Source organism: Gastrolobium bilobum, unplaced genomic scaffold (assembly GCF_033153095.1).
Source record: "Gastrolobium bilobum isolate Gb01-03AN ecotype WA unplaced genomic scaffold, APGP_CSIRO_Gbil_v1 utg2933, whole genome shotgun sequence".
NCBI classification, from domain to species: Eukaryota; Viridiplantae; Streptophyta; class Magnoliopsida; order Fabales; family Fabaceae; genus Gastrolobium; species Gastrolobium bilobum.
This window is the reverse complement of record NW_026898380.1, coordinates 119,028-190,411: the sequence shown is the minus strand read 5'-3', so window position 1 is coordinate 190,411 and position 71,384 is coordinate 119,028. Positions and strand designations below refer to the sequence as shown.

Genomic DNA, 71,384 nt, shown 5'->3' with positions numbered 1-71,384 from the left:
AGCATGAGGTTTGTCAATGCCGCTTTGATGTTAGTACCTTTTAGCTTGAGTTGTATAAACTATCAGGGTTGTCCGGTGTACGTGTTGTAGTTCCATGACTAGAGACTCATTTATGCTATTTATATATTGAGGTATTTCAGTTAGCTGTCTTTTGCAATTTACATACAGGCGATGTTTTATGAAAAGAATTAAGTAATTCAACTTGGCTAATGATAGTGACGTCATAATTGAAAAGAAAAAGATATTCCGCATTTTTAAATTAAGCGTGGCTTAATACGATAATATGATAACAACCGAATATATACAGGGTGTTACAGTTCTAGAAGAGGCACAAAAAGTCCAGAATCCTAATACTCACACGTAAACTCAAAAAATAAGAGGTAAAGTCTACATGTATGACTATTCTCTATCTATTAAAGTTATGTTGTCACTATGCACACACCACTCCTTTGGCGAAAGCTTTCTTTTTTTTCCTTTATGCATATTGATCTGCTAAATTCAAAGGTATTTAACTCATAGATACCTTAGAGAGAAAACCTAGATCCAAAAATAACACACTAACCTATTGAGCTAGACATCTCTCTCTTCGAGACAGTTGAGGTTTGTACCTAATGCACGGTGAGAGCTACACTCAAAAGCAAAGATATACAAGACCAGAACATGAGAGAACAAATGAGGATCAGTAAAAGGAGCCGTGGACATAGTTCGACCTGTAACTAAATATCGACAAGTTTGTTATAGATTTTTATTATAATATTTACAGTAATAATATGCATAATATCTAAAGTGGCACGTATTTGTTTCAAGCAAGTATATGGTATCACTAGATTCGGCACCCTTTAATACCTTCTCTCTCAATTATTTTTCTTCCATACTCTGATGAGTACAACTTCAAAAAAGGAATCAAATATATTCGACAATTCTTAAAAATTACAGCATGAATAATTTATAAAGTTAATTAGATCATTGGTAATAGGAATTGCAGCATGAATACCTTTCTCCCTTTAATATGTTTTTTATATTTTACAAAAAAATATATGTTTTTTTATAAGAATCATGCTTGTCAAATTGTAGGAAATAAATTTTATCACTTACATAATATAAAATGTTGTGGGACCCATATTTTATTTTTTTCTCTCTTTTCTTCATATGGCTCCTCACAATTTTTTATATGTGTTGAAGATAAAATTAATTCCTACTACAAGAGAAACATAATTTTTTTATATATATGGTAAGACATTAAAAAAATCAACAATCTAATCGATCATATGAAAATTGTAGTCCACCTTTCAAAGGTGATCAATAGCATGAAAGAGACCACAGCTCGGGTGAGGATTGTTAAGCGAAGAGACCACAACTCTCTATATAAGAAAGAACCTATCTGTAACACGCGTGCCAAACAATATAACACTCGGTCAAGATAGCCAACCCCGAATGAAGGCAAACAAACAATCACGAAGAAAACCCAAAAGACGTACATAATGGAAATGACGTGTAAACTAAACTTGATCTGAATGCTTTTATTTTACTTCACTTGACTTGCTCATGAACAACACAAAGACACATACTCATAGGCTCTTGTGATATGTTCTACAGTTGAATAAAACCTAACAAGAAAGTAAACAAAACAATGTAAAATATTTGCATTAATAAATTTTTTTTTATCTCTTCACAAAGTACACAAAATCCAAATCCCAAGCTAAATTAAATTCGCACAACATTAGTTTTGCGCTTTACATATTTTTTCTTTTTCTTGGGCTTCCATAGACTAGAATCATGACAGGTGCAGTTACACGTAAATGCAAACCTAGGTAAGACCCAAATTGGATATTCCATATTGGTAAGATAAAGCGGATCAAGAAGACGTCTGTCTTTAACTGAGAAAGCTCCCAATAGAGACTTAAAACCGCTATCGGAGTAGCCAGTGAAGTATATGCAGCCTTCTTGAACTCCAAGAAAGTCTTTAGCTGGAAGAGATTCACAATTGAATTCACCAAGAAACAAATCTTGCTCTCCCAAGGTGTCCACATTCACGAGCCTGGGTGGGGTGCAGTTTTCTTGTACCTTAAAAACATCAAAGCCAATCGTTGGCGCACGAAATTCAAAATCACGATAATACCTCTTGACAACCAAAACACTTCCATTAGACACCACCAAATATACTTTCAAATTAGCATCTGATAGATTCTTGGTTGACTGCTTAGAATCTATACTATGCAACAAAAAGAGCACTGATGATTCATCATCAACTCCAACTCGAAATATATCAACTTTTGTACCGTCTCGCGTAATAGCATAAAGTTTGTCTTTGTGAAAAGTGAGATTCCCATATTCTTTATCACCCCGATAGCCTTTCCATGCTTTGTCAGATCCTATCTTGCACCATACCAAGTCACCACCGTAAGTAACAGTTGCAGCCATGATAGGATTTGAATTGACACATGTTGAAATTGTGAAAGACACAGGAGTGTCCATGCCACTAACACGGTATCCCTTTGACTTGAGGAAAACCGGCATCGTGGTACGAGGCAGGAGTTCAATTCGAACTTTTGAGAACAAGTTGAGAATAAAGATTTTGACTTGAGATTTGATAACTAACCAGCCCTGGATAGATCCCTTAATGCAGGAATCACGGAAAGGCCTAAATGGTTTGTAGATTTTAAAATCCTTCTGACGATGAGAGGGACTAACAACAAGATTGTATTTTGAACTTTGATCATTGTTATCAATTAACCAAGGGGTACTGTTTGGAACAGCAAGGTGGGGTTTGTTGTAGGTACAAGAATACCAACCCTTGCATACGCTGCCAAATCGAGCTTGATCAGGAAATTCTAAATCCTTGTAAATCGTCTCTATGATGTCAGTTGGCATCTTGGACCAATCTACAGGGCTCATGAGTTTTCTTTTCTTGTTTTCCATCCTGCAAGAGTGTCCGTTAGGTGGTAACATTAATTAGCAATTCAGTTAAGATCGTGAAATCGTTGCATCGGTTGAAATATGGAATTAATAACGTGGAATCAAATAAGAACACACATTATTGATACCCGTTTAACAACAAAAATTCAAAACAGGGGACAACTGGTTATATTTAAAGAAAATGATCAAGATTACAGTACTAATCCTACTGTTTTCTTGAAAGAAAATGATCAAGAAATAAAAAGAAAACTCAATTATAATAACGCGGAATCAAATAAGAAACAAGAAACAGAAAAGGGGACAGCTGATAGTCGTGGAACAGACATTATTGATACCCGTGGAACAACAAAAATAAAAAAAGGGGACAGCTGGTTATATTTAAAGAAAATGATCAAGATTACAGTACTAATCCTACTGTTTTCTTGAAAGAAAATGATCAAAAAAATTGAAAGAAAATGATCAAGAAAACACTGCTGATCCCAAGAACACAATTATAATAATACACAAATAAAAAGAATTGGGAGGAACAAGAGACAAGAACAAACCTTCGCTGCTTCGCAAGAAGATGAGGAGCCAGAGGAGAGAATTCTTAATCCACAAGAAAGAAGGGAGTCTATATTATTACACTGGTGATATATGTGTCTATATACTTAAATAGTTTTTTTTTCTGGCGGTTTAATGTTATGTATCAGAATCTTTTATGGAGAGATTTAATATTAACGGATCTGATCTCATCGGTTTCAAGTGCTTCAATTTAAAAAAAAAATCAAACAAACTTTTGTCTGTTGACCACGAGAAGTGGCTTAATTAAGACTTCTGTAAAAGATGTTATTAATTATTCATGTTCTTGAATACAATAATTAGTTAAGAAATTAAAATGAGAAGTATTAAATAAAAATATAAAATCATTTAAAATATTTTTTTTAATTTTCTTTTTTCAATAATTAAAATAATTTAGTTATTAAATAATGTATTTATAAAAAGCATCAAGTATTTCTTAAACAGCTCTACGGATACCCGTTACCCATTAAAATAATAATAATAATAATAATAGTAAACACTAAACAGAGAATAATATGGTAATAATCCTCCGAAATTGCTAGAAATATATCATTTATTTTAAATTATTTATTACTTTTCAAGCCACGGGAAATGTTAGTTTTTTTTTTTTTTTTTTTATCTTTATCTAATGATATTTTCACTAAATGAAATGAAGATGTAATCTACTCAAATGTAATTTTAACGTAAAACATTAAATAAAAATTATTTTGAAATTTAGAATATTATTTTTAAAGGATAATACTTATTGTGTAAAATAAATATGGACAAGTTATATTAAAATTTGATTCTATGAAACATGGAATCACACTAATCCCACCTACTTGAAAGAAAATGGCGGCAATTCCATGAAATAAAACTTGAAAATTAATCACTATATTCTTTGTTTTGTAAACAAACATATAAATACTAATTCCATGAAAATATAACTCAGAATAAAATCACTAAATTGTGTAGCAGAGATGAAACGCAAGAAAGAGTATAGATCCCAAGAACATAATTGACACAAATAAAAAAAAGTGTTTAATTTTTTTGCTTCTCTGCCAAATTCACATAAAAGTAATGGATCTCACTAACTTCTTCTTACTCTTTTTTTTTCAAAGTAGGACCCACTCACTTTTATGTGAGTGTGACAGAGAAATTTTTTTTACAGCAAAAGCATAAACAATCTAATCTGGCAACTCACTTTTATATATAGGGGAGAGATCTTTTGACTCTGGAGTAAGACTTACAACTCTTACTCCTCATCTCAACCGTTGATTTTCGTTCATCTGACGGTTATCTATACCAATTAATTAATTATTAATTTCAAATAAATAATAACCGTTAGATGGACGGAAATCAACGGTTGAGATGAGGAGTAAGAGTTGTAAATCTTACTCTAGAGTCAAAAGATCCCTCCCATATATATATATATATATATATATATATATATATATATATATATATATATAAATTTTTATCTTGATCTTGAATAATAAAAATTTTACATTTCGTATTGTTTATACTATTTATAATTCTACTATTTACATTTGCACCATTCTCTTTCGTTTTTAGGTATCAATTCGATTTTGATAATATTGGCGTGAAGTATGAAGTTTCCCATTAGAGATGGTAGGGGAAATATCTATGGTACTATTGTTGTACTATTCACTCAGTACATCTATTCAATAAAAAATGAAGAAGGACTGTCATACTTATATATGCAATATCGGACCTAGAAATGTTTTTTAATGTCTGCACACTTAGAATAAAAGAATAAAGGAAAAAAAATTTAATTTTTTTTGAATATATTAAATTACAAAAGAATATAAACAAAAAAAAAATAGAAAACTTTAACTTAATATAAAAAAAGTAATCAAGAGTCAACTAAACTGTTACAATAGAACATTTTGTAGGGGTGTTCATAAATCGATCCAAACCGATTCAAACCGCAGAAATCGAACCGAAAAATCGAAAACCGAAAATTCGAAAACCGAAAAAAACCGCAAATATTTACTGGATTGGATCGGTTTTCGGTTTGGATGTTGAAAACCGATCCAAACTTATTTTCTACCAAATTTTTTTTTGTTATTGTAGTATTCATGCCAATGATCTATTTATGGGTAAGAAGAATTCAGTTTAATGTTTTAAGTTTACTATGTTATGGAATTTCTGGATTACTTTCGTTAATGTAGTATATATGGTTAAGTTTTTTGGAGAAGGTGTGTTTTGGCTAGTGTTCATAGTGGCCACTTTCGCAACCATTATAATTTATAAGTAGTCAAGCAGTGATTTCTGTAAAAGAATTCATTACTTTTTTTATTAGAACATCGATCAATAATTTTTTTTATTAGTGATTTTGGAAAACTTATTACTACGGTATTGCCAAAATTTTCTGCTACTACCAATACAAAGGATCCATGACAAATAATACTCATCATTTTTTCTAAAAATAATTCTTATAAGTTCTGTTTTTTTGGTTTTTCAAAAAACCGAAAATCGATCCAATCCAAACCAAAAAAAATTGGATCGGATTTGAAAAAAAATTCAAACCGATCGGATGATGTAATGACCAAACCGAAGGAATTGGATCATATGGTTTTTTGCTTTAAAACCGATCCAATCCAGACTGCGAACACCCCTAACATTTTGGGTCCTCAATAAAAATTACGGGCCTTAATTTAATCTCTTAGGGAAAAAAAGTCTGCTCGTGATCCCTCAGAATTAAAAAATAGACCCAGATAATCAAAATCATAATCCTCTGAAATTCAAAAAGACCTACATTAATCCCTCAAAAGGACTAACATGGGTCTACTTTGAAATTTAAAAGAATCACGAGTCAACTTTTTTTTTAAGAGATTAAATTGGGTCTTATAACATGGGTCTACTTTGTAGACCCCACACCGAACCGTTTAAAATCTCAGGCTCCCCAAACTCACAGCCCTACATAGCTAGGGCGCCAGAACCCCAATTTCTTTCATTCACCATCACCGCAACTGGTATGCTATCCCTAACATCCCTCTCTTTCTCGTTTCTATTTTATACTCTTCTTTCTGATTTCATCTTGTTTTGTCGTCCCTGGACTCAAGAATTTATCGTCAATAGCTTTGTTTTTAATTCAGTGATTGAGTTCGATTCCACCTTCAACGTCTTCGCTTTCTCTAACTAGTTTTTATTTTTAATTTTATATATACTGGATTTCTTCACGATTTTAGGTTTTTCTACCTTACAGATTTGGATGCTGTCTTGTTTGGTTCTGAACGGCTGAATGGTTGTTTTGCAAGTAAGATTAAGTTTTTTTCATGGTGCTGACTATCATTGATTTCTTTTCTCCGTTGTACTTACATATCTGAGATGGGCATAAACTTCGGGGGAATTACAGTGACTTGTTTTATGGAAATTTACAAGATTTAGTTACCCTCCACTGATTTTTCGGTTTTCTTTTTCTTTTTCTTTTATATTTTCAAAGTGAAGCTTGCTTTTTTGAGGTTTCTGTGTAGCGTCTAGTACCTCTGCTTGCTTCTTGTTGTCCTTGATTTCAATATTCTAAAGAGTGGGGAGCATGCGAATTGGGAGGCACACATTTAGAGTTTCCATGGGTTTATGTGAATTATTCGGTAATTTCTTGATTTTTGTGCTTGCTCGTAGGAATGTAATATATTTATCTTTGCTGTTTCTGTGTATGAGATGCATAGCACAGTCACTGGCAATCTGTGGACTGTAACTTTTGGTTATCCTCAACATGTATGAATTTTCATTTTTCAGAGTTAACTTTTTTACTAGTCATCTTTCTTCCTTTTTAGGACAGAATTGTCCATGTTTGACAACTGAAAGAATGAGAATATGCCTCTACTGTTGCCATGACACAAAGGAATGAAGAACTTGGATTCAGTTTGATGAACACTGATTCTGGTAACAGTGACAGGATTGCTGGTGATTGTCACCGTAGTGATACAGCCATCCCTCTATCTGTGGTTTCAGTTTCTCCTTTTCCTCACTGGAATATGAATGAAACATCTCAATATTATAAAGACGAACCAGCTGGACATAATTCGACAATTGACTCCTCCCAGTTCCAAAGTTGTCAGAATTTCCAGATGGACCATAATTACCCATACGGAGAAGAAGAAGATAAACCCCTTCCATGCAGACCAGATTCAGGTTTTCCATGTCCAGAAGGATACATAGGGTGGCCACATCAATATAAAAAGCATGATAATCCAATAGTCCCTGATGATACGATGAATGCTGCCTTCAATCTAAATAGTTTTGATAAGCCTGACAGTGGTGGAAAATGTGTGACTCCAAGTGATAGTTCGGCCAGCAGACCACGAATGCTCAACCCTAGTGGAATGACAATGAGTGGTAATATTGCTTTGCCTCTGCTAAATATGAATTTGGGAATGTCACCGTTTAATCCAAGTCAAGGTGGTGGAGAACCATCACTTGCCCCCAGAAAACATGATGAAAGATTTATGTCTGTTGGTTCTGGAAGTAACAGAGAGTACAAATCCAATAGTGTAATGCCAAAAATCAATGTGACTGGTAATTCTGAGGGGGCATTTCTTCCTCCAGTCAATACTTATCACAATCAACTGGGTAGCAGAAGTTTCTTGAATTCTGGTTTAGACATGAATGATACCTTTTCTGGTTTTCAGAACAACAGTGGAAGTGTATCTGATATAGTACATACTGGCGATCATGAAGTTTTGTTAGATTCTAGACCTGGCTTACGTATGGCACCATCATATGTTTTCCAAAGGCCAGCTGCTGGTGATCAAAACACTTATTTAAGTCACGTCAACTGGGATTTAGGTCTTGGACGGGTGAAAGACACGGGAAGGGAATTTGCAGATGTGGGTCACACAAATGGCTTTGAAAGATGCATGGTTCTACCTTCGATGCCATTTGTTGGCAGTCAAACTATGCCTTGTGACAGTGAACAAAGCAGGGTGAAAGGACAGCTAGTTCCCTCTTCAATTGGAATGGTAACTGATCAGTCACCTTCTGAGCTATTACCTGAAAATAATGGGAGTTTCTCATCACAGTTTTTCGTCAGTCCTCCTTTAGTCACGGCCACTAGAAGTGCCAGAGTACAGGATCCTTCAAGTATGTGTTGTACTACTAAATTCCTCTGTTCATAAACATTGATATATGTCTCATCTCCTTAAATTTCATCCCATTCTTAATAAGCAGATATGCATTTGATCATCTTTAGTAGTTTTCTTGATACTTAGTGGAATTTATCCTTTCGCTTTGAACACCCCTTTGTTCTTGTGAGTTGCATCATATCAACATTAATGTCACTGTCGTCACCTTTACCCCAAACTAGTTGGGGTCGGTGTTGCATCATATCTATTTCCAAATTAACTGACTATTTTTCATTGGTCTTAAAAGATTCCTTTTTGAAGCTACTTGTGTTTTTATTGTAGTTTTGAGCTTTATCTTTTCAAGTACAGGTAGACCACATTCTTCCATTTATTATCTTTGTATAATATTCAGCAGAAATAAATTATCTGCCTCTGATCTTTAGCAAACAAATAATTCACTCAGACATTTTTTTGAAATATATAAAATTGTTTGCCCATATCTGCTGATTTTTGAATTATCTTTTTATAGACATTTTTTTTTGAAATATATAAAATTGTTTGCCCATATCTTCTGATTTCTGAATTATCTTTTTATTCTTTATTTTACGTAAAAAAGAGAGTGAAACAAACATCATTTTGAGTTTGCTGTAAAACAAACTGCATTCTGAAGTTGCTGAAGGGATCTCATCCACTCATGTGGAACCTCTTACTGTTTTTTTGCCAAGTCATTGCTTTCTTGTGCTTGAATGATTCAAATGAGTTTGTTATTGAGGATCAAATGTGACCATCCTTTGAAGGGGGAGGGGATGGGAAAAGAGTGTTGCATCACATGTGATACACTAGTGGATTAGTATGTTTGAGCTCAAAGATGTTCATTTAACAGTATCACCTATGTGTCTAAGGAATATAGCTTATGGGTTTTTACAAACTTCTCTACCTAGTTTAACTTATGGGGCTTCCTGCCCTCAAGTTTAGGGGGTATGGATGAAAACTTTATTTATTTCTTGTGAAACTTGACAATTGAGGCACGACTAAGTATCACCAAGAGGCCTGGCAATGTGGTGATTCCGTGATTGTTTTCTCTACGGTGTAATGTGTCAATGACAGTATTTCATTTATGCATATAGACAGATATTTCATATTTGTAGTTCTTAAAAGAAAAAAATTGCAGGTGTGAGTGATCTGTTATTTATTTAATCAAGATTCATGGCCTCCTGTAGGTAATCATGGTCAACCTCAGGTAGTTGGTTCTATTCAGCGATCAAACTCTCATCTTGGACCACGCTCTTCTGGTGATTACCTTAAACATATTATGATATCAATCACTCGTGGAAATCTCTTTATTTTTATACAATGACAGCAATAAACTAACTTTTTCATATCTAGGAATGCAAACTGGGAAGGGAAATATAACTGCTCAAGTTACAAGGTCATCTATTATGCCATCTCTAAAGAGGGCTGCTTCCCAACCACCGCCATCCACTGTACAGGATCAACGCAGGAAGACTCTACCAACTCAGCCTTTAATTCATCCATCAATTCCAACCTGGACCAGATTGCCTCCGTCGGTCCCAAATACACCTCAAGCAATTCCTCCCTTGGTCCACACAGCCCAATCTCTCACACCCCAAGCTACTCACTCTTTTGTTCCTCCATTGCTCTCTACGACTTGGACTAAATCAGCTCTATCAGCCCAAAACACAGCCCAGACAATTCCTTCTTTAATGCACACAGCTCCATTTCTCCCACCCAATGACAGGAGAATCTCATCTTTCCACCCCTCATCCGATGTTTTACGTCTTCCAAACCGGCAACTGATAGCCCAGTCTCTGGCTCACCAACGTTTGAGGGCTTCTATTATGCCATCTGCTCCCAGTATTGCTCCCAATTACGTCAAATATGAAGGTATTGTTTTGGAGCTTCTTTTATTTTGCCCACATACTTTACAACTTCCTTTTGTCCCCCTGGCCAGATCTCGGCCTTTCCTTTAAATTCCGGTCCATCAATATATATGAATTAATTCTACCAATTACTTCTAGCTCGAGGAAAAGAAAAAAAAAAACAGATAAATTTTTAGATCTAAACATTTGTATATGAACTTTAATTTACGGTGAAAAAGTAACAGGCTGGTGCCTTTGTAGATATTGATTTTGTGGAGTATTACAAATTATGTCTATCTAATGTGTGCAAACTTTATGCTGGTTCATCAGACAAAACACCTGAACCGATTGGATATAAATGCTTGTTGTGCAAGAGGGATCTCTCCTACACATCAGAAGGGCCAATTTTCCAGCCACCTGTTCCGCCTGCTGCTGCTGTCCTATCATGTGGCCACACCTTTCACGAGTATTGCTTGGAGCGAATAACCCCTGATGACCAATCTAAAGATCCTCCATGCATTCCTTGTGCTCTTCCCGAGTCGTGAATTTAGCCTTACTTTTTGAGTACTTCCATTTTGATCTCAAAAGTTCTTCGATAGTAAAAAAAGAAAAAGAAAAAGAAAAACAGCATTTTGGAGTAGTAGGTTATGATTTGAGTATATCGTAGTGAAGGTTTTTATTATATTATACATCATATTTGATCTGTCATGTCTGAGTATGTAGCTATTGAGGTTATTATAATAGAATAAATGTCACATATACACACTTCTGCACACATCAACTCACATCTAATAGATTATTATTTGAAATAGTCTCATCGTGTTTTGTATACACCAGTTTCATAATTCTTTCATTTATTTAAATGTGAGAGATGTGAGGGATTTAGTGATGTATAATAAATACTTTTCTTTTCATAATATCTATGGCGCCATGTACTTTTGAGGAACGGATGATGTTTAATAAATTAGTGGGTCAATTTAAGGGCAAAAAGGAAATTTCATTCATATGCATTCAGTATTATTTCATTGCCTGTCTATTCTTTAAAGTGACTGGGGCACTCAAAATTAGGCACTAGTCTTTATTTGTTAGTTATATTTAATAAAATTTTATGATAAAAGCAACCATTAATAAATATTAAACAACTTAGTTTGGCTATAATATCATTACGAGTATCGTAGCAAATCCATTCGAAAAGATAGTGGTAAAACAGAACTGAACGTGAAGAGTGAGAACAACCGAGTCTGGGGTTCAAAGTTGGCGCATGTGATGGAGTCCTAGTTTTGGTAAATATGATGTGCAGAACAGAGAATCCAATACATAAAACGGCGGACACTACTTATTTTTCAAATTCATTTTTAATTTTTTCAATATATATATATATATATATATATATATATATGTTTATTTATTTATTTATTTATTTATTTCCCTTGATGTTTTCTTATTTTTTGTTTGGATTTATCAATCCGGTCCTAATTAACTTGAAGTAAAGGTGATATTGATATTATTACTCCGTTTTTTTAATTTACATGGTTAGTCATAATCTTTCCTACCAAACTCTGCAATCTACATTAATTATAAGGTAATTTTATCAAGCAGAAGCGAAGAGATTTATCAAGACCGAAATTTATCACCATGCAGAAGCTTAGGCAGAGATCATTCTTCATTATGCTTTTTCTATCTTCATAACCAGGAGAGCAGTATAGAAGATAAATCTTGAAGTAATTGAATACGTACTCATCACTTTCAGTTTCTCACATATATCATCAATCTTCACCACTTTTGCATAATGTTCAGTGTGATTGCGTATGGCACTTTGAAGAAATTTCCCCTACAACTCCACGCTGTTAAATGCTTCGAAAAATAATTTTATGACTAAAAAATAATATAAAAGTCCAAGACCCTACCAGAGCAATCATAATGTGCGAATATGTGGTGTTTACTGAACAGGGACATCAGTCTTTATTAGAGAAAATATTTTCAAAGCAATGAGTAACCTGCAGCAACCAACATTTGTATGCTGAGAATTTTGGCTATTCTATCATGCAAGACCCAGTGATACAACCACAGCCATATAATATTGGGCTTTGGGGCTAACATTGGAAGTTCCGTTGTTTTTATTCCCAACAAGCTCCAATAGTTTAATATTTTATCTTATAACAATGTGTAAAGTGTGTGTCATTTTTAAAGGACGTAAAGTTGTGTCATTTTAAGAGAGAGAAATAAATAGATGAAGGAAGAAAGAGAGTTGACAAAAAACATAAAGGCGTGGGTTCCACTTTTTTTGTGAGAGTGAAAAGATATAAGTTGTGTCATTTAAACGGATAAACAATTTTCCTTATAACAATTATTGCTTTGCCTTTTTCCTTCCTTCTCTTCTCCGTTTTATTTGATATGGTATTCTATTATTCCGCTGTTTATTTTGTCATTTCCAGCTCTCTAAGAAACTGGCACCAGAATGGATGGGCATGCTAATTCCAGCTCTTCCTCCACTAAGGCCCGTTTGTATTCACTTTTTAAAAAAATCTTTTTTGTCACTTTCTTATTTTAAAAGTACTTTTTATAAAAACTACAGCTATTTAGATTTTTAGAAAAACATTTGATTTTTGAAAAAAATATTTGACTTTTGACTTCTGTTTTTTTGAGAAGCTAAAATTTTTAGCTTTCAAAAAAAGTAAGTTTTTGACTTTATTTATGACTTCTGCTTTTTTTTAAAAGCAGGCATACAAACAGACTTTTTTTGAGAAGTGCTTTTTTTTCTTAAAAAAAGTAGTTTTTGAAAAAAAAAAAAACTCATCCAAACGGACTCTAAGTTTGCAACTTTGCATACCTCTACCTGCTTTTTCCCGTTATCTCTGCCTAAATATATGCATAAGAACTTAGGCTATTGAATACATATATTTGGGTTTAAAAGTAATGTAAACCATTAGATTCTTAAATATAAATTAAGGGTTTTATTTTTTCATGTTGTATGAGACAATTTGTCTCATGCAACACATAAAAAAGTGGGTGAGACTCATATTTTTGTTTTCTCTCTTTTTTAGTAGGTCCCATCCACTTTTTTAAGTGTTGCATGAGACAAAATATGAGAAAAATAAAACTCATAAATTAACTAGGCATTATATAAAAAATGGGGAAAAAAAGTATAATGTTGTAGGAGAGTGTTTAAGTTATGTTATAGAGATAGAAATTGTGGGACCCACACTTGTTTTCAAAAACCAAAAAAATAAAAAAGTGTGGGTACCATAATCTCTATCTCTATAACATAACCTAAACACTTTCATACAACATTATACTTCTATTTCCCATAAAAAAATTATATAAAAAATGTCACATACATGGATTTCTTAGTCACATTCATGGATTTCCCTTGATATCTCCCTTTGTATATTTGACTTTGTCTACAACTATTCGCTTAACAATGGCCAACTTGCTTGACAATGGCATGATCTCAAACTACGCAGAAAACACCAAATTTACACATTATCATAATAATATAAGGGATTTGCTTTCATGCTGTGAGCGATGAATAGTTTTCCTGCAGAAACAAAATTATGGTGGGGCTAATTAAAAAAAAGAAAGAAAAAAAAATAAAAGAAAAGGGGGATTTTAGATATATGAGCAGGATATGTTTTGATTGTTATGTTACATGACAATCGGATTTCCCATAATATAATGCCATTAGAAACTTATAGTCGAGACATTTAATTAAAAGAAATTTTGAGGCCATTTAAATACATATAAACCGTGGGTGCAGTTTCACGCACAAATTATTGTACTAATTATGCAATTGCCACTATAACAAGATATTGACTTGTGTGCTTCCTCTGGGCCACATCTGGGAATTCCCCAAGTCGAAAGTGGTGGATGTCCAAAATATTGTCTTTTAAATCAAAGTAGTCAAGTAGATGACTTTAAATCTTTAATAAAACTCCTCAATAACCCATTTTAATCCCTTAAAAACAAAAGTCGATTTGTGGTTCTTCTAAAATTATAGTTCTTTGAAATTATGGTATATCAGAAATTCAAAAAATACTCACATTAATCCTTAAAAAAGGACCAATGTTGATTTTTTTCCCTAAGAATGTGTTTGGTAGGAAAATTTTATTTTGTTGCCCGGAAAAGTTCATAAGATTCAAAGGAGATCATGTTTGGTAGGAGTTTTCAAAAAATTTGACTAAGGTTCTGATTTGCATGGGAATGTAATATTATGTGTAAAATTTTATTTAGATTACCACTTGAGAATACCATCCAGAGAAATGATATTTTGATTTAGTTGGGAAGCAAGAAATTGGGAAGCGAAAATTTGGACACAATATCCCTGAAATAACGTGCCAAAATTTGATAGGCAATGATTATTTTGGTATTTTCAACCTATTTTCCTAGTGATATTTTACTTTCAACCAAATATAGACTCAAGAAACTTAAACCAATTTTTTCAGTAATATTTTAGCTTACCAAATAATTTTTTTTTTAACTTTTTCAGAAAATTTACTTTCTCATCATATTTTCAGTAATTGTGATTTCCTAATAATTTTTTTTTCTCCTCTACCAAATGTCTTCTAAGGGATTAAAATAGGTTTTGTGTTTTTTATTGATAACCAAAATGATATTTACTTTATAAAAGAAAGAGAGAAGGGTCTTCGTAAGTGGCCTTTATCATATGTTTTTGAGAAAATACAATAAAAAGTGAAGGGGTAGGTAGTGAGAATGTGTCATTACATTCATTCATCGTAAAAGATTAGTAGGCTTTTTAATTATTCAAATAATCACCACTCAAATAAGAATTCGTCTCATTCCAATTAAGCACAAGTATCTCAAAATTTAACACCCTTTATTTGAAAGCAATTTTTACTTCGATGTTCGTCACTTTCGACTTGAGGAATTCATGTGTCTTACCCATTCATTGGTAGCAATTTCATATTGAAAAACTTTTTTCAGATATTTTATTATTATACGGGAAAAATTATATTTATAATTTATTTTTTTTACAAACGGCAGTATATTTTAGCATACAATGTTATACCTCTAGTACATTATGTACTAGGGCCCCACCTTGCTGTATAAAAATATAAAATTTTCCAAAAAGTTAAAGAGAGTTTACAAAACGCACTAAATAGCAATTGGTGAGACATTCTCTATGGTCCGTGGACTCTCATGTCTAGTGTGAAAGTTGTGAGTACACTGTACAGTTGATCCCATGAAGAGTACTGAATCTTATCTTAAGAGGGCTAAATAGACCAATAAGATAATTGAAAAAAAAAAATCCAAAGTCCGTAAATTGAGATATATAAAATTATTAATGTAACTTCACCCAACAGCTTAAATTTTTGAGTTGAATTGATTATTTACATGATATCAGAGTCTCGATGTACCGGGTTCGATTCTCACTCCCTTCCGCTTTCTTTCTTCGAACAAGTGAGAGGTAAAAAGTTGCATGAGTCATGTTTAAAATGTACACATTTATGAAAATTACATTACACGTGAGTGTTAATTTGAGTGCTCATACGCCATACCTAAAGACTTATTCCCCTCGACCCACTACACCACCAACAACAAAAAACATAGCACTTGTTTTATTTTCTCAATATGTGCACGTGAAACCCCAATAATTTCTCATGCACAAGTGGGGTCTCTTAGCCAGCCCCTTCCTCTTTGTTCTCATGCCAAAATCCATCACTCAGAATCTCCATCTTAGGCCTTTATCCCTATATCTGCCTTTCAATCTTTCTTCTCCTTTACATTCCTTAATTTCTTTCTACCTCTCTTTACAAAATTTTCTTCTTGCACGGTTCCTTACCATCCCCCACCAATGGTGAAGGCAATGGCTATGTTGGCATCCTTTCTCTCCCTTGCTTCTCTTTACCTCATCTTTGCAAATGGCGTTCACTCTTTTGAAGAGAAGACCTTCAACGTCAAAAAGTTGCAGAGAAAACAGCAACATGGTACTATCCCGGGCTGCCTGCTCCCGGAATCAAGTGAGTTTAGCAGGAAAATGAAAACTTGTTAGTTATTTTTGCAGGACATTTTCTGAGCTTTATTTCACTTTCTACTTGGAGATCTCTTTATATTTATCAAAACTTCTTTTGTTTGTACTGTTAGGATCTAACAATGCTTTCTCTTTTCCTTAAAAGAAAACATTCATCATTGGTCTCTCTCTAAGATTGTCTGTCTGATTCTTAAAGTTGAGATTAAGAGGCTTTAATTATTTAGAGCATATGTCATTGTCTAGGCCGTTGCATTTCTCTAGATTGAATTATAGTGTCTATTGGTAAAATAGTTGAGATATATAAAATCATTAATGTAACCTCACCCAATAACTTAAGCTTTTGGGTTGAATTGGTTCTTTACATGGTGTCAGAATTTCGGTGCATCGGGTTCTATCCTCATCGCCTCCCACTTTCTTTCTAGTGGAATTTCTTTCTTCGCACAGGTAGGTGAGCTTCTACATTGTTCACCCTTCAAGTCTAGTAGGCTCTCGTGTGAGGAGGCGTGTTGAGATATATAAAATCATTAATGTAACCTCACCCAATAACTTAAGCTTTTGGGTTGAATTGGTTCTTTACAAAAATATTTTCTTTAAATTACAATTTAAAATAAAATCCCTTATATTCTGAATTCTCAGGAAGAGAGAAAGGAGCTATTATACTAGAAATGAAGGACAGAGGTCACTGCTTAGAGAAAAACACTGATTGGAATAGAAGGCATAAGAAACAGTTGGTGATGGATGGTCTACTTGTTCGTTCAATTCAAAACCAATTTCGAAAAATGGTCTCTAGCCAAATTGCAGATGCCTCGGAAGCTCAAGTTCCATTAACTTCTGGTATAAAATTACAAACATTAAACTACATTGTGACTATGGGATTGGGTGGCCAGAACATGACCATGATAGTTGACACCGGAAGCGACTTAACATGGGTCCAATGTGAGCCTTGCGAGTCATGTTATAATCAACAAGGACCTTTATTCAAGCCTTCTACCTCCCCTTCCTATCAATCAATTCTGTGCAATTCAACAACTTGTCAATCTCTCCCATTTGCTACAGGAAATTCAGGAGCATGTGGAAGCAATTCATCAACTTGTGACTATGTGGTTAACTATGGTGATGGGTCCTATACTACTGGTGAATTGGGAGTTGAGCACCTCAGTTTTGGAGGTATTTCAGTGAGTAATTTTGTGTTTGGTTGTGGTAGGAACAACAAAGGTCTATTTGGAGGAACCTCAGGTCTAATAGGCTTGGGAAGAAGTGACCTCTCAGTGATATCTCAAACTAAAGCTACATTTGGAGGAGTTTTTTCTTACTGTTTACCTTCAACAGATGCTGAAGCTTCTGGATCATTAGTTATAGGTAATGAGTCTGCAGTTTTCAAAAATGTTACTCCCATTGCTTACACTAGGATGCTTCCTAATCCACAGTTATCCAACTTTTATATACTCAATCTCACTGGGATAAATGTTGGAGGTGTGGCTATGCAAGCTTCAGGTTTTGGGAATGGTGGGATACTACTTGATTCAGGGACAGTGATTACGAGACTAGCTCCATCTGTCTACAAGGCTGTGAAGGAAGAGTTCACGAAACAGTTTTCTGGTTTCCCTTCAGCACCAGGGTTTTCAATATTGGATACATGCTTTAATCTCACTGGTTATCAGGAAGTGAACATACCAACCATAAGGATGTATTTTGAGGACAATGCTGAGTTGAATGTGGATGTAACTGGCATATTCTATTTGGTAAAAAAGGATGCTTCGCTAGTTTGTTTGGCACTTGCAAGTCTTTCTGATGAATATGAAATCGGCATTGTTGGGAATTATCAGCAGAGGAATCAAAGGGTAATATATGATACCAAACAATCTAAGGTGGGATTTGCTGGTGAGCCTTGCAGTTTCACTTGAATAGTATCATTTCATTAAAATACATGTCCTAGGGAGGATAAAATTCTTCAAGGAAGAAATAAGCAACATTCCACTTTTTACATACAGCAAACTATATTTTCCATTTAAAAAAAGTACTAGACATAGCAGTGCCCTTTATGAGGGGTGTGTGTGTGTGTTATTGTGTTTTAAACTTGTACTGGTAGAGGTCTGATTGAATTGTAAATTGACACTCTTTCTTTTTCTATTTTTGAAAAATTGACTCATTAAGTTTCTTAGATATTGTAATAGTAAGGAAATAAATTAAGGAAAAGAAAATACGTATTTAGCATCAGTTGATGAAGTTATAGTAGATAATATACTCAAATAGAGTTGGCTGGTAATCCGTCAAAAAATGAGTCGGTTGGGTTGACAAAAATAAGTTACCAACCCGACCTGACTTGACTCGAGTCAGCTCGGAAAAAACCAGCTAACCCGCAGGTCAAACGGACTAGCTCGTGGGTTGAGGTTTTTTTAATGGAAACCACATAACTAGTGCATTAATACTATAAGTTCATTTAAATAAGCTGAAAACGAGCCAACCCGCGAGTCAATTTTTGAGCCAACTCGAGAGCTATTTTTCAAGTCAATCCACGAGCCATATTTTTGAACCAACCCTAATCGGACTCGGATCGGGTTGGGTCGAGTTTTCTAGTTCATTTTTTTTTTTCCGAATCAACCCTAACTTTGCTCTTTTTTTCAAGTTACATGTAAGTTGGGTCGGGTCAAGCTGGATTGGTCTATTTTGCCAACCCTATACTCAAATTACCATGTCCAGTCAGTCTACTGCACTGATTAGGATTAACCCTCCATTGGTCATTATCTATTAGTAACAGTTGCTTATGGAAAATATGCGCTTCCTTGTATTGATCTTGAAAGTAAACATAGGATACATCGTTTGATGTGCTATTTATCCTCATGGAAAAGTGAGATTTGATAAATGCATCTATGTAGACATTCTACACTAAACCAAGTCGAATTAGCAGAAAGGCTGTTAACTAAATATAAAATTAACGAGAAGGACCAATTAACTATTCTAAATGACCCCATGCATGGATCATTAGTTTAATGGTCCCTTACCTTTAATTTTGGATTTGTAATTATCCTTCCTCTGATAATCCCTTAAACCGATATACTGAAAACGTCATAGACATTGATGCTGACGCTTAGCCTGCCTTAATTTTTGTATTGTCTTGTGCTAAAGTCTGATATTAATTTAATTTAATGATAACTTCTTGTGCGAAACTCTGACTCTGATACAAAAGGGTGGAGTTGAAAGGAAGAAGAGGCTGCTGAGGAGAGCATCTTCGGTGGTGCACTGAGTGTAACTACGACTTTCATTTAAAAATTGATATTTGAATTAAAAAATTATTATTTTCCTTTTTCGTATACATTTCACAAAAAAATACTTTATTTTAATTGGCCCGCTGCATTAAGTAAGTGGTGTACCTAAAATATCTCGGCTGCCGGACGTCTCAGATAATTTCTTTAAACATGATTTTCGTCTTTTTCCAAGGAATGTTAATTTAATGATAATTTCTTGGCAAAGGCTTATAAATTTTTTATTCAAATATCATTTGGATAATATTTTTTATTAGACTGTCACGTGACATAATTCGTTACGATTGACAGCAAATTTTGTTCGTTAATAAATTTGTGACACGTGACACACTTTTATAGGAGACTAAACTAAATTGCTATCACTGATAGCAAATTTGGTATGCAATATGAACACCTGTCATGAAATCACAGGTGACAAAGTTCGTTACCCTAACACGTGACAATGATAAAAAATCTTGTTTCCGTGATATTTGGATAAAAAATTTGCCAAAAAATTACACTTTGTTCGATGTTCCTTCTAGTGGTCTATCAATCGTTAGTTTAATTTTGTATTTGTAATGATTCTTTGTTGAGAAATATAGTCTCACATTAGTTGCTCATACAAGTAGGACTATATATCTCAACCTTAGAGCTAGCTTTTGGGTCCCAATGTTCTTTATATGGTATCAGAACTTGAGTGACCATAAGATCACGAGTACGATCCTCACGGCCCCCGCTTTCAAGTGGAATTAAAATTAAAAACAAAAAAAGGTAAACTAAAAATTGGGCCTGTGCAATTTCACGATTCTAGTCCAAATGACTCTTGCGTGAAGGGACGTGTTGAGGTATATAGTCTCACTTGTATAAGCAATTAATGTGACCTTTATTAAGGCCTTAGACACTCACACTCTTTAAGCTAGCTGTATCCCAAGTTCTTTATATCCTTCCTTAAACCAATATACTGAAACCCTCGTAGACATTGATACTGACGCTTAGCCTGCCTTAATTTTTTTATTGTCATGTGCGAAACTCGCTGGACTTGGTGGCTGGGTTCTCCAGTTCCTGGGTGAATTTCTTGTGGCTGGGGACTCTGATTCAAAAAGGTGGTGTTGAAAGGAAGAAGAGGCTGAGATGGACATCTCAGATAATTTTCTTTATCCATGATTATTGTCTTTCCCAGGAATATTAACAATATATCTTTTCCTGTTCTTCTCAATATCCTTATGGAATTAAATCTTATTAAATAATTTGAGTTTATCTTTTATTAATAATATCAACATCAAATTTTTACTTTATAATTGAGAAAGTATTCAAAAGATAATGTGAAAGAATGTGTTATTGATGTTATTCTTTATCATTGTTCAATTAAATGGGTGTGGGAATAAAAGTTGGAAGAATGGATCTTTTCATGTTATGTACTGGGGAAAAGTTTAAAAATCCCACTACTATTTTAATTTGAATCACTTGCACAGTTGCACTTATTTATTTATTTATATATATATATATATATATATATATATATATATATATATATATAGAAATAATTATCTCATGTTGCATGAGACAATTATCTCATGCAACAGAGATAAAATAGTGGGATTCAATTTTTTTATTTTTTATTTTTTTAAAAAGTAATGAATCCCACTATTTTGTCTCTGTTGCAACATGAGATTAATAGATCCCATATATATATATATATATATATATATATATATATATATTTACCTTCGTATCATTTTTTTCATCCAAATCTATTCTTAACATTATTAGAAAATTAATTAATCTATTTATTTTACATTTTTAAAATAAGAAAATGACTCATGATAAAAAAGGAAAAAATAAGATCAAATATAGTTGAAATTTACAATACTTATAAAAAAAGATTAAAAGTAAAAAAAAAAAACCATAGAAGAAAATAAAATATTAAATATGTCTAAATCAAAATATATATATATATATATATTAATTTAAAAAAATAGAAGAAAAAATAGGACCAAATATATTAATATTTTACAATATAATAGAAAAGAATAAAATTAAAAAAATGTAAATAATGTAAATCAAAAAGAATAAAATAGACTGAAGAAAAAAATAAGACAAAAAATAAAACAGAAAAAAAAATTCTGTAAATTTACAAAATATTTTATTTTATTTTTTCTTCTATATTTTTTTTATCCTCATATTATGTTCTTCATTTCTATTTAGATACGTTTGATTTTGTGACTATAGCCTTCAAATTCCAAATATTTTTATTTATGGGGTAGGTGGGACAGGATCGAATGGGAGAGATTCTCAGACTATAGCTTCCAAATTTGAGCATTCTCTTTTCTTTTCTTTTTTGGTTACAGCATTCTCTTTATATACATTCATCATGCTTATGATACCCTGCCCCTCACAACAAAGTACAAAGTAAAGTACTGACTGTAACATTCGTGTGCTGTGTTGCTATGGACAGTCTCACTCTCACCCATCAACTTGCCACCCCAGTGGCTTTGGGTGGTTTTTCTCTTCTTTTGTTGCTCTTCTTACTCCGCCTCAGACCCACCTTTTTCACTCACAAACGTTCCAAACTTCCCCCAGTACCAGGTATCACTCACTGATTTTATTTTTTATTTTTTTTTATTTTTATCATATGGTCATCTAGTTTTGTTTGTGTTTGATATGAATATGAATATGAATATGAATATGAATATGAACATAAGTGGTAAAAGTATTAAAACTCTGGGTGAATTGATTTGTTGCAGAGGTACCAGGTCTGCCAGTAATAGGGAATCTGCTGCAATTGAAGGAGAAGAAACCTCACAAGACTTTCACTCGGATGGCTGATAAATATGGACCCATTTATTCCATCAGAACGGGTGCTTCCACCCTCATTGTTCTCAACAACACACATGTTGCCAAAGAGGTATGTCTTCCCTAAACACACACACACACACTCACTTTACTTCTGTTTTCAAGTTTCAACTCTTGACTTGACAGATACAATATTAATTCGTGGTTAAATTAAATCTAGATGGAAGTGAAGAATGAATTTGTGGGTTAATGCAACTTTCCATTCTTAAATTCTTGGATTCCTTCAGCTTTTCTGTTGGAGATTCCTGTGGTCGTTTGTGGTCCTGCTTGATTTTGTGTTGGACCACTTCCTTACTTTTACCTGGAAAAGAGAATAAAGGCAGACTCAAATGTGTTATTACTTATTGGCTATTGTTTTTCAAATATGTATTAATTAATACATAAACTTCACTTGCACACTCAAACTCCAAGGAGAACCGTTGACTGGTAGCAAGAGAAAAAGGAAAATGGATGGTGAAGATAAAAAGTTATGTGAAATGTCATTAATTCACTTTTGTATAGTTATAATTCCTCACATGATCATATTATGTTCTTTTTAATATGAGAGGATCCAGATCCATAACCCTGGAAATGGATCCTCTCAAGTAAAAAATAAAATAAATGACACTGTCATGTGAAAAGATCACCAAGGTGAATCAACGGGTACGATTTTGTAACTATCTATTTTAATATATTTTTTCTAATTTTTATTATCATTGATTTACTTTTATATGGTTATGATTTGCCTCGTATAACATGATCATGTTTTTTTTTAATACGAGAGTATCCGAGATTACTGCATGTTGACAGTGCAGCTAACACCCTCAATTCATATGGTTTGACACCTTTAATCCTTTCATCATTTTTTTAAGAGGGGTAGAGAGGTAATATAAAAGGTATACAGGCACAGTTGTGCGACACTGTCGCATCTGTTCTTGCAAGCAAAGAGAAATTGTTGAGAAAAAGCATGTGATCAATATTGTCAAACCTTTATTCAAAAGCAAATTTGATTAGCCTTTTGAGTCTTATCTAGCAGATTAGTTGAGAACATTGACATACTGCTTTGTATTGTTCTGTTGTTTTTCTATTTTTAAGACTAATCAATATGAGCTGAAAGAGTAGAAATGTCGTTGATTGTTCATAACCAGTGTCCATGTAATTGTTTTTATTTATGGTTAATTGGATTATAAATTTTTATGGTTGTTTCAGGCAATGGTGACCAGGTTTCCATCAATTTCAACAAGGAAGCTATCAAATGCACTGACGATGCTGACTTCTGATAAATGTATGGTTGCAACAAGTGACTACAATGAATTTCACAAAATGGTCAAAAAACATATTCTTACAAACGTTTTGGGAGCTAATGCACAGGTTGGTTGTAATAATTTAATGGTTACGTTATCAGTATTTGAGTAAGAAGAACCCTTTTCTTTCTTCAGTGGTTTTGTTGCTCAGTGTATCTGAAGTCTATTTTTCAATATTCAGAAGCGAAATCGTTGCCACAGAGAAGCCATGATGGAAAATATTTTGAGGCAGTTTAATGAACATGCGAAGACCTCCTCAGACTTGGCTGTTAATTTTAGGAAAATATTTGTTTCTGAACTTTTTGTACTAGCATTGAAGCAAGTGAGTCTCTCCTTCTAATATAAGTTTGATTAAACATTTTCTGAGAATAGAAGAACGCATAATTTACAAGACTGAGCATGCATGGTGAATTTGCAGGCTCTGGGAAATAATGTAGAATCCATTTATGTGGAGGAGCTCGGGGGTACATTATCAAGGGAAGACATGCATAAGATTCTAGTGGCTGATTTAATGGAGGGTGCAATTGAGGTGGATTGGCGAGATTTCTTTCCATACTTGAAATGGATTCCAAATAAGAGCATGGTGATGAAAATTCAGAAATTGGTTATCCGGAGAAAAGCTCTCATGAAGGCCTTGATGAATGAGCAGAGGAAGCGAATGGCTTCAGGAAAGGTAAGGTTCTCTTTCATGGAACTTCAAATCTGTGCAGAGCCTGTGAGAGTTTTCTTTCATGGAACTTGAGCTAGCTTTTGAGGTGGTGTATACTAAAGTTCCTTACAGTTATCTTAACTTGATTAATTGTTTGGGATGTAACAGGAGATAAATTGTTTTCTTGACTACATGTTATCCGAGGCTAAAGAACTAACTGAAGAACAAATTTCCATGTTGGTTTGGGAGACCATTATTGAGACATCTGATACTACATTAGTTACAACAGAATGGGCTATGTATGAACTCGCTAAAGACAAAAATCGTCAGGTTGTTTGTTTTACTTTGTGTCTGGCTAACCATGTACTGATTTGTTCATTTTGGTTGTTTCTCCAATTATTGACACTCTTTCACCTGTTTCATCTTTATATGGCAGGAACGTCTGTATAAGGAGCTCCAAGATGTATGTGGACATGAAAAATTTACAGAAGACCAAATAAATGATCCACCTTACTTGGGGGCTATATTCCATGAAACATTAAGGAAACATAGTCCAGTTCCGATTGTCCCACTAAGATATGTTCATGAAGATACCGAATTGGGAGGATATCATATTCCTGCTGGAAGCGAGGTCTATTTTGTTTTATCTTCTGAATTTACCATCTTATTCTTTTCTGTGTGTAGTGTATATGATTGCCATGTTGGGATAAATTTTAAATGTTCGTTTTTTAGCAGTTTTGGTTTTTTAGTTTCTTGTGTCAGTTAGAATATTAATGTGTCAGTTACGTCAGTTAGAGTATTAATGAGTCAGTTATAAAGTAATGAGGGTGTTATGTGTGGAGTTATGTTTGTCAGTTTTATAGCTTATAAGTAGCCTTTGATAGTTTGTATGAAATGTAGATCAAGAGAAAAAGAAAAAGAGCAAGAAAGCAAGAATAGAAAAGAAAAGTTTTTTTTGTAGATACACAAGTATGGTTGTCTCTTGCATCTGTATGGATATTCAATTCTAACATGTCATTATTTTACAAGCTCATGTTAACAGATTGCAATAAATATATATGGATGTAACATGGACAATAACCGGTGGGAAAATCCTTATCAGTGGATGCCTGAGAGATTTCTTGATGAGAAACATGACCCTATGGATTTGTACAAGACCATGGCCTTTGGAGCAGGAAAGAGGGTGTGTGCAGGTTCTCTTCAGGCTACTTCGATAGCTTGCACAGCAATTGGAAGATTGGTTCAGGAATTTGAATGGGAACTCGAACAAGGGGAGGAAGACAATGAGGATACACTTGGCCTTACCACCAACAAGCTACATCCCTTGCTAGTAAAACTTAAGCCAAGAAACCAATAGGGAAGATTAAGTAATGGTGAATTTGCTGGCTATGTAGTTTACAAAGTGTACCTCATTAGCCTTCTGTGCTATATGAAGTCGGAAACATGAATAACTTTGAAGAATAAAAATAGTATAATAAAAATAAGAATAAGTGAGGCTTTTATTATATATGCTACATCGTCTCTCTTTTTTCTACTTAAATCATAAAAATTGAATGGGAAATCAGAAAATTGATTTTATAAGAATAATCATCAGTTTATATATAATAGAATAACAATGGAAGGTTTAGACTTAATCACGTCCTTTTTGATCAGTTGGTGATTAAACGACAATTCGATAATTTAAATAGTATATACCTATTACAATTTTTGTGATATAAAAGGAAAAAAAATATTTTTCATTTTAAATAAAATGAATATATGTTGTTTTAAATGAAATAATAGTATTTCTCTTAAAAATACTCCTTCCCAGAAACCTTAAATTCACCTTCTCGTAAAACACAATGTGACTCTACTGCAATCAAAGGTAGTCAAAATCGAGATTTTACCTAAAATCAAAAAGGGAATAAAAAATCGTAAATTGTAAAATCGTAATACAAATCGTAGATTTTACCTGCACTCTAAAATTAAATTTTTATATATACATATGTGTTTCTATAAAAAAAATTAAGAAAAATAGACTACCTGCCATCATCCTTATACATTTGCATATAATTGTCATACTCTAAGGGTCTAAGCTAATAAATCATTCAAGTTATTATCATCGAAGACATTATGTTCCGCGTGATCTTCAACTACATCATTCAAAATTGTCTTCATCTAAACTTTCATCATGAGATAAAGTTCCTTCATTTTCCACAATCCATTCATCTTCGGATGAAACATCAGCAATGTTATATTCAACAATTTTTCTAACTTGCTTAACATCATTCCAATAGTTAAAATCGGGATTTAAATCTTAAAATCGGGACTTAAGTAAATGTCTAAATCGGAATTTTATATTGGCAACGATTTTAAGTGAAATCTAAATCGTTTTAGCAAAAATAAATCGTTAAAATCAGAATTTTAAGATTTAAATCCAGATTTTAACTACCATGACTGCAATTGCACCCTCGAGCTCCACAAGTGTGGGAAAAAGATTATAATTTTTAATTCATCATGATAATAAGATTTTTTATTTAATGATGAATAGCTCTCTCAATAGATTATTTAAAATTATCATATTTCGTTTTTTATACACTAAGAATAGTTACAATGGCAAGTCTACGACATCTTATCAAAAAAATTTACCCATCTTAAAATTATCTTTCACTAAAAAGTATTTGTATATCCAGGTATGAGAAAAGGAAAAGAGGAAAGACAATATTAGATAAATTATTCTTTAAGTAATAATTTATGGACCCACGCCACGGTTGTGAAAAATAAATAGATCCAGAAAAAGCATTAAATATTTAAATGATGCACATGACTGTGTTGCATTTTACTTTTCACTTTATTTGTCTAATCAAAGAAGAGATACCAACACTCCCATGCATTTCCATTTGGCTCAAATTTTGTGAAATGGTGAAAGTATTCGAAATTCATATAGTTATAAAAAAAATACTTACATTTATATATTGATACAGATAGGAACACATTTATCTATTTGCTTAGCTGGTTTAGTTGATTTTTAAATAAAAGAGAAGTTGGTATTGATCATTTCTTTTTCTAGAAAGCGATGTGTTGCTTTTAATACTGATATGTCTGATCAGATCAATACTATATGGGCAGGTCAATATGTATCGGGCCTAATCATACACGGTTGATGAGAGAAGACTTTGGGTTGGGCTAGCAACTTCTTGGGTTGTTGATGGCAGTTGATGGAGAGATTGATATGATTCTTCTTTGGCGCAATGACTTCAATTGGGATGGGTACCTGCAATGACACTCTAACGCTCAAGTCAGTATCAAAGCTAGGCTTATGTTATATTCTTACTGAATTAGATGATCATACATGGGTATGTACCCTTTGTTTATATAGTAAATCGGATGCCGCCTTTGGTAGGCGGTATGTCTTCTAATTGGCCGTTTAGGGGCTGCAGGTTCAGCTGGTGCCTTTCTGGCCTTATCTCTTTATGTCAAGCTATCTTGGTAGAGTAGTGGCAAGCTGAAGTAGTCCTTCATGTACTGGTTCTGTGGCGCGGTAACTCCTTATTCGTATTATTGATCAGTTCCTTAACTCTGAAGTCATGTTAAAGGCGGTTTAGGCACGATGAAGCTATCGCGCCCCCTGATTCTTTATGCGCGATGGAGATATCACATATTGTTTGGGCCCTATGTTTTTGGGCCTTAATCTTTGGGTTTTAGCCCTTGATGGACCTATTGTATTTTATCCCGATCAAATACGATTAAGGATCATGTTTGTCTAAACTTTGAAAAATAATTTTTTTATGATATAGTTTTTTAAATATTATTTTTAATTTGTGAGAAAAATAATATAATAAATTTTGAGATTTTTTCTTTTCTCAAAGAAAAAAAAAGCTTATTATCATGAAACTATCTAACCACATGTTCATTAAAAATATATATTTTTAAATTACAAACAAACAAACCCTAAAAAATCAAGTTTCAACTACGTATGCTACATGAGGTCAACGGACTTTTTTAGCTCTTACTTACAAAGAAGTCACCAATTTCTTTTCCGTTTAATTTTTATTTTATTTTTTTTCTAAATGTTCCCCCGACTTCTTGCTTCTTTTTGTTTTGTTTTTTTGGTACAAACTTCTTACTTCTTAGTTCTTATTGAGAAGCGCACGCGTTTAAAGTTTAAACGGCAAGATTAAGGCGTGCATGCGTTCTGCTCATTATATAATCCACTATTAAGATATTAGTTAAATTTATAACTAAGAAAATATTACATATAAAATTTCCACCACACAAAATGACGTGATTTTGACAATAAACCACTACTCACACGCACGCACACATATATTAAAATACTATTCTATCAAAAATTTGTAATATTGTTTATATACTTATTTAGAAACTTTTTATTATACATCAAGTCAAACAATTCGTTCTCTTAAATTTGCACGTATATTATAGGATTGACAATTAATTTAAAATGTTTAGAATTTATATTTGTGTTTTCATATATTTTGATGAATTAATTTAAACTTACACTTTTTTAAATTAAATTTATATATTCTTATGAATTTAAGTATTAAAATTTTCTAAAAAAAACTATAAAATCGATTCGATGCAGACCGTTTTAAATAATATTAGATTCGATTAAATTATATTTTAAGGTAAATCAATGAAATGATATTATACAAAAGAATCAGCTGGATTGAATTGGTTTATTTCCTCTTTAAAATCGACCAATCAATCTAATCCACGAATATCCCTAATATTAAGAATAATAGATTTAATCTATGTGGTAGCAAATTACAAAATAAATATATGTACAGGGCTTGCCTCTAAGAGTAGCTCAGTTGGTAATTGGGCTCCCAAGGGTTCGCTTGAGTCAGGGGTTCAAACCCTGCCTCAAGCAAATTCTTGAAATATCTTTAGGAGGTCAGAGGATGTGCCTCCCTCCTCTATTGAGAGATTAGTCTCATCCTTCATCCTTCATCCTCCTCCTTTAGGAGTCAGAGGATGTGCCTCCCTCCTCAATTGGGAGATTAGTTGGGAGATTAGTCTCATCCTTCATTCGCTACTTTTAGGAGTCAGAGGATGTGCCTCCCTCCTCAATTGGGAGATTAGTCTCATCCTTCCTCCCGTTGTTCCAATGAGGGGCTAGCCTACAGGGCCGTACCCCGAGGGAAAGGTGACCGGAGAAGGTTGAATGAGGATACCTAAAAAAAAAAGTACTTGAACATAATACATGGAAGTTGAACTTGTGAGTAGGTAGTTAAATCGAGATTTTACATGAAATTAAAAGGGGGATAAAAAATCATAAAACTTAAGATCGTAATGTAAAAAAAATCGTAAAAACACAAAAGCGTTTGAAATATTGATAAAACCATTTTGATAAAAAAAAATCATAAAAAAATAAAATCGTAATGATAAATCGAGATTTTAACTATTGTGGTTGTGAGCCATTGGAGAAGGCAAGTAGTATAACTATTCGTTTTATTCGTTTTTAACTAACTAAAATAACTAGTTAGAACTTAAGATAGTTGAGATCATTGTGATCGGGAACATTATAGAACTACTTGATTCAAACACTAAAATAGTTCTTTTTTAAAAAATAAAATAATAATAATTGGGGTGTAAGGGGGCGCTCAACTATAAGTTAAAGAGAAATTAGCAAACTTAATGAGAATTATTTACAAAAGCATTACATATATATCACTTACTAACAAAAATTACTATCATGATAACGCAGAATTGATTTAAATCTAAATCATGATAAGAAGTTTGCTTTGATTAATGTAAATAAGTTAATTATATATAACAGGAGTGAAAAAAACAACAGCAATAAAGCACATGGAGTGCATTACAATTGTAGGGCTAAGGAAAGTAACATGTAGATGGTTACAAAAATGATCAGAAAAGTAGAAATGGTAAAGACAAAAGCATAAAGAAAAACACAAAAGTGTTTAAGACGGCCACACAATAAGAACAATCCTTTCTTGCCGGCTATACTATTTTCCCCCCATCTTTATGGCCTAGACACTCTGCTCAACTCCCAACTGCTTTGATCACATCTTCCATCCCTTTTTATTATCGCTTAAAAAGAAAGAAGAAAAATACAATAACAACATAGAAAAAGAATATATATTAAAATTGTAGTCTTATTAAATTGAGAGAAGGAACTTAGGAATAAAATGACGGTGGCTCAGTTGGTGCTAGAAAACTAAGCAGGTGGAGGCGAGAGTATCTGTTCCATTCTTAACAATATCACATTTAGAAGTTATTTAAAATTTTAATTTCGAAACTCGTTCAAATCGAACTAGTGACTAAGCGATGAACCGATTGCAATATTAAAAAAAAAAAATTGAGAAAATGAGAGAGAGACAAATAGAGAGAGAAAATAAAGAAATAGACCCACTTTTTCACTCTGCGACACTATTTCCATTAATGCCCTTGTTATTGGATGACTTTGTCATATTCATATAACTCTCTCTTCCTTCACTCTCGAACTGTATGTGTAGTTGTGTACCAAGTACAGCGTTCCTTTCCTCTCTTATTACAAACATTCATTTCCATGGCTAAGATGTCGCAGAAAAGCCTCAAGAACAATACTTGTGCTAACACCAACAAAAGTAGCACAACCACGTCGAAGGTGAAGCGTGCACGCAAAAGCATCCCAAGAGACACCCCTTCACAACGAAGCTCAATCTATCGTGGTGTTACCAGGTTTGGTTGATTCAATGCTAGCTATTTTTTCCTTCTTGTTTCTTGAATTCTCCCATTTTTTCTGTCCCATCTTATACATAAATATATTCAGAGACATAAATATTATGCATGAGTACTTAAATATATATATATATATGGTTATATATAGGCATCGATGGACAGGTCGATATGAGGCTCATTTGTGGGATAAGAATTGCTGGAATGAATCGCAGAGCAAGAAAGGAAGACAAGGTTCTTAGATCTTAATTAATTAATTGATATTATTCTCATATTTCCAACTTTGTTGTGTGATTTATTTTAATCCTTCACTATATATGTTGTCTTGGTGGATGAATATTTATGATGGCGATGGAAAACAACTGGCTGCAGTATATTTAGGTATGATTTATTAGTCTAAAATGTATATATATTTTTCATTTGACAATTATTTTTTCTTATTTGGAATGGGGAGTTATGAGAGTACGTTGCGGGATCAGATTTGGAGAATTTAATGACTGGAAATATGGGTTTGTTAGGGGCATATGATGATGAAGATGCCGCAGCACGTGCCTATGACTTGGCAGCATTGAAGTACTGGGGCCAAGACACCATCCTCAATTTCCCTGTAAATCTTCTCCTCCTTAATTTCATTCAATTTATGATCATGATTTCAGACCAACTTTGATCACTTCATCACATATATATGTTGTTGATCCTAGTTATCGAATTATCAAGATGAGCTCAAGGAGATGAAGGATCAATCAAAAGAAGAATATATTGGATCCTTAAGAAGGTTTTTTGTTACTAAATGTTTACATATATCATATGTATTTTTTAGATTATTTGGAAAGCCAATGTTTTTTTTTTTGCTTTATATATATTTGAGTAAACACCATTTTTGGTCCTTAACAAAAAACACGGTCCCCACTTTAGTCCCTTACAAAAATAAATTAGTCAGTTAGTCCCTAACAAATTCAAAGTGGACCCATTTTAGTCCTTTTGAGGGACTAATATGGGTCTTTTTTGAATTTGTGAGGGACCACAATTTTAACTAAATAGATCCACTTTGAATTTGTTAGGGACTAACTGACTAATTTATTTTTGTAAGAGACTAAAATGGGGACCGTATTTTTTGTTAAGAACCAAAAAAAGGTATTTATTCTATATATTTTTGAGCCATACAAGCCATTTCTTATGGTTTTTGAGTCTCACGAATCAATCTTTATTACAGAAAAAGTAGCGGGTTCTCTCGAGGAGTCTCAAAATATAGAGGCGTGGCAAGGTATATAGTTTCACTAAAATCCCATATTAATATCTATCTATTGCCAATTGATATGTTTTGCAAGATTGGACTTTCTTCTGTACGGTAGATCATGACCAAAAAAGTTAATGAACTATATATGTAAGAACTAGAAAGTGAAACGCATATAAATTAAAGGATGTGAAAAGAGGTGGTTAAGAGTTCATAAAAAATAATTAATAGAGATAATAACAGAGTTTGAAAAAGGAGATAGTGCATAAATTGAGATTATTTAATAATTTATAATTTATATTTACTTTTATATAACATCACATTGTTTTTATAAAAATATTTTGAGTAGTTTTTCCTTTAAAATCAATTATTATTATTATTATTTAATTTAAATAATAGGATATGCAGACAAATTAAGTCTTTGTGGGTCATGTTATGCTCAATAAAAAATAAAAGTAAAAGTAGGTTACATATTACATGTGTGTGATTAAGAACCCAATAGTCTGCAAAGCATTATTTTTAGGATATATGTCTTTAGTCAATTAGTAGGTTCTTTCATCTATCTGGCCTCCTTCATGTCCACAAGTTCGGTTGTTAATAATAATGAACATTAATGGAGGTTACTCATATATAGAGTGTATTCAATGGATGATCACAAATGGGCGATTTTAGCACTTCCCATATTCAAATCCTATTTCCGAATTTTTCTCTCTTTGGCAGTAAATAACTTTAAGACGTTGACTCTCAAATACTGATATTTTCTTGTTTTAAATGTATAGACACCACCACAATGGAAGATGGGAAGCTCGAATTGGCAGAGTCTTCGGCAACAAATATCTATACCTTGGAACTTATGGTAATTTCATTGATGTTGATCTAATTATGCCATAATGAATAGTAGCTAAATTAATTGTCCTCCTAATAATGTATTAGTAATTCTTATTTATATTCCAATAAAAAATACAGAGTAATGCAAGTAATTAAAAGTGCCCAAAAATCTTCAACATAATTAAACTATATTCAACTTAAAGAAATATATTGCATTTTAATATATGCTTCGTATATAAATCGGATCAAAAGTATCCACTGGCGATGCCTATTAATTTGAAGTATATAAGTGGGTGAAATGGCACTCTATAAGTTTTACTTATAATAGAAAAAGACATATGTTTCGTTGAAAGAAGAAATATATTAATTACTATCTATCAATCCCAAGTTACCAACCTTCTTTTTGAATATGGTCCCGCATAGTCAAATCAACAAGACAATTAAAATTGTTGAAAATATATATGCAATCAAATCTAGTTCGGTGGGATGTAGATCACCAAACCTCAACTGCTTATTAAATTTTATTTAAAATATGGTCTCATTCTTCAAGAGTCCAATTTTTATCCAAGAAAAAACAAAAACAAAATATCCTCCACCAAAAATTTCATACACATTAAATTGCCTCATCATTTATGTGCAGCTACACAAGAAGAAGCAGCAGTGGCATATGATATGGCAGCCATAGAATACCGTGGACTTAATGCGGTTACAAACTTTGACCTTAGTCGTTATATCAAATGGCTACGTCCTAAGACCCGAGACCAAGAAAACAATGAAAACCATAGCGACACTCAACAATGTCCAAACACAAATCCTGAACTTGAACTAGGGTTTGTTTCCCACGAACTCAGCACTACCACTGGTGAGACCACAAATGAAGCTACAAAACAATCTAGTAATGGGACAGGAACATCTTCTTCTGCATTGGGGCTTCTTTTGCAGTCATCAAAATTCAAAGAAATGCTAGAAAGGACTTCAGCTTCAGATTACCCTCCACCGCCTTCAGAGTCAAACCCTCCTCGTCGTACATTCCCAGAAGATATTCAAACATTTTTTGAAAGTCAAGATTCTGGAAGCTACGCTGACAATGATGACATTATATTTGGCGAGTTGACCTCAATTGCTGCTCCAATTTTTCATTGTGAGCTTAATGCTTAGAATAAGGATTTCAAGTTGGCTTACATTGTCCCTCAAATGCGTTCGTTGGTTTCTCTAAACTATGACCAACCGAAATTTATGAGACGAGGAAAGTAAGAAAAGGGGGGCAAAAAGTTGCTTTCCTCTTCATTCTATATAAACTTACGGGATAAAAACAAAAGACAAAAGATTTGATATTTTTTATTGGTTTATTCTTGCATCAATTCTTATATCATAACTGATATAAAACGAGATGGTATGTAAGGGCCTGATTTCAACAATTTAATTTAAATATGTTTATCTCCATATTAATCTTCTCCGCGGATTCATGTCATTGTCTACTATCCATTTTTCTTTTGATGCTAAAACTAAACTAACGTGCATATAGGGGAGAGGAGAACCAAATCCACAATACAAATTAAGCCTAGGTAGAAGAAACTCGTCATACTACATACTACTTTCGGTATACTTAATATTCGATGTAGAAGAGAAACTCGTCATACTACACACTACAAAATACCGTTCGCATGATACAGCGGTGAGGGGTAACTTCAATGTTCTATATATTATCGCGATCTGTGTATGTTTAATGAAGTTTGCATTTATCATTTAACATGACACAAGAAAGTTTTCTACACACAATATTTTGTGGGCCTACACTTTTTGAAGCAAAAAAAAAAAATTACAGCACGCAAAACGAATCTCTATAACATTACACAATTACTTTTCTTACAATATAACTCTTATAAAACTGTTTAATGAGAATATATGTTTTGATGTTGAATGAGACAATTTGTCTTATATAACACACATAAAAATGAATGAAACTCACTTGATTTTTTTTTCTCCTTTAATGGATCTCGTTCACTTTTTGTGTGTTGAATGAAACAATTTATCTCATACAACACAAGAAATTATATCTCCATGTTTAATATAGCTTAATAACGTATATTCCTTTTTTCTTTTTTTGTACTCTTGACCCCATTATTCTTTAATTGAGCATTTGGTTGTTTAGTCTGTTTAATTAGGACTTAGTGTGAGATAAATCTCATTTAGAACATGGGAATGAATATTCCCCTTTCGCATTTAATATGAATAGGTCATGTTAAATTATTATGGTCCTTATACAAATCAACAGTTACTATTTCCTTATTCTCTGTCCTAACACTTTTTCTCTTTAATTTGTTTAAAGATAACTGAAATTATGTCCCATGAGATAATTTGACATAAGATGATCAATTCCCATCAAGCATTTAACTCAAGCTTAATTAGTAGCTATCATTTGAACCACAACACGTTGGTTTAATCAAATTAATCTATATCTACGGATAATTAATATTGTAAAGAAAAACATAAGAAAAGCAAGTCAAACGGTGACCTAGTAATAATCAAAGAGTCGTTAGTACTTAAGATTGAGTTACAAATATTTATTTTATGGGATTTAGTTTTCTCAAGTAACAGAATGCAATTGGATTTTCCTGCATAAACATATTTTTGCGGGTCCCACCATTTTGTAAAAAAAAATAATTAAAAAGAATAGGCTCGCAAATCGATGGCTCTGCAGGAATGGATTATCCTATTATGCAACATAACAGTTATATTACCCTTATTTTATACATAACTAGTAAAGTCTTAATAAATGGATGGTGTAACGCCCCGTTGTATATCTAATTCATTAATAATGCGTATGATATTAACTGCAGTTACAATCACATTAGTACAATTAATAAAAACACAAATAAACTTTTCTTTTAAAAATTGTTCATTTCCTTTTAAAACAATATTATATTTAAAATAACCAAAGTTGTAATTGCAACCCAGTAATGTTGCGGAATAACAAAAACATGCTTAAACATATCATATTAGTCCTAAGGGATACTACTATGAGGTTCCTAAAGGTCTCACACTCTAAATTCTAATTTTTTTAGAAAATGGGCTACTCGCTGTCCTGCTCGCTCTAGCGAGCAGCTTAGCGAGTGTTTCGCGTGTGCTCGCTGACTTACTCAATAAATTTCCTCGCTGCCCAACTCGCTCTAGTGAGAAGTGCATCGAGCAATTGGGCACTTAGTTACTGTGTAGAGGCAGTAGCTAACCTTCAGCTCCCTTACCTCTCACTTGCTCAAGCGAGGTCAAGAGCGAGAATTGCTCTGCTTTGCTGAAACCCCTCATTGGTCAGCTCGCTCAAGCGAGCATGCCAGCGAGGGTTCCCTTGCATCAAGGTTGGCCACTATCAACCAAATAATTAGCTCGTTGGACCTCTCACTCAAGCGAGGTCTCCAACAAGCAACCCAAACATCTCACAAGGTCCATTTGTTTCTTTAACAAACCAAGGGGACTTTTCACCAGTCTTTGGTACCTAATTGAAGCATGAAATGACAACATCTAGCCCAACAAACTAAGGTGCACTTACATCCCAACAATCCTCAACAACTTGATGCTTCTTATCTTTACTTGAATTCCATGTGATGTGACTTTAACTTAATTTACATTTCCATTGACAACATTGCATAATTCATTATCAATTATCAATATGCAAAAGTAAAGTACATAGGCATTAGACTTTAAAACATGCAAAATAGGCATCCATGCCCTTTCCTCATAAATGCATAAAGTCCAAGATTACAAAATGTTCAAATGTCTCAAATACATCAGATAACTCAAATATACAAAATGGAACTTAGCTAAACAAAATAGCTATGATCACAATCCTAGACTCCTTCCAACAACATAAGATACCAAAGGAAAATGATCATAGGCTAAGTCCACCAAAATACATCATAATATATGAATGAGCTACAAAATGTAATTCATATACATGTACGATAGGATGCTCCAAAAAAAAATACACACACACACACATTATAACTATTATAACTATGTACTCCAAGAAGTACACCAGAGTACACTACACCTAAAGATTGTTTGTAAAGTGACTGCACCTAAAGATTGGTGTTGTTCACTGTGTACTCCAAGAATCACAAAGTTATAATAAATATTATAACTATGTACTCTCGGAAGTACACCAGAGTACATTGTTCTTCTCAGGTGTACTTCTGGGAGTACATAGTTGACCGCACCAATCCTCAGGTGCAGTCACTGTACATCCACTAAACCCATATATATATATATATATATGTATATATATATATGTATATATATATATACATATATATATATATATATATATATATACTCCATGCAATCTACTGTGGCCTCTTGTCAATAGGTGCTCCAGCACCGTCAATACCTGAAAAAGGGCCCCCGAAACATGGGGTGAAATGGATATCTCGGTAAACTAGGAGTCATTGGAGAATCTCTTCACCCCAAAGCTTACTTCAGGCAACAAGCAATAAATAACATAATCATGAATGTATGCATGTCAAGTGTACAAATAGCTGTCTAATATTCCTGCTAGTTCCTACTGTCTTCAGAATACAAACGAAAGTGTCCTAGCAATCCCTTGTGATAAACATACCTTAAATAGGATGCTCTAGACAAATAATCCTAGGCCAGATAACAATGTATGGTTTACGTAATCGTGCAATATATAACAGGAATTACACATCCGTGCAATCTACCCATGTAAGAATCCCTTTTACACCACACCACAAACATCACACATCATGCATTATATTTCATTCATTGGAACAACAAGGGAGTTAGGTTTTGGAGCTCACCAAATGCTCATTAATGGTGTTTCTATCGGGTAATTGGAGGAAGAAATGAGTTGGTGAGGAGAGAGAGTGGTATAGGTGAGAGTTTTCAAGTCCCCGCGTTGCTCAATGGGCAACTCGCTCCTGCGAGCTGTCCAACGAAGAAGGGATGATAGGCCCATGTTGTGTAAAAAGCCCATTTTCCTTCACACTCACTTAAGGCACTAGTTTCATTCATAATTACAACTCATTGATTGAACTAAGTTTTCCCACTTATTTTATTTATAATGTGATTAATCAATTAATAGTTAATCTAACATTTATATTAAGCCTCTCACTTAATTAATCTGATTAAGCATGATTAAATCTCCCATCACAAATCCACTCTACATTGATTGAACTAAGTATTTTCACTTATTTTATCTACAATGTGTATGATTAATATTTAATCCAATCCTTTTTATTAACCCTCTCACTTAATTAATCTGAATTATATAAGATTAAATAGTTAATATTATACCATTAGATGTATTATAAATCAGAGTTACTATAGATGGTGATTAAAAATAAAATCAAAAGACCATCTAATTGTGACATAATTTTTTTAAATTAAGTATTGCGTTTGTGCGTAATCATAAAGTTATTTCTGTACTGGAATTATTATAATCATTTTTTTTACGGGAAATAATTTTTTTATGTTGTAAAAAAAGAATTATCTCATGTAGTAGAAACAAAATTATAAGTGAGACACACGGATAAGAGGAGAAAAAGAGAAAAAAAAGAGATGGTATCTATCCTTCTTTTATATGTGTAGAAAAATTTTTCCTCTCATATAAATTGAGATAAATATGACCATTTTTAAGAAAATTAATTCCATGGACCTCTCTCTCTCCTTTCTCCTCCCCTTTATCTCTATGGGGATGCATGGCTCCCTTCCGGACCACTACATATTTGCTTCCTTTTTTATATACATAAAATGGAATTTCAAGCTGGTAATATGGACCGTAGGGACAAGTCTCGACTTAACTGTCAGAGGTGTTATCCCAAATGTTTAAGTGCGACATGTGTCTTAATTTACAGCTTACTACAAGTACAATTCATATTCCAAAAGGTAAAGAAGATCCATTTAAGATTGAGATTAGTGTTTCGAGATAATTTTACTCTCAAACACAGGCTTTTTGACCACTGTAGTCCTTATTTAATAATTAATTATCAAATTGACCTTGATTATAAACTATATTGAAAATTTAACCTATCCAAAAAACATAACATCAATCTGCCCCTGTTTAACCGTTGACCATCAAGCCTACCCGGGTATCACTCTCCCTGTAAGAACCCGTACCATTAATTAAGGAAATTAATTAATTAGATATGAGAATTAGGTAATAATTCCATAATTGACTCTAATAATTATTATGAGGCTTAATTAATTATAGAAAGTGGTTAATAATGCTGAAAGTCATTTTTCAGACGAAAAACGCAGATACCAGTTCTGCTAGTCGGTATAAATGCGTACAGAAAAAGTATCCCAGAAAATTATAATAAGTGCATGATAATTCCTAGAATAATATATAGGACTTGTAAAACGAGTTTCAAGTTAGAATAATGAGAACTGGTGCCAGAAACTGATACTGGCTATGAAAAGCGCGTACAGGAAAGGTGCTGCGAAAAATATAATAAAAATATGATAATTCTTGTAAAATTGAGTAGGTTAATAATCCTTAGTTTGGGATTAAAATGCTAAGCCTAGCAATTAACGATAATACTGTGTGTTAATGACTTAAACCGCTATATATACATTAGTTGGCCCAAAACCCTTGGCCATAATATTGATCCTACGTGAGTCTTGGGGATGGTCAGCTGCTGGTCACTGTTCCATTGGTCTTCTCCTCCATTTCTTGAGCCAAGTTGCCACCTTTGTTCCATCTCTTCATCTCTAAACATCATTACCTTGGTTGGGTTGGTCTTGTGAGGTTGTGAGTGACTCTCTTGCTGAGTTATAACCTCTAGTTGAGGGTGAGTAGGTGCTGACTTAGAGAGTTGGTTTGTGGGATCTTGGAGTTGGTATTTTGAGCTTCAAAGTGCCACCTTTGTGAAGAAAATAGTCTTCTTGTTGTGCATTTCGTGGCCCTTTGGTTGCTGCACAGTGGAGTGGTGTAGGAAGCTCCATTTCCCTGCCATTCTCTGTTTTGAGAAGCTTGATAAACATACTCAACCTTTGATCATGAGTTATTGGTTAAAAATGGAACCTTGATGCATGTAATGAGCTAAAGATGATAACCTAACGTTGGGTAATGTTTAAAACACTTAGAAATGCATGTTTAAGCTTCTGTAATCAGTAAAAGTTGAACCTTTGATTTGGATTTTCGCGAAATGCAGAATCTGGGTTCTGTCGCGAAATATCCGGATATTTTGTTGTGAATATCCGGATATTGATATCCGGAGAATATGGATATCCGGATATTGGAAGAGAGATATCCTGATATCCCCCCGACGAATATTCGAATATTCTGGGATTTCGAAGAACAGTAATTGCACTATTCATACAGTAAGCTATTGGGGGTTTGTGGACCCTAGATTGATGAAGTTGAACTTCCGTTTTAATTATCTAAGTCAGAACCTAAGTGTTTTAGGGCTCGTGACTTTGTGAGAAGCCTAAAGACGTAAACCGTTAAAGGAAAACGTAGTCTTTATGTTTATGCGTATGAGCTGTGTTTATTGATATAATTATTGGTCCAAACAGATTGTGATTGCACTGTTTGTGGACGTTGAGCTATGTGGACTCTTGGCATTGAATTGTGAGCTTGCAAGGTAAGCTTTCGTGTCCTCGGTTTAGCCATGTTGTGGTTCCACCATGTCCCATGGGGGTATGGTTATATGCATGCTGTGTTACATGCTTTTGATGTTTTGGAAATGCTATTGAGCTGTTATATGCTAGTGCCTTTATGATATGCATGTGGTGTTCCACCTATACAATAAGCCTGAATATGTAGTACATACAATATGGTGAGGCTGTGGGTGAGGTGCAAGCGGTGTTCCTTGTACTATCTGTAGGTAATAGACGTATTCCTGCATTTCTCTGGCCAGTAGAATAGTTAAACACACATGGTATGAATATCTGTTGCACTGCATTGAGTTTTGGAACTTATATTGAATTACTTCTTTTGGAACTTATATTGCACATGTAAGTGAGCTTGGGGTAGAAGATCCTTGAGGACCCCTTATCTTACTGAGATTTCTGGTTTAGAGATCTCACCCCACGTTTGGGGAATACTTATTTCAGGTTCAAGTAATGCGGGGGTTGAGACCTCTAGTGGCTGGAGGCCAGAGCTTAGCTGATAGATGTTACATGTTTATGCTGCTTATGCTGATATGCTGTTATGATTGGATGTTGGATCTTATTTACTGTCTTATGCTTTTAGCTTCAGTTTATGGATTTCTCTGTTGAGACTCTGTTGGTTATGTTGTTGATTTGGTGAGCATGGGGATTGTCTATGCCACATAGACTTGATTATGTCTTGTTTAATGTTGGAGTTGTATTAATGTATCAGGATTATTGTCCGGACTACGTGTAGTGAATATGTGACATAGATACTCACTTTATATATATTTTATGAGGTATTTCAGTTAGATGTCTTGTTGCAATTTACATACAGGCGATATTTTATGAAATTGATTAAGTAATCAACTTGGCTAAGTATAATGACGTCATAATTGAAAAGAAAAAGATATTCCGCATTTTAATTAAGCGCAGCTTAATACGATGATATGTTAACAAATCGGGTATACACGGGATGTTACACTCCCTACCCGGGTATTTTTTGAAAATTTTACCCTACCTGGGTAGGGAGGGGAATACCCAGGTATATTTCATAAATCGAGAAAAATGCTTGAATTATTTACTTGGGTATGGAGGGGGCTACCCGGGTAAATTTCGCGGGTAGGGTTTTTAAATAACCCAGCAGCCCCCATTTGGAAAACCCACAAAGGGGGTACCCGGGTAGAGCTGCTGGAGTTGTGCAATAACGTGATTCCCACACCAAATCTTGCTGAAATTCTTCTTTATTGTGATCATTACTTCGCGCACGTTACATTGCTGCCTTCTACCGATTGAAATCCATTGAAGGTTCATTTTTTTTCCTTTTTATCAATTGGGTTCTGATTATATGTTTGTCACTTGGTATCCAAAAGTTATTGCGTTTTTGTAGTTTGCATGGTTAAACATTCGATTATGACCGATTAATTTTTAAAATTACTAACTGTATCCCTAACCCTAACAGTTATGCTTCTGATTTTTCAATTTCATAGTGTGACGCAATGGCTTCTAGATGCGTTTCAAAGATGCCGATGGGGGATACCGAGAGGAGGACAAAGCGTTGACACGATGGGTCGTCATCCTCTCAGCCCTAGGCTGCTATGCATCAGGCTCTTCTTGACCAGTACAGTGTGCAATGGTTGTATGCACCGGTAAAGATGAAGACTGACATCATCAACTTCAATTTATATCTCAATCAATTTTAATACTTTTCATCCAACAAACGCATTTGTTACGAACTCCACATCTTCATCATCATTGATATTGTTACCAATGTAGAATATTGTATCCATATCCACTACAGTCTCTAACCTGGCTATCATGCGGTGGATGGATTGGATGCCTTCTAACCCCATTTTTTGGAGAATTCTCTCCTTCAGTTCATTGCATGTAGTGCCCACTTTGATTTTCATCATTTTTGTTTTTCCTTCAAATCGGACACCGTTCGGACCTTCAAAATGCCTCCCATTGTAGTAAATAACTATAGGAACCATGTTTGGACTTGAACTCATCTTTCACACGAAAAATGGGTCTAGGTTTTGGGTTTGGATCGTAGTTCGGATTTTTGAGCACAAAATGGGAATGTGGAGGTGTAATGCCAATGTCCTACCAAGATTAAGCTTTTTGAGATGATGAGATGAAATATATGTGATGATTCAGAATAGAGATGTCAAGGGAGAGAGATTTGGGGGGAAAAAACCTGTAACTCGCAACAATGGCCGAAACCCATTGATATTGGGGTTTCTAGCAGAAATTTACCCGGGTAGCCCCCTCCCTACCCGGGTAAATAATTCAAGCATTTTCCCATATTTATGAAATATACTTAGGTATCCTCCTCCCTACTCGAGTAGGATAAATTTTTAAAAAATACCCAGTTAGGAAGGGTGATACCCGAGTAGGCTTGATGGTCAACGGTCAAACAAGGGTAGATTGGTGTTATATTTTTTGAAAAAGTTAAATTTTCGAAATAGTTTATAATCAAGGTCAATTTGATAATTAATTATTAAATAAGGACTACAATGATCAAAAAGCCCTCAAACACATGTATAAAAATATATATATATATATATATATATATATATATATATATATATATATATATATTTTATAGACCCACATAGATTGTATATATTTTACGTGTATATAAAAAATAAAATTACCTCCTAAAAATATTATTCCCTTTAACATTTAACCACACTGAAAACTAAATTTCAAACTAGTTTACGAATTGATCAGATCAATCCAAGGATCAAATTACACACATTTCTTATATATAAAAAAACGTGTAATTGAGTACGAATATAGAGATAAATCTATCTTCTTCAGAATAAATTACATATTTTTCTCTAACATACCTAAAATAAAAAATTAAGCGCAATAACAATTTCCCATTACAAATGCGCCCCTTCGCTCACCCTCATCCACCCACCGAAGGCACAATTTTGCATGGAGTTAAAGGATAGGGGTTGAAAGTGAGGTGCTACCTAACCAACTAATTTCGTTGACTCAGTGTTAAATGTTAAATCTAGCAGGTAATAGTGTCCAGATCAATGCACTCAAGAAGGTCTTCATTTTCTTTGGGTAACTTCATTTCATTTTCACCGAACGTTTAGTTTAATGAGAACCAAAGGTACCACATATGACTCCCAAAAAGGAAAGTGGCCACGTTACCTAAAGAGGGTGGGGGACATTGCATTGAAGAACACAGTAGATTAGATAAATTATGCTTCAAAAACAGAATGTGGAAACAGAAATTTCCAATGGTCATTTCTGGATTGCGGGCTGGGTGAAACCAGAGAAGCCCCATCTTTCAGTTCGGAGGTTGAACCGAGAGTGTGGTAACAGAAATTTCCCATTACACTGTGCAACAAAGCTTGGAATCAATGGAAGCCAAACATATGCAAAACGCCTGGTAACCTGTCAGAGGATATCTGCAGGAAAATGTACTTGTTGTCAAACCCACTTCCAATATTTCTAAAATTCATATTGGTACATATAACAAAAGATTATTTGCTCAATAAAGCTATTGTTTTAGTGGATACCTGTAGTCCATAACGAAATTTGATTTTCCCACCCTCCCTAACTGCAGGATCGTCTGCCTCCCATTCTCCTAATCACAGCACAACATAACTAATGGTTTGAGAACAACTCATATGGCAATCCCGTAATCTTTACTTAAACTGAACAAACATGTTTACTGTTTGTACCAAGTTAAACACCGAAATATGCTGGACTAAAACTGAATGACATGCATATGCAGTTCAAACCAAGGTTTAAAAAAAGTGTCCTAAAGAAACTAGGGATACACCATCCCAAAAGCTAGCTCAAAGAGTGGGAGTATCTCAACACGCCCCCTCACACGAGAGCCCATTGGGCTTGAAGAGTGGACAATGCAACAGGCTCAGCCTACCTGTGCTAAGAAACACCACGAGAGAAAGTGGGAGGCGGCGAGACTCTGATACCATGTAAAGAAACTAGGGATATACCACCCCAAAAGCTAGCTCAAAGGGTGAGAGTGCCCAAGGTCTTATAAACTCCACATTAGTTGCACATACAACCAATGAGAGACTATATATCTCAACAAGTGTGAAATTTGTGTATGCAATTTAAAATCATTCATGTGGAATTGTTGGTTCATAATATGATATTAAAGCCTCTATAATCATGTAATTCAGTTCTTGTCGCCCTATCATTCTAATAAAAAATTGAATTGAGATCAAAGTAAATGGGCAAGTGCATTGTTCATGCCTTAATTTTACATGAAATGGCATGCTAGATATATAATATAAAAACATTCATATGTCTCTCTGCTTCAACAGCTTACACTTCTGATATTCACCACCAACAGAAATAACATAATATTTACTTTCATCATACCTCCAAAGTCAGCTGGAAATTTTTTACCGATCTTTGGATTCTAAGTCCTGCCCTTCCTTTATCTCTAAAGTCAAGCTCAAATTGCTTTGAATTCTGAAGAAAGCCAATAGAAATTAATCAAGTCCAGATTGCCTGACTGCTGAAGACAAATAAACATTGCATTCTAGGCTCCTTACCTTGTTGTACAGTGGAACCCTTGAGAATAGTTGATGGGTTTTGTCCAATTTTTGCTCCCAATCCATTGGTAGTCCTTTAATATGTTGTACCTGTAACTGAAGAAATATTATTGAATTAGAAAATGGAACTCCTAATTTAATTGTAAATAATGTGATTATGCAGACATAGTTGATGTGATCATATTCTTGAAAATAAATCCAAGACATCTGTGTCTGTGATGATAGTATGGACGTAACCTGTTAAGAATCTTGAGGTCACCACCCCAAAAGCTAGCTCAAAGGGAAGGGTGGGAGTGCACAAAGCCTTATAAACCTCACATTAGTTGCCCATACAACCAATGTGGGACTATATTTCTCAACACGCCCCCTCACACGAGAGCCCACTAAGCTTGAAGGGTGGACAACATACAAGCCCACCTACATGTGGAAATTCCACTACAAAGAAAGTGGGAGGCAGTGAGATTTCGAATGCTCTATACCATGTTAAGAACCTTGAGGTCACTGCCTCAAAAGCTAGCTCAAAGGGTGGGAGTGCCCAAAGCCTTATAAACCTCACATTAGTTACTCATACAACTAATGTGGGACTGTATTTCTCAACATAACCCATTATAGAAAACATTTTTAGTTAACCTGGGTCGTGTTCTTCAGTGACATAGATTGATGCTTGGGTATATAAGCCCTCATGCTTCTGTGACTTCCTGTGCATGTTGCTATTGTAGGTATATACCTGCAACGACAACCAGATTCTGTAATTAGCAGAGGACACTGACACCTTGTAGGGAATGAGAAAGATGAAGATATTGGCTTACGTCACAACAGCAAGAGGTGGTTTTGGTTGTTTACTATGGGATTTACGACGATATCCCTGATAATCAAACATATCAGCGGTGAAATTAATATTACAAAATTTGTTCATTAATCACACACATTAGTGCATTGTTCACGGATAGATAACAAAAAACGGAACCTGATCCCAAATGTGGTATTTTGAGCCCATAAGGTTAGCTGTTACGGTCCCAAGAAAACTATCATCTGAATTGGAAAGTAGTCCTTTCACATTCTGAGCTACGGTGAACTGAGACCTCCCATTCCGCCGCCTGTGGTGGGCCACAGCTAGTTTCCTATTCTGCCGTCCCTGACCTTCCTATAATATAAGAAACCCTCAAAGTCAGGGTTTGTAAAATATGCACAAGATGCTAAATAAAATAATGACATATTGCATATGGAAATTGTAAAGAACCATTTATATATATAGGAAGGTGGGAGATAATAAGTGAGGCTATATTAATGATTTTATATATCTCTAATATACCCCTTCATACGAGAGCTCGTTGAGTTTGAAAGATGGATAATGCATAGGCCCACCTATGTGTTAAGAAACTCCACACGACTTAATTAATTATTAATTAAATGGGGGATGGTGAAGATCGAACATGGTGAAGATCAAACCCGTGACATCAAGACTTTGATATAAAGTAAAAACCAATTCAACTTAAAATTTTTGCTAGGTGAAGCTATATTAATGATTTAATATTTCTTTAACAGAAATAAAGTCACAAGCAGCAATTAAAGAATGTGACCAGCACATGTAATGATCATAATAGTATAACTATTATGTGAATACACCCCATCCACAATGGTAGATGTGGAGACCTATTTCCTGCTGAATCAGGATACTCTAAAGTGCAAAGTTGATCCTCTAAAGTGAAGCAGAGCACATGCTACAATCTACAGTTTGGTCCTAGTAGCGGATTATTGTGATTCAGAAATTAAATTTTAGCTTCTTGTTACAGGATGGAAGGATGCCAAGACATGCATGCTACCATAACAATGGCCTATCCAATACATAAAAGTAGTCAAACTGAACACTTTTTTGCCCGTAATTAACAGCTGATAAGTTTATAACTTGATGATGGTTATCAGTAGTCCACTTCTAATGGCGAAGATATATGATTTGAGAGTCCATAAAGTATTCTTAACATGACAAATAACAGAAATCTCACATAGGTATAAAGAGAAAACAAAGCACCCCCAGATAGTCCTTGTGGTGTGGCTTCCTTCACAATAACACAGGTACACCTTCCAATATCTATAGGCAAGGGTCTACAGATCAAAGACCTGAACATACATTGAGATTAATAAGATCAAATTTAAACTGGAAATGAAAATTGTAGAAAAAAAAAAAGTTACTGACTTATTGGGCAATGTGGACCAGGAGGAAGCTGGAGCAGCCTCCGAGTCAGAGTAATCCCAAACATTCAAAGAGCTGGAATTGTGGGATTCAAGAGGATCCCATAACTTGGACCCAAAACCCCTATCTGGCTCGTTCATTTGCATGCAGAAGTGGAGAGAAGAGGGCTTCAAAATCCTGTCTGCGGACAAAGACTTGGACTTTGAGAAGGGCTTGTGCAGGGGAGATGACCCATTTGCATTTTCCTTCTTGTCATGGATTTCTTTGGTTAGAACATTTTCCTTGTTGTCATTGGAAGAGAACCCATTGGCATTTTCCTTGTCGTCGTCACCTTTGGAGGCTATGCGGCCATAGTAGCTGCTACAGCTACGGCTGTGCCTCAACTCGTTGAGGGGATTGTAATAGAGAGTATTGTATGGCTGGCATGAAGTTGAGGATTTTTGGGAACCATTCATCTTGATGGAATGGTTGTTGTTTTGAACAGGATTTGACATTACTACTTGGTGGTGCTATTTGAACTTGAACTTGGATGATTTAAGAAGTAAGTTTGGTGTAGTAGCAACTAGCAACGACATGTGGGGTCCCTTTGATCATGGCACTCACTTAACGTGCGGCTGATTGGAACATAGGAATAGGATGTTTGAATTTGAAAAGGCTTTGGGAAATGTACTAATTTTGATTTGAATTGTGCTTGGTACGGCTAACGGTAACTATTCATTATTTCAACATCTTCCAAGAGGAAGGAAAATTTTCAAACTAATTGGTTTGGAAATCACAATATAGTATAAAGTTATGAATTCATGTAATTTTTTTTAATATGATTTTAACATAAATTTAAAGATAAATGTAATAAAATTTTATCATTCTTCTTCTCATTTATAGTACTTTTATGGGTTTAAGGTTGGGTTCGTTTGCTCTACCGTTAATGCAGATAAGTTATTTGCATTGAGCCCAAAACGATGTCGTTTTGGGGCAAAAATCAAGGTATTTTTGTAATCTTAATTTATTTCAGGATTATAATAATCTTTATAATTATAATTTTTTAATATTTCAGCACTAAAACGATGTTGTTTTGGGAATAAATGCAGATAACTTATATGTAGTAACTACAGAAACATTTTGCTGTTTAAGGGTTCATTACAGATAAATTATCTGCATTGAGCTCAAAACGACATCGTTTTACGGCGAAAATAAGATATTTTTGTAATTTTAATTTATTTCAGAGTTATAATAATCTTTATAATTAATTTTTTTTAATATTTTAACACCAAAACAACGTCATTTTGGGAGTAAATGCAGATAACTTATTTGCAGTAACTGCGGAAATATTTTTCTGTAATCTATCTATATATTACAATATAAAATATGGATTCGCTTTTTTTGCAGTTACTGCACATAAGTTATATGCAGTGAGTCCAATACGACGTTATTTTGGGGCGAAAATCATGGTGTTTTTGTAATTTTAATTTATTTAAGGGTTATAACAGTCTTTATATTTATAATTTTTTAAGATTTCAATACCAAAACGATGTTATTTTGAGAATAAATAAAGGTAATTTATCTGTATTAACTGCATAAATATTTTTTCCATAAAATATAGCATGCGCGAGCGAGTATGGTTAATGGTGTATGATTTTACTTTTTATTTAGGTATTTCGTTAGTTAATCAATTAATTAGTTTTGTTTTCATGGGGTTTCAATTTGTAAAATTTTGAATTTTCATTTATTTTACTTCACAAATTCAAACCTATTAAAATTTCATGAATCACCAATCCTTTTTTTTTTCCCAAACATTCCAAAATATTTCTATATGTATATGCTAATATTTAAAATTTGAGGTTGAAACCCCATACGACGTCGTATGAGCCTCGTCCGCTGTGAGTGAAGTAGGGTTCCAAATTCGAATGGGAGCCCTAAGCATAAGCAAGGTGGAACTGGAAGGAGGTTGAAGAAGAAGAATTGAACTATTGAAGTGAAATCTGCCACTGCCAACTACAAAGTCGCCATCCTAAAGTGGTAAGTTAATAGTGTTTTCTGTTGTTAAATATTATTAAGATTAAACTAAGAAATAGAATAAATGGGTCTTGTTTTTGAATGTGGGGAAAGGAAGAATTTTACGTTTTTAAGTATTTGATTTTGCAATGAGACACAGACCCTCTTGGCTTGTAGGCTTTGAATTGCATTGTTTAGTTGGATGGAGCAAGTTTGTCTCAACAGTGAGCCAGTAGAAGATGAGGATGATGAATTTGAGATTGAAGAAGAAGGGGACTGTGAAAGTGAATTTGTCATTCAAAATGGGATCATTCAAGGACAGAACCCTCTTCCTCCTGCTGTTGGAATGGAATTTGAGACTTATGAGGATGTTTATTACTTCTATAATTGCTATGCTAAGGAACAGGGATTTGGGGTTAGAGTAACTAATACCTGGTACCGCAAGAGTAAGGAACGTTACAGAGCAAAACTTAGCTGCAGCAGTGCAGGCTTCAAGAAAAGAAGTGAAGCAAATCGCCCCAGACCTGAAACCAGAACTGGTTGTCCTGCTATGATCAAGTTCAGATTGATGGACTCCAAAAGGTGGAGAATTATAGAAGTTGAGCTTGACCACAATCACTTGATTAACCCCACCAGTGGAAAGTTTTATAAGTCACATAAGCAAGTTGCTCTTGGGAACAAAAGAACATTGCAATTAGATGGTGCTGAACAAGTTCAGAAAATTAGGATGTTTCAAACTGTGATAGTTGATGCTGAGGCTGATGTAAGTGTCGATGTTGATCAAGGGAAATCCGAAAAAAATCTTTACACCAATCAATTGAAGCTAAGGAAAGGTGATGCTGAAGCGATTCTGAATTTTTGTAGTCACTTGCAATTGGCAGATCCAAACTTCTTCTATGTGGCGGATATCAATGAGAGGGGATGCTTGAGGAATTTGTTCTGGGCCGATGCAAAGTCCAGAGTAGCATACAGTTATTTTAGTGATGTGGTCACAATTGATACTACATGTTTGACAGGTGAATATCAAGTTCCCCTGGTTCTGTTCCTTGGATTAAACCACCATAAACAATGCATTTTGTTTGGTTGTGGATTGCTTGCTGGTGATACCATTGATTCATATACATGGCTTTTCAGGGCATGGCTTACATGTATCTTAGGACGCCCCCCACAAGTTATCATTACCAACCAATGTGGAATCTTGCAAACTGTGGTTGCTGATGTTTTTCCAAGAAGTACACACTGTTTTTGCTTATTTAATATCATGCAAAATATTCCAGAAAAACTGGGAACATCTCCAGAATATGAAGCAATCCATGCAGATCTGAAGAGAGCAGTTTATTCCTCTCTGGGGGCTCAGGAATTTGAAGCAAATTGGGAGGACATGATGAAAAGCAATGAAATTAGAGGCCATAAATGGCTTCAATCATTGTATGAAGATCGGAAACGGTGGGTTCCAGTTTATCTGAAGGAAAATTTCTTGGCAGGCATGTTTCCAATTCAACCAAGTGATGTTGTATCATTTTTCTTTGACGGGTACCTTTATGAACAAACTTCCCTTAAAGAATTTTTGGAAAGATATGATCAGGCTTTACAGACAAAGCGACAACTTGACGCTTTGGCAGATTTGGACTCAAAAACTTCTAGCTTTATGCCAAAGTCAAGGTCTAATTTTGAGTTGCAGGTTTCGAAGTTATACACCAATGAAATATTAAGAATGTTCGAAAGGGAAGTGGAAGGAATGTACTCTTGCTTTAGCACCAGACAGATAAATGTTGATGGGCCATTAATCACATACATTGTGAAGGAACAAGTTGAAATTGAGGGAAATCAGAGAGATACAAGAGATTATGAGGTGTATTACAATGGAGATGAAATGGAGGTCCTTTGCATTTGTGGCTTGTTCAATTTCAGAGGATTCTTGTGTAGGCATGCTTTATTTATCTTAAGCCAAAATGGCATAAAAGAGATACCACCTCAGTACATTCTTTCACGATGGAGAAAAGATATGAAGCGTACCAATGTTTATGATCACAATTGCAGTGGCATTGATGTTAATAGCCCAGTACATAGGTATGACCATTTATACAGACAGATTGTGAAGGTCGTGGAGGAAGGTAAGAAATCCCATGACCATTACAGGACTACAGTACAAGCATTGGAGAACGTATTGAACAAACTTCATCTTGTAAATGTAGAAGATCTCCCAATTTAGTGTACAAGAATGTCATTGTATATTTGAAATCTTTTGCTTGTTCTTGTCTTCCTAATTTGTTTCCCACCAATTTTGGGTTGCTGAAACTTAGAAGTTTGTCGTGAGTCGTGACTAATAATTTTATTGGAGTAAACTTTGAATGGGAAAATGTTAAGACGATAGGATTACCTCTCCATTTGGGTAATCCTACGAATGGCATTACACGGAAAATGTTACGAAACAGGTCTCCAATCATTATAAGTGCAAAACCCGATTTTGTAGTCATATGCTGTACCCGTTTGATTCGAAGTGTATTTCGTGATAACAACATTTAGCATTTCTGTGTGGAAATACTAAAACAGAAGCTGCATTTGAGTAACGGAAAAAATTTAACTAAAGCAATAGTGCAAATCTCAAAAATATTACTAAATCAATTTACAAATCTTATCCACCCAATTATCAGATCAGTTTTTGTCCGCAAAACAATGTAAGACAAACAAAATATTATAATATATTCTAACCGTAGATATTAAAATAATATATAGTATTACGCATTAGTCACCCAACAGATAATAATAATAATAAATGTTCTATAATTCAATCACCAATACTATATTATTGTTTGTAATGTAACTTAATAGACAAAGATTGTTTCTTCCACCACAAATAAAATTGTCTCAAACCCAAAACGACATTATAGAATTAGGGGAAAATTATTATATAAAGACTAATATAATTTTAAAATAAATCAATGTAAAAAAAAAAAAAAAAAAGACATCGTTCGTTAGTTGTTTAATCCTCATAATCCCCAGCATTTTCCAGTAAATAGTTGGCTGCCAATTGCTCATCCCGATCACATGCCAAAAATGCCTCTATGACTAAAGCTATATAAGACCTGATTGTATAAAATCTAATTAAATTTTAATACTATCCAGCATTTGGCATGATATTATATAAGATAGAGAAAGGTTATACTTACAACCTATTTTTATTTACAACCTTTTACAACTATAATCTTAACTGTTGATTTCCGTCAATCAACGGTTATCATTTATTGCGAATTAATAATTAATTAATAAATTTAATTTGGGAAAATAATAATCGTTGATTGACGAAAATCAAGGGTTAAGATTATGGTTGTAAAAGGTTGTAAACAAAAATAGGTTGTAAATATAACCTTCCTCTATAAGATAATATTCTGTATAAGATAATATCATCCAATATTTGGTAATGCACTGTATAATACTATATAGAATAAAAATAAATATTTTTGACAAAAATACCTTTTAATAATGATTTATATAATTCTTCTAAATATATCAGATGATATTAATTTTTATAGAAATCTCTTAATCAGTGTGTCCAAAAAATATATTAATTTTTATAAAAATAAAAATCTACAATATTTTAAAAAATTATATATTGAAAAATTATTTTTTATTCTAATATATTAATATTAAAATAATATATTAATTATTGAGAATTGCATTGGTTAATACATCAATCTCTTATCAGGCCTAATCCTACCCTCCAAGGCGTAATTAAGTTATACATCATTTTAATGTATAAAGGGATCTGTATAAGCTTATACTATACGATGATCACATCAAACAACTAAAAATATTATAACGTATAGTATAAGCTTATACTATCAGGCCTTATACATCACACCAACAGGCTCTTATATTCCTATTGTAAACAGAGTGCTTTGTAACAAGTGTAGTAAGGATAAAATAGTGAAATATTACTGGACGTAACTCATATTGGGTGAACTTTTTGTTTTTTTTTTTTTCTTTCTCTTCTCTCTTTTTTATTTTGCAATTTTGTGTGTGTGATTGTTCTGTTCTAACAATTTTAATTATGGGACTATGATTTGTAAATAGGAATTTAGGTTTTAGTTATTTGGATCTGGTACAGCTTACCCCTTGGTTAGATTAGGACTTTATTTTCCATTCAAGATTAGGATTTCTCAAGCCTAAATTTTGGGTTGTTCAAGTTGCCAATAAGGCATATTAAATGTTTGAGACTCTGGCATTATTATTGAACAGGATTTTGGAAATTTTGAGCATTTTTTTATCAGTTTAAATGCGCCAGTGGTCTAGAGTGATGCATCTGAGGAATGAGGAGCCTGAAGATCGATAACAAATTGAAGATGACAGCTAAATGATGTCTGAATGCAACGTTCTCAAAGAAATCTGGACACAAGTCTGGCCCTTCTCAGGGTTTTGAAATTAAAAAAAAAAAAAAGATTAATCTGATCCTTAAGGTTTTAGTCTGCAAATAGAGAAGTAAAATGGCATTTGTGGTTAAAGAAGAAAGAAGGAATCATAAAGAAACAAAAAAATGCTGAACCATGATGAAAGGTAACTAGTTAAAGAATAAATATTAACATAGCTAGAATGAGGTTGATCAAATTTAAACAAATGGCATAGGGGTTCATCAAATTTAAACAGATTGCATACTGGAAATCAAATGACAAGATCTAATGCTTTCTCACATTGTCAATAAGTAGGCCACAACATATATAACTTCCATTACAATCAAGAAGCGGGAAAAATCTACAAATAGCTCATGACTACTGCAGAATACAAGGCCTTTGAGTTGAAAGAGACAGCCTTATATAATCACTAATGTAGGGAGAAAATTGAGAGCTGAAATCACCGAGGGTATGGAGGTAGCTTGCCAAGAAAGAAGGATGTAATTGCTTATCAATTTCTTATCATTATCAAACTTGATTTTTAATTAATAAAGTATATACCACCATAACTAAATCACTAGCATACAAAGTTATCTCTGAGACATGCAAACCGAACCAATTAAACCATCATTAATTCGTCAATATGTTTCTCATTCAATTAACTTTTCTTCTCATAATATTCAGACAGCACTTTAATTATCACTTTGACGTCAGTTAGAGACCTACTAGGCTCAGTTAGAGACAGCACTTCTCATAATATTGTCAATAACTTTTCTTCTCATATTATTCGATAAAATATTTTCACACAATCCCATATTGACAAATTTTGAGAGAAAACAACTCGAGATGATCAAACTGTTGGAAATCGATAACACACAAATCGAAAATGGAAAAGGAAAAAGAGAGAGAATAGACACAGCGATTTACCCTGGTTCATCCAATTAAGGCTACGTCCAGTTTGTCTGTACTATATTCTCCTCACCGTCACTCGTTACAAGTTACTCGGTTTACAAGAAAAATATAAATAGGATTAAAAAACCCTAACAGCGGTTTACAAGTCACTCGGTTTACCCTGGTTCACCCAATTGCCTTTTTACTGACCCTGATAATTAGGACATTCATCATCATGCAAAGTATGAGCCATACCCAACACAAACCGGCCAGAGGATGTTGTAATAAAAGTTGAAACAACTGTGCAGTCCGTTCTAGGCTCAGTTAGCAGTTAGCACTTAAGCTGGGGGGTTTCTCGATTTTCAACTGTTCCGGCATGCTGAGTGGCGGGTGATCATGAATTGAGTAAAGTAGTTTTGGACAAAAACAAAAACAAAATTGATAGATTTAATTCGACTCGGTCGAGTTTAAAAAAATAATTATTTCCACACTCAAAAATAAACAAAATTGTTTATATATGTCTTGTTCACACTTCAAAATTCATCTACTTATCTGCTCAAAGCCATGCCATCAAATATTATACTAAGATTATTCGCATTCTAGCCTCAATACTTGGTAAAATTAGGATTGACATTGTGACTATATGCATTTCTCATAAAGATGAAAATGTTATATGAATAACTCTTAGCTATAAACAAATAAAACTAATTTCACACACACACACAATTAATAATAACACGTAAAATTATCCAATTGTATGTGTTTTGATAATAGAAAAGAATATACCCTTGCATCCATACAAACTTTAAAATATTTTTTTATTTTTTATACGTGAAAATTATACAGGTAACACTACTCTTAAAATGTAAGTGATGGAAAAATTAACCCGCGAATTGGATAAGAGAATCTTATAGTATAGTCTGCACAGATAGATAAATTTATGTAATTCACCAACAAATCCATCCCACTTACGTACAATGAATGGCAATAGAATTTCGCTGCCAAAAATCCATAATTTGGTTTAAGGTATATATACATGCATTAAATATGCATATGCATAATCGATGTTTAACAGGCAGAAGAAAAACTGTCTAATTTTAGAGAACAGTTAACTAGGTACGTACGTATACAATGTCAAAGTTGAAAATGGCCTAGTAATGGTAAAGAAAGCTCGACCATTAACTCTCGTTTCTAATTATTATCCAAGTAAACTTCCTCAAAATTAGGCTCAACAAACCAGGACCTTGTCTACTTCACTCATATCAGAAGCACACACATATATATATATATAACCCATCCCCAACCCATGCAGTGATCTCTAGATGTCTATCCCAATCCAGCTCAAGATGTCTGTGTCTTTATGCTCACTTTCCACATTATTGCTCTCCTTTTTCATTCTATTCCCCTCTGTTACTTGTTTTGACATCACAAAACTCCTATCCCAATACCCAGAATACAGCACTTTAAGCAACTACATCACACAGACCCAACTCGCCACCGAAATTAACAAAAGGCCAACAATGACCGTCCTTGCTGTTGATAACAAGGAGATGGGCCCTATCTCCGGAAAATCCATGGACGTCATCAAGAAGGTGCTAAGCCTCCACGTCATCCTCGACTACTTCGACGAACAGGAATTACGCAAACTTGGCAACCAGACCATCACCGTCACAACACTCTTCCAATCCAGTGGCCAAGCTCATGGGATGGATGGATTCATGAGGATCACTGTCACCGGCACCGGCTCCGTCACCTTTGTCTCCTCTTCTGATCCAAATGGCAAACCTTCCAATTTGATCAAAGGTGTTGTCTCACAACCCTACGATATCTCAGTCCTTCAAATCAGAAACCTCATCATGCCCCCCTCTCTTCTCGGAAATGCAAAATCTCCTTCCTCCAATGCTCCATTACCTTCTCAGGTCGTCCCCGTAAAGTCTCCGGTTCCTGTTATATCACCTGTACCAATTCCGATCAAGTCACCGGTTCCGGTGGTCTCGCCCGTGCCCGTAATCACACCAGTTCCGGTGAAGTCTCCGGTGCCGGTAGTATCACCCGTACCAGTAATCATACCTGTTCCTGTGAAGTCCCCGGTGCCGGTAGTATCACCGGTGCCGGTAATTACACCAGTCCCGGTGAAGTCTCCGGTGCCGATAGTATCACCAGTGCCCGTAATCACACCAGTTCCGGTTAAGTCTCCGGTTCCAGTAGTATCACCCGTACCAGTAATAACACCAGTTCCAGTGAAGTCTCCGGTGCCGGTAGTATCACCAGTGCCTGTAATCACACCAGTTCCAGTTAAGTCTCCGGTGCCCGTAATATCACCCGTACCAGTAATAACACCGGTTCCAGTGGTATCTCCGGTGCCGGTAGTATCACCAGTGCCTATAATCACACCAGTTCCAGTTAAGTCTCCGGTGCCCGTAATATCACCCGTACCAGTAATAACACCGGTTCCGGTGGTATCTCCGGTGCCGGTAGTATCACCAGTGCCTGTAATCACACCAATTCCAGTTAAGTCTCCAGTGCCAGTAATATCACCCGTGCCAGTAACCACGCCAGTTCCGGTAGTATCTCCGGTGCCCATCATCACACCAGTACCGGTGAAGTCTCCAGTGCCGGTAGTATCACCAGTGCCAGTGACTACACCAGTTCCGGTAGTATCTCCGGTGCCGGTAATATCGCCTGTACCAGTTACAGTGCCTGTATTAGCTCCAGGCGCAAGTGGTGCTGCTGATGGGCCAGGTGCGGATGCGGGTACGGGTGCTGGTGGTGCGGCGGATGTGAGTCCTAAGTCAGGGGTGATCGAGTTTGGAGTGAATAGGGGTTTAACTATTGTTTTTACTTTGTACTCAATGTATGTTTTGTCCACCTCCACTGTCCATGTATTGTAGATTACATAGGATCATATAATAGCACACACACTATATAGCATGTTCGACAATTAACAACATTCTTTTGCAAATGCAAATTTGCAATTCTTCTTTGACAATGCTCACTTGTATGATCCCCATTTTTAGACATTGTTTCCCATTTCCGGGAAGGTTAACACGGCTCACCTACAACTCTGACAGTTAGTTACATGAGAATTTTTCGTTTGTTTCTTTAGTATGCACCCAACAATGTTACCTTAATACATTTCTTTTTTCACGATGATACTTTTTTTTTGCGGAAGGAAAACTTGTACATAGGTGCTGGAAATATTGTTTTTTATTTTTTAAAAAACACCTTTTAAATATTGATAGAAACGTAAAATAGTTCTCACATTTAAAAAAATATAAAAAAATAATTGATCATGAAACTTTTACATCTCATTTGTATTTAATAACTCTAATAAATGGGCCTCAACATTGAGCATATGATCTAACTCAAATCCATTCTAGGTAAGGAGCCCCTATATATAAAAGGGAAATTTTATCCCACATGTATGCCTCATGAAACCTTAGTCTCTTTATTGTTAATATGAACCCATACCACCGCCTTTTGGCTCTATGCCTCTCATCATGCATAATAATCTCATACTAGCCACAGTCATCTCCTCTATAGAAACTGTTAGCCCCAAGACCAACATCAATCTTCAATCAACCAGGACTGAACAATATTAGCATCGTTTATGGGGAGAGAAATGATAAATTTTGATTTCCATCCAACCATGGTGAGCACGTGCAACACTCTGGAGAACTATGAATAATAACGACCTTTGCAACAGCGCATACAAAGCCCAAATCTACAAGGTGGCAACCACTAGGGAATGATGTCATCTCTAACTCTTGTCTTGTTTACCCACCCAGGCTCGCGTGCTACGAACTAGGGAGAAGACCCCATTGGGACCATGATGACTCTGATTCTGCAACACCTTGATAACATGAAAAGGAGAATGGAGGAAAGGCGGGCAGTAAACATGCTGCCTCCCCTACCCAACCACCAAGGCGGCAATGCACAAGGACACCAAACTAGCCATCAACATGGCACCCACCAAGCCACAAACCAACAACAGAGAGATCACTAATTTGCCCCTACCAGTGTAATAAAACCCGGACCGACCCAGGCTGGGTGATCGATTAGAGTCACCATTCGGATTGGGTATGCAGTCATCTCCTATAAACTCGTCTAACCGGTGCGGGTTAGATTAAAAAAATAAAAAAATCACACAAATCACTAAATCCCACAGTCCTGGGTCTTAGCACGGAGGACGGTGTTGAGCAACAAGACTTGTAGTTCAACAATTGCAACGAAATGGAGGGTGTTGGCGTTGGTCTTTTATACAGTTCAAAAGAGAAGGTTTGGTAGATGGAAGAAACACCTAATATAGAAGAAGCCATTTTGTGTTAGAACTCAGGTTCCAAACTTGAGCCCCTTAGGTTTAACGAAGTAACAGTGGAAGAAGAAGATAAGGTCATGCACCTCTTACCTCTATGAGTATAGCTTTATAAACCTCCACCTCACTTTATCAGTGAGTGAGATATTTCAAGTAAGGTCTTTTTTTGGGTAGAAAAGTAGGCTCTTTTCTATCCCTGCATTATAAGCTCTTTACCCAGCTTTTAGGTTTATTAGGAGCAGGCTATATATTAGTTAAATTGTTGAAATACAATATAACCTCCACTAGCACTTGATGTTCAAATTTACTCCTTGTAACACCCCGTTACTGTACCAGTATGTTATTATCAATTATGATATTAAGCGCAGTCACAATCATAGCAATTATTTGAAATTACGGAAAAACTTTTTCTTTTTTTAATATTGTTTGCACTTTTAAAATAACCTTATCAGACAATATATTAACTGTGAACACAACTCAAGACTTATAGCAGAATTATGAATATAGTAGCTTAATACCATACAACTTACATTTGGCGGTTGTCAAGTGGTTCCCATAAACCAACAAAGCTTACAACCCATTCTATCAAGGTTTAACACTAAATGCCTTCACCTTTATATTTAATCTATGAATTTTATACCTCCCTAATGATTCTCATTTTTTACTATGTTATATATTTCTTCATTAGCTTCGCGTGGATTCAAACCACGCTAAATTTGGAGCAACGTAGCTCAAGTTATGAATTTTCTAAGCAAATGGGTGCTGATTCTGCATGGGACCCACGCTGATAGCGCCTGACCCGCGCTGATAGCGCCAGAAAGCAGTGGAACGGTGCCAACAGCGCCATGGATACGATTTTCCACTGATTAGTGGCGCTAATAGTGCCAACTTGGCGCCAAAAGCGCCACAGGTCTGGAGGTAGGCACCAAAACAGGGGAAATTTAACCTACTTGAGTTATACTAATCCAATTTACACAATCTTGGTCTTTTGAAAAGCTAAAAGAAAGATCTACAACTTCCAAGAAGGCCAAGGGGTCTAATTCTATCATATAAGATATGAAAATTGGCCAGCACTTTGTTTATATTTTCAACAATTGCCAATTTTTCAATTATTTACCTAATCAATTATCATTCAATATCCACTTCACTATTTCACATCTCAATGCATTCAATAACTCATTGACCCTTCCATCAATCATACACCTCCATAAAATATTCTTTACAACAACTAATTCTTAAACATAATCCAAGTGGCATGGACATCCCCCATGCTCACCATATCCAAAATGATAAAATGAGGCATATACAATGGGATTTCAAAATACAACTAATAATCAAGAGACTTAGGATTACATATTAACAACAGAAGCATAGTAAATACAATTACATGCAATACCATGTTCATATACTAAGTCCTCTACACAATGAATGTTAACATGTGCATATACAATCCTTCCAAAAATGACATGAATCTCATGCACCAAAATCTATCTCCACCACTAGGTGGGCTTCTTGCCCGAAACTCCAATGCCTGAACCTGAAATGGTGCCACAAAGAGGGGTGAGATATACATATATATCTCAGTAAACTAATGGCACCGAAGGGTCACTCCGCCCAGTGGCTCACTCAATGTACATGCAATGATACATAATGAACAGTATAACAAACAAAATCATATCACAACCGGGCACAATCCAAGAACATCCTCTAAAGGATTCATTCAAGGACCCCATCAAACTTCTCTCGGGACGCTTCTTGGCGTCTCTCCCATGGTTGAGAGACTCCATGGCAAACCCAACTGAAGCTCCCAAGGAGACCTATCCAGCGGAAGTCCCACGTTTGGAGCACCCTAGTGCCGCTCCCAGAGACGACTCTATGGCAAAACCCGACCGGAACTCCCCAAAGGAGCATAAACCGACGAAAGTCCAAACCAACACATCTACTGGCCAGAGATCACAATTACAATAACACACAACATGCCACACGCATGTCCATCAACATGTAAATAATACATAAACATATTATTTACACACATTATCAAAGAGCACACATCCAACCATCACCCCCAACTTGGGCATGGTGGAACACACAAGAGGATTAACCCAAGTTCCAAGAGTTTACCTCAATTCCCCAAGCAATGCTCTTCAACGTAAGCTCCAAGCTTAATCCACTTCTATTTAGTCCGTGAGAGGTAACCTATATTGATCAAATAACAATGATCATCAACAACTTGATCACAAGTCGTAATGATTCTACAACCCACAATAAACCTCATCATTATATCCAACACTATCAAACCATTCCACATACCCAATGGGCACCTTACCACAATTTCTCTTAAATGTGTCTACATAGCCATTAATGACAACATGCAAGGTCCAAGACAAATCCATTGATTCAAATATGTTTAATGTTCCTCTAACCTCCATATTAAATTCCCCAACAACTACATATAAGGTCCATCCACCATTTTAATGACTTCCACCATAAATTTCAACACTTTCCAACCATAAATTTCACTAAGTTAAAATTTACATATCACTGCAATTTTTATTGGTTCAATCATCATCATACATCATTCTAAGCATTTAATTCCAAAGGAGACATACCATTTAATGCTCCTAACTATCACAACTCATCAACACATAACCAAACATTCATCCATTTTAAGATTTCTATGAAAATTGAAAGAGAGTGTAGAAACTTATGACCAATGGTCTTCAAATGATCCTAGGATAGGTTTCCAGCCAATTAATCAAGCCAAGAGAGCTCCAAAGCTATTCATCTACTCAACAAATTCGAAATACACAAGGAGGAAGAACTCTTCACACAATGCACCCCACAAGATACACTCAACATGAAACACACTCACAATCTCAAGGAGAACAAGTTTGTAATTTGTAGTTTCTCCTAAAAATGGCTCTAACTCAAAGTGGAATTTGATAAGCTCAAAATGCCCTAAGAATGGTGGAGGGCTGCATGAGGGAGAAGAAGGGAGGAGAGAGATAGTGTTGATTTTGTGAAACAATCCTCTCTCACATGTGCTTAATCCACTCACTTAAGTGGGAGTGGGTCTCACTTGTCACTTAACTCACTTAAAACATCCATTTTAATTCACTAATTTCACAATCCATAATTTTTATCCAAACTCCACATATTAAACCCTGATGGATATTTTGACCCCAAATCTCAACATTTTCACTAATTAAACCCTCTAACCCTCTTGCATTTAATATCATAGTTAAATATGCGAGGTGTTATGCTCCTCATGGTGAAAATTATCTATATGGAATGATTGTATGAGACATGTTTTTGAACATTTTGAATTTTGAGGTCTTAAATACTTTCATCTGAGAATTTCTTAACAATTATGTACAAACCTTTCATTCCTACATGACTTAGGATCGATCACACTGTAATTTATATTGCTTTCTTGTCCTATTGGTCTCCTGAATATTTTGCCAGAGTGGTTTGTTAGGCTACCTTCTCTGTAGCATATCCTATTGTCTTATTTATTTTTTCTTTTGGAGGCAAAATTTTTCTTTGGGAGAAAGAGGTGGAGAGGAAGTTGTTTGGAGTCTGCTTAGCTCCTTGATCATTTATTATCTAGCGGGTATTATGTACCACAAATAATTAGATTCTCTATGCTATTTGTCTTTTTTTTAGTGAGAACAACTTCTATGTTGAAAGGTAATATGAGTTTTACAATATTGATTCTTATAATGTCTATTGACTTTTGATAGTTAATATCATTGTTAGGAGTCTGACATGGGGAGATCGAAGTTCATGTAAGAAATCTACTAGACTAAGTAAATCAGATATTGTTTTCTTTCTTAATGTTTGTTAGCGTACAAATAAGTGTAAGGTCCAAACCCTACACATTTTTTGCTTGCCTCATTGAAGTTAAGTTGGCATACTATCTTAGATAAATGTACTTTGTAAGAACCCGCACTGTTAATTAAGGTATTTAATTAATAAATTATGAAAAAATAGAAAATGATTCCATAATTGACCATAATAATTATTAAGAGGCTTTAATAATTATGGTAAGTGATTAAGAATGCTGAAAGTCGCTTTTCGAAAGAAAAGTGCAGATACCGGTTCTGCTAGTCGGTATAAATGCGTACCGAAAAAGTATCCCGGAAAATTAATGTAAGTGCATGATAATTACTAGAATAATATGTAGGACTTGTAAAACGAGTTTCAACTCCAAATAATGAGAACTGGTGCTAGAAACCGGTACTGGCTTTGAAAAGCGCCTACCGGAAAGGTGCTCAGAAAATTATAAGGAAAATATGATAATTCTTGTAAAATTGAGTAGGTTAAGAATCCAAAGTTTGGGATTAGAATGATAAGCGTAGCAATTAAAGTTAATATTGTGTGTTTTAATGAGTTTTGGCTATATATACTATGCCTAAGGGCACATTGCCCTAGATACCTAAATTTTGAACGTGGCTTTTCTTGGAGGCTGACCAGAAATAGTGTTCTTAGGCTTCCTTCTCCATTTCTTGATCAAGTAATCACCTTTGATGCTTGTTCTTCCATTTAAACACTTGGTGAGGGTTGGCCTTGGGACTGCATTGTTGGCCTTTTCTGAGTTAGAGAACCTTTGGGAAGGGGTTTGTGGTGCTGTTTCTGAGTAAGGAGGTCAGCTTGAGGGAGTGTTGGAGGCTGACTTTGGGTTGGTGGAGTGAGTGAACCTTGTGCTTCATTTTTGGAGGTCCAAGGAGCCACCTTTGGTGAGGAAGAGCCTTGCTTGTCTTCCATTTTCGCACACCCTGTGTGGTCAGTAGTTGAGGGGCTGTTGGTGAGCTCCAAGAGCATCTCCATCCTCTGTTTTGAGTTGTGGTATGATCACCAACCTTTAACTTGTTTTAAGGCTTAAAAATGGAAGCTTAATGCATATTAAGGTTAAAAGATGATAACTTGTTGTTGGGTAATGCTTAACACACCTAGAAATGCATGTTTAAGTGTTTAAAATCGGTAAAAACCCAACCTTTGAAGGATATCTTCACGAAATGCAGTGTCTGCATTCTGTCGTGAAATATCCGGATATCTGCCCGTGAAATATCCGGATATTGGATATCCGGATATGTGATATCCGGATATGGGGTTTTGGGATATCTGGATATTGGATATCCGGATATGGGAATCTGTATATTCGGATATGGACAGTGAGATATCCGGATATTACATATCCGGATATAGTCCCGAGGAATATCCGGAAATTCTGAGATTTCACAGAACAGTAGCTGTGTTGTGTGTACAACAGGCTATTGGGGGTTTGTGGACCCTAGATTGATGAAGTTGAACTTCTGTAATTAGTGAACTAAGTCAAAATCATGTGATTAAGGGCTTGTGGCTTTGTTAGAAGCTTTAAGACATAAAACATAATGAAAAGGCGTTGTCTTTAATTTGTATGCATGTGGTACATGTTTATTGATTTATATTTAGTCCATATCAGATTGTGATCTGCTGTGATTGGACTTTGAGCTTGTGGCATTGGATAGCTAGCTTAGAGGTAAGCTTTCGTGTCCTCGGTTTAGCCATGTTGTGGTTCCATCATGTCCCATGGGGGTATGGTATATGCATACTGTGTTACATGCTTTTGATGTTTTGGAAATGTTGTTGAGCTATTGTATGTTAGTGCCTTGTTGATATGCATGGAGGTGTTCCACCTATACGGTAAGCCTGAGTATGTAGAACATACAAGAGGGTGAGGCTGTGGGTGAGGTGCAAGCGGTGTTTCTTGTACTACATGTAGGGAATAGACGTATTCCTACATTTCTCTGGCCAGTAGATAGTGATAGACACATATGCCATAGATATCTGTTGCACTACATAGTTTTGGAACTGATAATGATATAAATGCTTTTAGAACTTATATTGCACATGTAAGTGAACTTGGGGTGGAAGATCCTTGAGGACCCCTTGTCTTACTGCGATTTCTTGTTTAGAGATCTCACCCCACATTTGGGGAATGCTTATTTCAGGGTCAGGTAATGTTGAGACCTCCGGCGGCAGGAGGCCAGAGCTGAGTTAGATTGCTGTTCTATTATGCTGCCATGATTGGATGCTGGATATGCATGTTGCTTATATGCTCATAGCTTCAGTTTATGTTTATGGAGTTTTATGTTGAGACTTGTTGTTTACTATGTTTATTTGGTGAGCATGGGGATTATCCATGACACATAATATTGTTATGTCTTGATTATGTCTTGAGTCTTTTGGAGTTGTAATAATGTATCAGGATGTTGTCCGGATTACGAGATGTAATACCGTGATTTAGATACACACTTTATTTATATAGTGAGGTATTTCAGTAGATGTCTTGTTGCAATTTACATACATGCGATATTTTATGAAATTGATTAAGTAATCAAGATGGTAATTGATAATGACGTCATAATTGAAAAGAAAAAGAATATTCTGCATTTTTAATTAAGCACCGCTTAATACGATGTAATGATAATATTCCGAGTATACACGGGGTGTTACATTTTATTGTATCAGAGCAACGGTTCAATGGAAAAGCCTGTATGTATTGCAATGATTAGGATGTTTGGTTGTGTCTGTTTTGTGTGTTTGCTCCGTCGAGTATTATTATGATAATGTATATGTGACCACATTGCGTGGGCCTGATCAACTCATAATTTGTGTAACTTGTGCAGAGTCATGGAAAGACCCGGGAGAAACCGCGAGACTTCGGAGGATCGGCCTGATCCTTTCCTGGCTGCATTGGCTGAGATGCAGGCGGCCCGACAAGCCGACGAGGAGGCCATGAGAATGGCAAACCAGGCCATGTAGGACGCCGTCAGAGAGGAGAACAGGAAGGCCACTGAAGACGTGTTGGAGGCCAACCGTCTGACGAACATAACGATGTTTAGAGTCATGTTGGAGGAGATGAGGAATGGCCCTATTGTTGGTCATGTTCCTCCGCCACCACCTCCACCGCCACCACCATCACCTCCACCCAGTCTGCAGGATGACTCTCAGAGTCAGATGGGAGATGGCAGTCACCTTACGGGGGCCATGCAGACCGTCCCTGTTTTTGTTGAGGATCGTGATGAGATCGATCGTCGGCTGAATGCTTTCCGTAAGCATAAGCCACCTGCCTTTGATGGATCCTTTGATCCTGTTGCTACAGCGCGTTGGCTACAGGCGTTGGACAAGATATTTCGGGTCATGCAGTGCACAGATCCGCAGAAGTTGATGTTCGCTACTTACATGCTGGAGGGCGATGCCCATGAGTGGTGGACAAACCTTTCTCATATCTACGAGATGCAGGGTCATGTGATGACGTGGCCTATGTTCGAGGATTTATTCTTGGGTCAGTACTTTCCATATGACGCTCAGGAGAGGCAGCAGGGAGAGTTTGACAGATTGGTTCAGGGCTCGTTGTCTATGGACGAGTACCTGGCTAAGTTCAACCAGTTGGTGAAGTTTGCACACTTCAGGATGGCAAGGCCTACTCCTACATTTCTGGATGCTAAGTTCCGCAGGGGACTTAGTGAGGATATTGCTGGTTACCTAGCTGGTTCTGCTTCTAGAGATTTTGGGACACTGGTTCAGCAAAGATTACTACAGCTCGAGTAAGGCCAAGAAGGCCAAGGTTGCTGAGGCGACGAAGGTTGCAGCTGGTAATTCCACTTCTTGGCGAGACAGGAAGTTTGGGAACAAGGGCAAGGGTAAACAGTTGGCAGCTCGGCAGGCGCCGAGTCAGTTCAAGAGGACTTCTGCTCAGGGGAGTGCAGCGAGACCTCCTGCTCCCAGGTGTTCGGGATGCGGGAAGACTCATTTTGGGCCTTGCTCTACCGGCCAGTTGATTTGCTTTAAGTGTGGCAAGGAGGGCCACTTCTCCAGAGACTGTCCGTCGGCGACGGCGAGGGCTACTGCAGTGCAGGCAGTGCCACTTCAGATGGTTTCCCTCCCACATACTTCGGCACCGGCAGTGCCACCATCTTCTGGGAGAGTTTATACTCTGGATCGTCAGCAGTCGGATCGAGCTCCGAACCTTGTTAGAGGTACTGTTACGATTGGAACATCAGCTGTTGATGTTTTGTTTGACTCTGGGGCTACACATTCTTTTGTTGCTACCCCGATTGCTGTGGGGCTTGAGTTGCCCATGTCTGTGCTTTCTCCACCGCTGCGGGTGACCACCGCCACCGGAGAAAGATGTGATGCTACCACTGTTCATCGCGATGTGGCGTTTCAATGGGATGGCCGTGAGTTCTCGGTAGATCTAATAGGATTGCCGATGGCCAACTTGGAGGTTATTCTGGGCATGGATTGGCTGTCCAGAAATTGTGTGATGATTGACTGTTGTTCCAAGCGTGTAGTGTTGTCTCCGTGTGATTCCACAGCCAGTTCCTCGCCGTACATTTCGTTGCTGCAGGCTAGGAGAGCCTTGAGAGCAGGGGCATTTGGTTATGTCGTGTTGGGAGGTTTGGTGAGTGGTACACAGGAGGATATCACTGGCATTCATGTGGTGAGGGAATTCCTCTAGGTGTTTCCTGAGGAGATTCCTGAGTTTCCGCCACATAGGGAGATAGAGTTCTCCATAGATCTGTTGCCTGGTGTGGGGCCGATTTCTTTAGCTCCATACCGGATGTCGCCACCGGAGTTGGCAGAGCTGAAAAAGCATATTGAAGATCTTTAAGCGAAAGATTTCATTAGACCGAGTGTGTCTCCTTGGGGAGCATCGGTTATCTTTGTGAAGAAGAAGGACGAGACAATGCGATTGTGCACCGACTACAAGTAGTTGAACAATGTGACAATCAAGAACAAGTATCCTCTTCCTCGGATTGATGATCTGTTGGATTAGCTCAGGGGTGCTTGCGTGTATTCCAAGATTGATCTCCGGTCCGGATACCATCAGATTCGGGTGAAGCCGGAGGATGTTCCGAAGACCGCATTTCGCTCGAGATACGGTCATTTTGAGTACTTGGTGATTCCATTCGGTCTCACCAATGCACCAGCTGTGTTCATGAATTACATGAACCGGATTTTCCAGCCGTACCTGGATCAGTTTGTGATCGTCTTCATTGACGACATTTTGATTTACTCCAAGACGGAGGAAGAGCATGTGGAGCATTTGAGAACTTCTGCAAGTGCTGAAGGAGAAGAAGCTGTATGCGAAGCCTTCCAAATGTGAGTTTTGGCTCAAGTCTATGAAGTTCCTTGGGCATGTTATTTTTGCTGAGGGAGTTGCAGTGGATCCGAACAAGATTAAGGCCGTGCTGGATTGGGAGAGACCCAAGACAGTTACGGAAGTGAGGAGCTTTCTGGGTTTGCCAGGTTACTATCAGAGGTTCATCAAGGGATTCTCCACCATGGTTTTGCCATTGACTCGCCTTACTCGGAAGGAGACTCCATTTGTGTGGACTCACGAGTGTGAGGTCTGTTTTCAGGAGTTGAAGGAGAGACTGACTACTGCACCTGTGTTGGTCCTTCCTGATCCTGCGCTTGAGATTGAGCTTTACACCGACACCTCCGGAAAGGGGCTAGGTTGTGAGCTGATGCAGTTGGACAAAGTGATTGCCTATGCTTCGAGGCAGTTGAAACCTCATGAGGAGAACTACCCTACTCATGACTTGGAGTTGACTGCTATTGTGTTTGCTTTCAAGATTTGGAGGCATTATCTTTTTGGTTTGAGGTTTATGGTGTTCAGTGACCACAAGAGTTTGAAGTACATGTTTGACCAGAAGGAGTTGAACATGAGGCAGAGGAGATGGATGGAGTTCATAAAGGACTACGACTTCGAGCTAAGGTATCATCATGGCAAGGCCAATGTGGTAGTTGATGTTTTGAGTCAGAAATCCAGTAGCTCATCCAGTTTGTTACTTGGTAACTTTGATGTGGTTGAGAAGTTCTGAAACTTGGCAGTGACCGCTCCGTGTGAGAGTGTACTTCTCGAGTTGGAAGCAGCAGATGTTGTGAATGAACTGTTAGAAAAGATCAAAGAGGCACAAGTTCAGAGAGAGTGTCTGGATTATGTGAAGAACCAAGACGGTGTGTCTTGGAATGATGATGGATTGCTTTTGTTTCAGCAGAGGATTGTAGTTCCTCGAGGTCCGTTGACAGAGGAGGTTATGGCAGAAGGCCATAAGGGTCAGTTTTCTATCCACCCTTGTGCTACTAAGATGTATCAAGACTTGAAGAAGAACTTCTGGTGGCCGGGCATGAAGAAAGATGTTGCTATCTTTGTGTCCAAGTGTTTGGTTTGCCAGAAGGTGAAGATTGAACATCAGAGACCGTCTGGTGAACTTCAACCTCTTGAAGTACCACAGTGGAAGTGGGAAGGTATTTCCATGGACTTCGTGGTGGGATTGCCGAAGACTCAGGCGGGTTGTCACTCTATTTGGGTCATTGTGGACAGACTGACGAAGTCTGCCCATTTTCTTCCAGTGAAAGTAAGCTTCACTACATAGCAGTTGGCCAAGCTTTATGTCCGCGAGATTGTGAGGCTTCCCGGAGTGCCCGAGAGTATAATTATTGATAGGGACCCGAAGTTCACATCTCGGTTCTGGGAGGCGCTGCAGGAGGCTTTTGGTACGCAGTTGAGATTGAGTATCACCTATCACCCTCAGACTGATGGACAGACTGAGAGGACCATCCAGACCTTGGAGGACATGTTGCGAGCTTGCACGTTGGAGCAGGGCTCGGCATGGGATAGGTACCTTCCGTTGGTTGAGTTTTCTTACAACAACAGCTTTCATGCTAGCCTGGGCATGGCGCCCTACGAAGCACTGTATGGTAGGAGGTGTCGGACTCCTACTTGTTGATCTGAGGTTGGAGACAAGGAGCTTTTTGGCTTGGACTTTGTCCAAGATACCACCTTGCAGATCCAGATAATCCGTGAAAAGTTGAAGCAGGCGCAGAATCGCCAGAAGAGCTACTATGATGTCAAGCATCGTCCGCTGGAGTTCAGTGAGGGTGAGCACGTGTTTGTGAGACTTTCACCTGTCACCGGTGTTGGTCGGGCACTCGGAGTGAGGAAGCTGAGCCTGCGATATATTGGGCCATACCAGATCCTTGGTAGAGTAGGACCTGTTGCCTACCGGCTTGCCTTGCCTCCGAACTTGGCTAACATCCATGACGTGTTTCACGTGTCTCAGCTTCGGAAGTACATAGCAGATCCTTCGCACGTGGTGCAACCAGATGATGTGGAGGTTTGGGAGAACCTGAAGACTCCCGTCGGACCACTCAGAATTCTCGATCGTGGCGAGAAGCAGCTGAGGAGCAAGATCATTCCAATGGTCAAGGTGCGGTGGATCGGAAGAACTCCTGAGGAGTGTACTTGGGAGCGTGAGGATGAGCTTCTCCGGCAGTACCCCTAGTTTCGACCACGTATGTTTCTGATTTTGAGGTCAAAATCCTAAAAAGGTGGGGTGAATGTAAGAACCCGCACCGTTAATTAAAGTATTTAATTAATAAATTATGAGAAAATAGGAAATAATTCTATAATTGACCCTAATAATTATTAAGAGTCTTTAATAATTATGGTAAGTGATTAAGAATGTTGAAAGTCGCTTTTCGGATGAAAAGTGCAAATACCGGTTCTGCTAGTCGGTATAAATACGTACCGAAAAAGTATCCCGGAAAATTAATGTAAGTGCATGATAATTACTAGAATAATATGTAGGACTTGTAAAACTAGTTTCAAGTCCAAATAATGAGAACTGGTGCTAGAAACCAGTACTGGCTTTGAAAAGCGCCTACCGGAAAGGTGCTCAGAAAATTATAAGAAAAATATGATAATTCTTGTAAAATTGAGTAGGTTAAGAATCCAAAGTTTGGGATTAGAATGCTAAGCGTAGCAATTAAAGTTAATACCGTGTGTTTTAATGAGTTTTGGCTATATATACTATGCCTAAGGGCACATTGCCCTAGATACCTAAATTTTGAACGTGGCTTTTCTTGGAGGCTGACCAGAAATAGTGTTCTTAGGCTTCCTTCTCCATTTCTTGATCAAGCAATCACCTTTGATGCTTGTTCTTCCATTTAAACACTTGGTGAGGGTGAGGGTTGGCCTTGGGACTGCATTGTTGGCCTTTTTCTGAGTTAGAGAACCTTTGGGAAGGGGTTTGTGGTGTTGTTTCTGAGTAAGGAGGTCAGCTTGAGGGAGTGTTGGAGGCTGACTTTGGGTTGGTGGAGTGAGTGAACCTTGTGCTTCATTTTTGGAGGTCCAAGGAGCCACCTTTGGTGAGGAAGAGCCTTGCTTGTCTTCCATTTTCGCACACCCTGTGTGGTCAGTAGTTGAGGGGC

At 35.8% G+C, this 71,384-nt stretch overlaps 8 protein-coding genes across 9 annotated transcripts; 5 read left to right on the top strand and 3 right to left on the bottom strand.

Moving 5' to 3' along the window:
• Positions 1–1,704: 1,704 nt before the first annotated feature.
• Positions 1,705–2,919, bottom strand: LOC133315513 (putative F-box protein At4g22660). Its single transcript, XM_061517148.1, has one exon. The coding sequence runs from the start codon at positions 2,917–2,919 to the stop codon at positions 1,705–1,707; it is 1,215 nt and encodes a 404-aa protein (XP_061373132.1).
• A 3,493-nt stretch (positions 2,920–6,412) lies between these two features.
• LOC133315495 (uncharacterized) lies at positions 6,413–11,232 on the top strand. Of its 2 annotated transcripts, none has more exons than XM_061517131.1 (6): positions 6,413–6,455; positions 6,689–6,739; positions 7,260–8,565; positions 9,767–9,838; positions 9,933–10,451; positions 10,757–11,232. In XM_061517131.1, exons 3-6 carry the CDS (start codon positions 7,317–7,319, stop codon positions 10,969–10,971), a joined length of 2,055 nt encoding a protein of 684 aa, XP_061373115.1. In that variant the 5' UTR covers positions 6,413–6,455; positions 6,689–6,739; positions 7,260–7,316; the 3' UTR covers positions 10,972–11,232. The 2 variants fall into 2 exon arrangements, with proteins under 2 accessions (XP_061373115.1, XP_061373114.1); XM_061517130.1 differs by having other exon boundaries at positions 6,415–6,455; positions 7,265–8,565.
• A 5,018-nt stretch (positions 11,233–16,250) lies between these two features.
• On the top strand, positions 16,251–18,319 carry LOC133315510 (aspartyl protease family protein At5g10770-like). Its single transcript, XM_061517147.1, has 2 exons — positions 16,251–16,404; positions 17,052–18,319. The coding sequence occupies exons 1-2, from the start codon at positions 16,251–16,253 to the stop codon at positions 18,317–18,319; spliced, it is 1,422 nt and encodes a 473-aa protein (XP_061373131.1).
• A 3,785-nt stretch (positions 18,320–22,104) lies between these two features.
• On the top strand, positions 22,105–25,799 carry LOC133315509 (ent-kaurene oxidase-like). The gene is made up of 8 exons (XM_061517146.1): positions 22,105–22,243; positions 22,402–22,562; positions 23,699–23,860; positions 23,975–24,115; positions 24,212–24,466; positions 24,611–24,772; positions 24,879–25,073; positions 25,485–25,799. Exons 1-8 carry the CDS (start codon positions 22,105–22,107, stop codon positions 25,797–25,799), a joined length of 1,530 nt encoding a protein of 509 aa, XP_061373130.1.
• A 5,172-nt stretch (positions 25,800–30,971) lies between these two features.
• LOC133315501 (AP2-like ethylene-responsive transcription factor At1g16060) lies at positions 30,972–34,340 on the top strand. Its single transcript, XM_061517138.1, has 8 exons — positions 30,972–31,123; positions 31,272–31,354; positions 31,493–31,501; positions 31,639–31,727; positions 31,822–31,895; positions 32,334–32,384; positions 33,134–33,210; positions 33,823–34,340. Exons 1-8 carry the CDS (start codon positions 30,972–30,974, stop codon positions 34,338–34,340), a joined length of 1,053 nt encoding a protein of 350 aa, XP_061373122.1.
• A 9,802-nt stretch (positions 34,341–44,142) lies between these two features.
• On the bottom strand, positions 44,143–47,986 carry LOC133315527 (tubby-like protein 8). The gene is made up of 9 exons (XM_061517160.1): positions 47,535–47,986; positions 47,344–47,458; positions 46,308–46,484; positions 46,150–46,205; positions 45,971–46,067; positions 45,341–45,430; positions 45,165–45,257; positions 44,330–44,397; positions 44,143–44,218 (listed from the first exon to the last, which is right to left on the bottom strand). Exons 1-9 carry the CDS (start codon positions 47,984–47,986, stop codon positions 44,143–44,145), a joined length of 1,224 nt encoding a protein of 407 aa, XP_061373144.1.
• Positions 47,987–49,430: 1,444 nt separating this feature from the next.
• LOC133315508 (protein FAR1-RELATED SEQUENCE 6-like) lies at positions 49,431–51,735 on the top strand. The gene is made up of 2 exons (XM_061517145.1): positions 49,431–49,547; positions 49,701–51,735. Exon 2 carries the CDS (start codon positions 49,726–49,728, stop codon positions 51,733–51,735), a length of 2,010 nt encoding a protein of 669 aa, XP_061373129.1. The 5' UTR covers positions 49,431–49,547; positions 49,701–49,725.
• A 4,982-nt stretch (positions 51,736–56,717) lies between these two features.
• LOC133315507 (uncharacterized) lies at positions 56,718–57,823 on the bottom strand. The gene is made up of 2 exons (XM_061517144.1): positions 57,799–57,823; positions 56,718–57,676 (listed from the first exon to the last, which is right to left on the bottom strand). The coding sequence occupies exons 1-2, from the start codon at positions 57,821–57,823 to the stop codon at positions 56,718–56,720; spliced, it is 984 nt and encodes a 327-aa protein (XP_061373128.1).
• Positions 57,824–71,384: the final 13,561 nt, after the last annotated feature.

Bases quoted from the DNA above. Each gene is read 5' to 3' on its own strand.
- LOC133315513 (XM_061517148.1), bottom strand. From the start codon at position 2,919: ATGGAAAACAAGAAAAGAAAACTCATGAGCCCTGTAGATTGGTCCAAG.
- LOC133315495 (XM_061517131.1), top strand. From the start codon at position 7,317: ATGACACAAAGGAATGAAGAACTTGGATTCAGTTTGATGAACACTGAT. The intron at 8,566-9,766 runs GTATGTGTTGTA...GGCCTCCTGTAG, and splicing joins CAGAGTACAGGATCCTTCAA to GTAATCATGGTCAACCTCAG. The intron at 9,839-9,932 runs GTGATTACCTTA...TTTCATATCTAG, and splicing joins TCTTGGACCACGCTCTTCTG to GAATGCAAACTGGGAAGGGA.
- LOC133315510 (XM_061517147.1), top strand. From the start codon at position 16,251: ATGGCTATGTTGGCATCCTTTCTCTCCCTTGCTTCTCTTTACCTCATC. The intron at 16,405-17,051 runs GTGAGTTTAGCA...CTGAATTCTCAG, and splicing joins CTGCCTGCTCCCGGAATCAA to GAAGAGAGAAAGGAGCTATT.
- LOC133315509 (XM_061517146.1), top strand. From the start codon at position 22,105: ATGGACAGTCTCACTCTCACCCATCAACTTGCCACCCCAGTGGCTTTG. The intron at 22,563-23,698 runs GTATGTCTTCCC...TGGTTGTTTCAG, and splicing joins ACACACATGTTGCCAAAGAG to GCAATGGTGACCAGGTTTCC. The intron at 24,116-24,211 runs GTGAGTCTCTCC...GTGAATTTGCAG, and splicing joins TTGTACTAGCATTGAAGCAA to GCTCTGGGAAATAATGTAGA.
- LOC133315501 (XM_061517138.1), top strand. From the start codon at position 30,972: ATGGCTAAGATGTCGCAGAAAAGCCTCAAGAACAATACTTGTGCTAAC. The intron at 31,896-32,333 runs GTTTTTTGTTAC...TCTTTATTACAG, and splicing joins TATATTGGATCCTTAAGAAG to AAAAAGTAGCGGGTTCTCTC. The intron at 33,211-33,822 runs GTAATTTCATTG...ATTTATGTGCAG, and splicing joins TCTATACCTTGGAACTTATG to CTACACAAGAAGAAGCAGCA.
- LOC133315527 (XM_061517160.1), bottom strand. From the start codon at position 47,986: ATGAATGGTTCCCAAAAATCCTCAACTTCATGCCAGCCATACAATACT. The intron at 47,459-47,534 runs GTCAGTAACTTT...ATGTATGTTCAG, and splicing joins TGGTCCACATTGCCCAATAA to GTCTTTGATCTGTAGACCCT. The intron at 46,206-46,307 runs GTTCCGTTTTTT...TTTGATTATCAG, and splicing joins AATACCACATTTGGGATCAG to GGATATCGTCGTAAATCCCA.
- LOC133315508 (XM_061517145.1), top strand. From the start codon at position 49,726: ATGGAGCAAGTTTGTCTCAACAGTGAGCCAGTAGAAGATGAGGATGAT.
- LOC133315507 (XM_061517144.1), bottom strand. From the start codon at position 57,823: ATGTCTAAAAATGGGGATCATACAA. The intron at 57,677-57,798 runs GTGAGCATTGTC...ATACATGGACAG, and splicing joins TAAAAATGGGGATCATACAA to TGGAGGTGGACAAAACATAC.